General features: G+C 45.8%; 2 protein-coding genes, 2 long non-coding RNA genes and 3 pseudogenes across 6 annotated transcripts in view; 4 read left to right on the top strand and 3 right to left on the bottom strand.

Moving 5' to 3' along the window:
- LOC146893391 (uncharacterized) overlaps window positions 1-23,272 on the top strand; it is a 28,434-nt gene extending 5,162 nt beyond the window's left edge. The window contains exon 3 of the long non-coding RNA XR_015738306.1: window positions 23,015-23,272. This is a non-coding gene — a long non-coding RNA (uncharacterized LOC146893391). The remainder of the gene's footprint in view (window positions 1-23,014) is intronic.
- Window positions 7,309-8,396, bottom strand: LOC148121569 (olfactory receptor 52K1-like). Its single transcript, XM_087907710.1, has one exon. The coding sequence runs from the start codon at window positions 8,308-8,310 to the stop codon at window positions 7,360-7,362; it is 951 nt and encodes a 316-aa protein (XP_087763836.1). The 5' UTR covers window positions 8,311-8,396; the 3' UTR covers window positions 7,309-7,359.
- On the bottom strand, window positions 13,424-15,100 carry LOC148121568 (uncharacterized). The gene is made up of 2 exons (XR_015738462.1): window positions 14,115-15,100; window positions 13,424-13,655 (listed from the first exon to the last, which is right to left on the bottom strand). It is a non-coding gene; the product is annotated as an uncharacterized LOC148121568 (long non-coding RNA).
- Window positions 23,273-48,969: 25,697 nt separating the features above from the next.
- LOC125397379 (olfactory receptor 52B4-like) lies at window positions 48,970-49,899 on the top strand (annotated as a pseudogene).
- A 329-nt stretch (window positions 49,900-50,228) lies between these two features.
- Window positions 50,229-53,934, top strand: LOC125397272 (olfactory receptor 52B4-like; annotated as a pseudogene).
- A 2,430-nt stretch (window positions 53,935-56,364) lies between these two features.
- Window positions 56,365-58,495, top strand: LOC125397342 (olfactory receptor 52B4-like; annotated as a pseudogene).
- A 3,400-nt stretch (window positions 58,496-61,895) lies between these two features.
- Trim21 (tripartite motif containing 21) lies at window positions 61,896-69,407 on the bottom strand. 3 transcript variants are annotated; one of them, XM_087908634.1, is made up of 8 exons: window positions 69,311-69,392; window positions 68,994-69,183; window positions 67,612-68,015; window positions 67,153-67,248; window positions 65,890-66,120; window positions 64,298-64,320; window positions 63,647-63,747; window positions 61,896-63,365 (listed from the first exon to the last, which is right to left on the bottom strand). In XM_087908634.1, the coding sequence occupies exons 3-8, from the start codon at window positions 68,005-68,007 to the stop codon at window positions 62,821-62,823; spliced, it is 1,392 nt and encodes a 463-aa protein (XP_087764760.1). In that variant the 5' UTR covers window positions 68,008-68,015; window positions 68,994-69,183; window positions 69,311-69,392; the 3' UTR covers window positions 61,896-62,820. The 3 variants fall into 3 exon arrangements, with proteins under 3 accessions (XP_087764760.1, XP_087764759.1, XP_087764761.1); XM_087908633.1 differs by lacking the exon at window positions 68,994-69,183 and having other exon boundaries at window positions 69,311-69,407; XM_087908635.1 differs by lacking the exon at window positions 68,994-69,183 and having other exon boundaries at window positions 67,684-68,015; window positions 69,311-69,407.
- Window positions 69,408-70,704: the final 1,297 nt, after the last annotated feature.

Genomic DNA, 70,704 nt, shown 5'->3' with positions numbered 1-70,704 from the left:
TTTCTAAGCTGAGAATTCTCTATGTTGCTTCCAATGAAATCTTTTTTTTTTTTTTTAGTAAATTTTATTAAATTATAAAAGTTTCCATTTCCGCCCCCCCTCCCAACACCCTCCCACTCCCCCTACTCCCCCCCTCCTTCCCCTCCGTCCCCCAGGGCAGTCAGGGTTTCCTGCCCTGTGGGAAGCTCCAGCTCCCACCCCCTCCCTCCAGGTCCAGGAAGGCGAGCGTCCAAACAGACTGGATCCCCAAAATCCAGCATATGCAGAGGAAACAGGTCCCAGTGTCATAGTCAATGGCTTTTCAGAAAGACCCCGGGCCAGCCACAGTCAGAGAATCCGGCCAAATTCCGAGAATCTGGCTAGATCACGTCCTCGTTCAGTCCCAGTCCGACTGGCCCTGGTAAATTCTCATCAGATCCGTTCCCTTGTATCAGTGGGTGATAGCATCCCTCGTAGTACTGATTTCGTCTTTCATGTTCCTCCTCCTTCCGCTCCCCCTCCGGACCTCGGGGGGCTCAATCCGTTGCTCCAATGTGGGCCTCCGACTGCATAGCCGTCCTTCGCCAGACGAAGGATCTATGGTGATAAGCAAAATATACATCAGTATGGTCATGGGCCACGGCCGATTCAGGCACCCTCTCCTCTGTCCAGAGAGCAATCTGGGGGATTTCTCCTTGGACCTGGGATCCCATATATAATCAAGTCTCCTGTAAACCCTAAAATGGCTCCCTTAGTTGAAATATATTGTTCCCTGATCCCATATTCATCCTACCTCCCTCCCCCCCCATCCCCGGCCACCAAGCTTTCCCCGTTCCTCCCCTACTCCCTTCTCTCTAGCCCTCTCCCCCTCCATCGACCCTCCCACCCCCCCATGCACCCGAGGTTACCTGGGACTCTTGTCTATTTCCTACCTCCTGGTGGATAGCTAAATAATCTTCATCAGGTTCATCTTCTTATTTAGCTTCTCTAGGATCACGAATAATAGGCTCAAAGACCTTTAATTATGGTTAGAATCCACTTATGAGTGAATACATACCGTGTTCCTCTTTTTGGGTCTGGCTTACCTCACTCAGTAAAGCGTTTTCTATTTCCATCCATTTGCATGCAAAATTCAAGATGTCATTGTTTTTAACCGCCGAGTAAAACTCTAATGTATATATGTTCCACACCTTTTTTAACCATTCTTCTATTGAGGGGCACCTAGGTTGTTTCCATGTTCTGGCTATTACAAATAGTGCAGCTATGAACATAGTTGAACAAATGCTTTTGTAGTATGTTAGGGAATCTTTAGGGTATATTCCCAAGAGTGGTATTGCTGGGTCCTGAGGGAGGTTGACTCCCAGTTTCCTGAGAAACCGCCACACTGATTTCCACAGTGGCTGCACGAGTTTGCATTCCCACCAACAATGGATGAGTGTTCCCCTCACCCCACATCCTCTCCAGCATAGGCTATTGTTGGTGTTTTTGACTTTAGCTATTCTGACAGGTGTAAGATGGTATCTCAAAGTGGTTTTGATTTGCATTTCCCTGATCGCTAAGGAGGTTGAGCATGACCTTAAGTGTCTTCTGGCCATTCGAAGTTCATCTGTTGTGAATTCTCTGTTAAGTTCAGTACCCCATTTTTTAATTGGGTTAATTAGAGTTTTAGTGCCTAGTTTCTTGAGTTCTTTGTATATTTTGGAGATCAGACCTTTGTCTGATGAGGGGTTGGTGAAGATCTTCTCCCAGTCAGAAGGCAGCCTTTTTGTCCTACTGACAGTGTCCTTTGCTTTACAGAAGCTTCCCAGTTTCAGTAGATCCCATTTATTCATTGTTTCTCTTATTGTCTGTGCTGCTGGGGTCCTACTTAGGAAGAGGCCTCCTGTGCCTAAATCTTGTAGACTACTTCCCACTTTCTCTTCTATCAGGTTCAAAGTGGACGGATTAATGTTGATGTCTTTAATCCATTTGGACTTGATTTTTGTGCATGGTGATAGATATGGATCTACTTTCATTTTTTTACAGGTTGACATCCAGTTATGCCAGCACCATTTGTTAAAGATGCTTTCCTTCTTCCATTGTATACCTTTAGCTCCCTTGTCGAAAATTAGGTGTTCATAAGTTTGTGGGTTAATATCTGGGTCTTCTATTCGATTCCATAGGTCGACTTCTCTGTTCTTATGCCAATACCAAGCTGTTTTCAATACTGTAGCTCTATAATAGAGTTTGAAGTCAGGGATGGTAATGCCTCCAGAAGTTCTTTTATTGTATAAGATTGTTTTGGCTATCCTGGGTTTTTTGTTTTGCCATATAAACTTGATTATTGTTCTCTCAAGGTCTGTGAAGAAGTTTGATGGGATTTTGATGGGGATTGCATTGAATCTATAGATTGCTTTTGGTAGAATTGCCATTTTTACTATGTTGATTCTCCCAATCCAAGAGCAGGGGAGGTCTTTCCATTTTCTGGTATCCTCCTCAATTTCTTTCTTCAAAGACTTAAAGTTTTTGTCAAATAGGTCTTTCACTTCCTTTGTTAGAGTAACCCCAAGATATTTTATGCTATTTGTGGCTATCATGAAAGGTGATGCTTCTCTGATTTCCCTCTCTGCTTCTTTATCCTTTGTGTATAGGAGGGCCACTGATTTTTTGGAGTTGATCTTGTATCCTGCCACGTTACTAAAGGTGTTTATCAGCTGTCGGAGTTCTTTGGTAGAGTTTTTGGGGTCGCTTATGTACACTATCATATCGTCAGCAAATAACGAAAGTTTAACTTCATCCTTTCCAATTCGAATCCCCGTGATCCCCTTATGTTGTCTTATTGCTATTGCTAGAACTTCAAGCACTATATTGAAGAGGTATGGAGAGAGTGGACAGCCTTGTCGCGTTCCTGATTTTAGTGGAAAGGCTTTGAGTTTCTCTCCATTCAGTTTGATGTTAGCTGTCGGCTTGGTGTATATTGCTTTTATTATATTTAGGTATGATCCTTGTATCCCCAGTCTCTCCAACACCTTTATCATAAACGGGTGTTGAATTTTGTCAAATGCTTTTTCAGCATCTAGTGAGATGATCATATGGTTTTTTCTTTCAGTTTATTTATATGATGGATTACATTGATAGATTTGCGTATGTTGAACCAGCCCTGCATCTCTGGAATGAAGCCGACTTGATCATAATGGATAATTTTTCTAATGTGCTCTTGGATTCGGTTTGCCAGTATTTTATTGAGAATTTTCGCGTCGATGTTCATGAGTGAGATTGGCCTGTAATTCTCTTTCTTGGTTGTGTCTTTGTGTGGTTTTGGTATTAGGGTAACTGTAGCTTCATAAAAGGAGTTAGGCAGTGACTCTTCTGTTTCTATATTGTGGAATACGTTAAGGAGTATAGGTATTAGCTCTTCCTGGAAGTTCTGGTAGAATTCTGCATTGAAACCATCTGGTCCTGGGCTTTTTTTGGTAGGGAGATTTTTGATAACAGCTTCTAACTCTTCGCGAATAACAGGTCTATTTAGATTGTTCACCTGTTCTTGGTTCAACTTTGGTATATGGTATTTATCTAAAAAAATGTCCATTTCTTTTACATTTTCCAACTTTGTGGCATATAAACTTTCATAGTAAGATCTAATGATTCTCTGAATTTCCTCTGTGTCTGTGGTTATGTCCCCCTTTTCATTTCTGATCTTATTAATTTGCATGTTCTCTCTCTGCCGTTTGATTAACTTGGATAGGGGTTTGTCAATCTTGTTGATTTTCTCCAAGAACCAGCTTTTTGATTCATTGATTCTTTGGATTGTTTTCTCTGTTTCTATTTTGTTGATTTCAGCCCTCAGTTTGATTATTTCCAGTCTTCTAGACCTCCTGGGTGAATCAGCTTCTTTTTTTTCTAGATCTTTCAAGTGTGCTGTTAAGTCTCCAATGTGTGCTTTCTCCGCTTTCTTTAATTGGGCACTTAGTGCTATGAACTTTCCTCTTAGCACTGCTTTCATAGTGTCCCATAGGTTTGAGTATGTTGTGTCTTTGTTTTCATTAAATTCAAGGAAGAGATTAATTTCTTTCTTTATTTCTTCCTTGACCCAGGGGTGATTTAGTAGTTGACTGTTCAGTTTCCATGAGTTTGTTGGCTTCCTGGGGGGAGCATTGTTGTTGAATTCTAATTTTAGTCCATGGTGATCTGACAAGACACAGGTAGTTACTAATATTTTTCTGTATCTGTGGAAGTTTGCTTTGTTACCGAGTATGTGGTCAATTTTCGAGAAGGTTCCATGAGCTGCAGAGAAAAAGGTATATTCTTTCCTATTTGGGTGGAGTGTTCTATAGATGTCTGTTAAGTCCATTTGATTCAATACCTCCAATAGGTCTCTCAATTCTCTGTTTGGTTTCTGTCTGATTGACCTGTCCATTGGTGAGAGAGGAGTGTTGAAGTCTCCTACTATTAGTGTGTGTGGTTTGATGACCGCCTTGAGTTCTAGAAGAGTTTCTTTTACATATGTGGGTGCCTTTATATTAGGAGCATAGCTATTCAGGATTGAGACTTCCTCCTGATGAATTGTTCCAGTTATGAGTATGAAATGTCCATCTTCATTTCTTCTGATTGATTTTAGTTTGAAGTCGATTTTGTTAGATATTAGAATGGCCACGCCCGCTTGTTTCTTAGGTCCATTTGCTTGGAAAACCTTTTCCCAACCCTTTACTCTGAGTAAGTGTCTGTCTTTGTGGTTGAGGTGTGTTTCTTGTAAACAGCAGAATGTTGGATCCTGTTTTCGTATCCAATCTCTAAGTCTGTGCCTCTTTATAGGTGAATTGAGTCCATTGATATTAAGTGATATTAATGACCAGTGGTTGTTGACTCCGGTCATTTTTTTTTTTTAAGTAGTAGAGTGTATGTGTTTTTCTTCTTTGATTTGTGCTTGTGAATGGTCGCTAGATGTTCGAGTTATTGTAGATCGTGTTGGGAATGTTGGATTCCTTCGGTAGTGATTTTCCTTCTAATATTCTCTGTAAGGCTGGATTAGTAGCTACGTATTGTTTAAATTTGTTTTTATCCTGGAATATTTTGTTTTCTCCATTGATAGTGAACAATAGCTTGGCTGGGTATAGTAGTCTGGGTTTGCATCCATGGTCTCTTAGTTTCTGCAGTACCTCTATCCAGGATCTTCTGGCTTTCATGGTTTCCATAGAGAAATCCGGTGTAAGCCTGATAGGTTTACCTTTATAAGTTACTTGACCTTTTTCCTTTGCAGCTCTTAAAATTTTTTCTTTAATATTTATGTTTTGTGTTTTGATTATTATATGGCGCGGGGATGTTTTTTTCTGATCCAATCTATTCGGTGTTCTGTATGCTTCTTGAACCTTCATAGGAATATCGTTCTTTAGGTTGGGAAAGTTTTCTTCTATAATTTTGTTGAATATATTTTCTGGGCCTTCGATCTGCAGTTCTTCTCCTTCTTCAATCCCTATTATTCTTAGATTTGGTTTTTTTATTGTGTCCCAGATTTCCTGAATGTTTTGTGAAGAGAATTTGTTGGATTTGCCGTTTTCTCTGACCAGAGCATTTATTTTCTCTATGGTATCTTCAGAATCTGAGATTCGTTCTTCTATCTCTTGTATTCTATTGGTTATGCTTGATTCTGTAGTCTCCGCTCGTTTACCTAGGTTTTCCATATCCAGCCGGTTCTCGTTTTGTGTTTTCTTCATTGCCTCCATTTCAGTTTTCAATTCTTGGACTGTTTCCTTTACTTGTTTGATTGTTTTTTCTTGGTTTCTCAGGGTATCACTCACGGATTTACTTATTTCTTCAAACTTTTTGTTATATTTCTCATCCATTTCTATACTCATTTCTTCAAACTTTTTGTTATACTTCTCGACCAGTTCCTTAAGGGAGTTATTCATATCCTGTTTAAGGGACTCTATTGCTTTCATAATGGCACTTTTTTCCACTTCATCTGGGTTAGAGTGTTCAAATCCTTCTGTTGTAGGGTCATTGGGATCTGATATTTTCATGTTGTTTTTCAGATTGTTGGAGGAGGTCTTGCCTTGGCGTCTGCCCATCTCTTACTTCAAATGTTCTCTATTGGAACTTCTGTTACCGGGTCAGGTTCCCTTGTTGGGCAGGGAGTTCACTGATAGAATGCCTACCTTTCCCCAAACAGGGTATTGAACCACAGGCACTGCCTCTTTCCGGGATGCCCCTATAGAGCAGGCCCAGTGTGCAAGGCAGCTGAGCTGGGGAAATTTTATGGGCTCAGTGGGAGGGGAGAAATATAGAAATTTGTACCTGGATGGAAGCTGGGATGGCAGGTGGGAGAGCCTAGCAGGGTGGAAACAGCACTGCAGGCTGACCTGGGAGTCTATGGGGTCGGGGAGAGTCCTAGCTCCCCCTCGCCGGGCCCCTGTCGTGGGCCCGAATCAACTCACCACTCCGAAGGCCCTCTGGATGGAAGCTGGGATGGCTGGCGGGGAAGGTAGCAGGGTGGAGCCAGCAGAGCAGGCTGACCTGGGAGTCTATGGGGTCGGGGAGAGTCCTAGCTTCCCCTCGCCGGGCCCCTGTCGCGGGCCCGATTCCCCAATGAAATCTTTTGGATAATTAAAAATGCTGTTTTAGGCCCTTGTCCAATGAATAGGAGTCAGCACGAGCCAAGGCCTGGGATAGTTCTGTAAGTATCCTTCCATCTGATTCTTTTTAGAACATGGAAAACATTTTTCCTTCATTTTATTAGCTCAGTGATAGATTCTCCTGAAAAGCTGGTACCCAGATGTCAAGATGCATTCTTTCTTTCTTTTTTTTTTTTGGAGGTCAATATTGTTTTCATGAGACTCCAAGTTTAAAATGTCGTTTGTAAATGTGGACAATGTGAAGGTTTTGTTGGGTGAGATATATTAAGAAGAAGAGCTACAGACTTCTTCACATCCTACCTGATTCTGAAGGCACTGCTAAAGAGAGGTTAGCTTTAGCCCCAGTAGCTTTAGCAGGATTTGCTATGCAGCTGTGGACATACTGACGCTCTTTTGAGAGACTGGATGCCGGGAGAGCAGAACAGAGCGAGCTGCTGGCGTACTCCCCTCTCTCCCGTTTCTGTGCTAGGTGAGGAAAGTTTGGAGAGGGATAATGGGACACATGGGATCTGAAGGTGGGAGGGAACCAGTGATGGTGGTGGGGTGTAAGGAGCACAAAGAGGGACCGTGGGTAAAGGGGACGAGTGGGAACAGAGCACTCTGACACGTTATAAGAATGCCTTGATGCAACCTTGTTCTGTACACTAACTGAATTGAAACAAAACAGAGTAAAGAGAGGGAGCATTATGGTAGCAAGTTGGTCCCCGTGTATCCGCTTCCTCAGTCTTGCCCGGGATCACTGAAAAGTGAACAGCGATTTATCAGAAGAGACTCATGGGCCTGTACTCAGGAATGACCTCACCAGGTGCTGCCTGATTTCCTTGGTTCTGGCCCCATAGATGATGGGGTTGACCAGACATGGGAGAAACAGGTAGAAAGCACTGAGCAGGTTGTGTGTGTCTTGGGAGGCAGCACGGGCCACGCAGTAGACGATGGATGAGGACATGGTAGAAGAGTAGACAGTGAAGATGACGAGCAGGTGGGAGCCACAGGTGTTCAGGGCCTTAGCCCGTGCTCCACCCGATGAGATCTTGAAGACAGCGTGGATGATGTGGGAATAGGAGGCTCCTAGCAGAAGCATATCCAGGACTCTGTTAATGGTGCGTATGATGAGTCCCACAGTCTTATTCAGGGAGATGTCCCCACAGGAGAGCTTCATCAGGGCCATGTGCTCACAGGCAAAGTGATGGATCACATCTGAGCGGCAGAAGCGCACTCGGGAGGCCAGCACCACCACGGGAGCAACGATGCGTGTGTTCCTGGTGACTGCCAACCCCACCAGGCCAGCCAGCAACTGTCTTGTCACTATCTCTGGGTAGCGGAGAAGATAGCAGATAGCCACATAGCGATCCAGGGCCATGATCAGGAGGATGTTGCAGTCCATAGAAACCAGAAAGTAGATGCAGAACATCTGTCCCAGGCACCGAGGAAGGGAGATGCGGTTGAAGCGTGTGGAGAAGCTGAACAGCATGGCGGGCAGCACGGTGGTGGCAGTGCAGACATTGACGGCCAGCAGCAGGGCGATGAGCAGGTACATGGGCTGGTGCAGGATCTGCTGGGATGCCACGGTGTGGATGACCAGGGCATTGGTGAAGAGGATCACCACGTAGAGGCTGAGGAAGGGCAGCACTAGGAGGGCTCTGGCTTCTTGTATCCCTGGGAAGCCCACTAGGAGGAAGCTGGTGTAGGACTCATTGTAGGTGCCATTGCCCCACCCTGACATGATGCCCGAGGGCACAGGGCGGCTCCAGGGAGAAGGAGGGGCAGGATGCCTGGTTTCAGTCCCTGAAAGGCCCTGCAAGAACCTGCCCCAGCCTTACCAGGCTGGACTGGGTGTTTGGATTTTCATGAGTCTCCAATATTTCTAGAAGAAAAAAGAAGACTTTTAGGCTTATTATTTAATGAGCTCTACATCTTTCTATAAGTCATTGCTTGCATTTCCAATATATCATGGGAGCAGATTTTGCATGCAGAATCTGTGGGTCAAGTGATAGTCACACTTTTTCCATGTATGAAGTGGATTTCCAGAGAAGTTGAATGGATCTCATCACTGACTCAGTGGTGCTGGTCCTGAGTCATCACGGTGGTGGCTGGTAAGTGATATTTTAGCTGACATGTCTAGTTGATTTTGTTGTCTATCAGGAACTTAGTATGTCCCTAGTAGTTTAAATGTTAGTCTTTATGTATTTTTGAAACATGGTTTATCAATCATGTCAGCATTTTCACTTTGTTTGTGGTATTACTAAGACTAAAAGTCTACATGTATAAAATTAATTCAATTGATATATCTTTTTGTAAATTATTTCTTTTGTTTGTAGAATAGAAAATCCTGTCTTATTCAAAGACCAAACAGATAGTGAATATATTCTGTTATTCTTTGGGATATGAGTTTTATTTTTTGTATGTTTGTGTCTGAATGTTTGTGTGGGTGTGCTTGCCTGAGTGTCCGGAGGTCAACATCAGGTGTCTTTCTATACAAATTCCCACCTTATTCCTGAGACAGGTTGTTCACTGTTTTGACTGTATTTTCTGGCCTGGGAGTCCCTGAGATTCAACCATCTTGGTTCTCATGTTTGTTCAGCAAACACTTTATACTGTTCTAGTTAATCTCTGGTGCTGTGTTAAGACACCATGCAAAAGAGAGAGAGGCTTCTGAGAGAAAGTTTATTCTAGTTTACAATTGCAGACAGAGCCACAGTGGTGGGAGACTTGGTATCAGGCAGCTGGAGCAGGAAGCTGAGAAGCCACCCCTCCACCGTCAAACAGGAAGCAAAGTGAGGCCATAGGCCCTCAAAGCCCACTCCCCAGTCACATAGCGTCTTCCAGCAAAGCTCTACTTCTTAAAGGTTTATAGTCTCCCCAAATGGTGCCACCAATAGGGGACCAAGTGTTCAAATGGGAGACATTGCTCTTTCAAACCATGACATCCATCGAGCAATCTTTCCATCCAAGTGTTTTTGAGTTCTGACCAGCATGAAATACATTTGGTTCATGTCCTGTGATAATATAACTTGGTTTTACCCAGATAGCAACGTGGTTGTTGTTCCAATTACCTGTCATGTGTACAGGTCCTCAAGGAGGCTAGACAAGGGCGCTGGATCTCCTGGAGCTGGAGCTACCCAACATGTGCGCTGGGAACTGAACTCGGGTCCTCTGAACGAGCAGCAGTGCTCGTAAATACTGACTTATCTCTCTTTTCCTGAGGTGTTCTAGTTTTTTATTTTTGATTGTTATTTTTGAGGCAGTGATGTCTCGTTTGTACTCATACCAGGACCATACAATTTTCAAAATATTCACTGTAAATGACTCACTACAGGACTTCTTCATTTCAAGTGTACAACTTAGTGGTTCCTAGGACGTTCACAGCACATGGATCTACAACCGCCACGATTACACTTTCACTAGTGCCAATGGAAACTCTGTCCACCGATAAACATTTGCTAATCAATTGCTAAGGTTCTTCCCGAGTTAGTGGGTTTGCCTGCTCAGGAAATTTCCTAATTGTAAACTTTTGCAGTTAGCTGGGATGGCAAATATGCACCACCATGTCTAGTCTGTGTTTTCCGAGCATCTTCTCATTTATTTGTTGGCTACTCAATCTCTCCAAGGGAAATGTATGAAATGTATGTTTGCTTTTTTTTTTTTTGACAGGCTTTCTCTGTGGCTTTGGAGCCTGTCCTGAAAGTAGGTCTTGTAGACCAGGCCTCATACTCACAGTGATCCACCTGCCTCTGCCTCTCAAGTTCTGGGATTAAAGGTGTGTGCCACCACTGCCCAGCTGGAAATGTATGTTTGAACATTTAAATTTGGTTGCTTCATATCACTGAGTTGTTAGACTCCAGAGCCATTTTGATCACTATGATCTGATCATTATTATGATCTGAATCATTATTCAGATTCCTAATGCAACACTTTCATAAGCGCTTTCAAGTTTTTCATTATTCTTATTTATTTTCCCCACTTAAGTGATAAATAGTATCGCTTTGTTAGTTTTCAAAAATTACCTTGTTGTAATTTGAAAAATTGGAATTTCATTAAACCTATAGAGTAGTCTCTGGAGAATCAAAATCTTGACCACACTGTGTCTTTCTGTCTGGTGACAAAGTGTGGTGTTTTTTTTCCAAAATTTAAAAAAAAATTAGTATGTATGGTGTGTGTGTGTGTGCATGTATATGTGCACATATGTGTGTATGATGAGTATAATGTGTGTGTAATATGTGTATGGTATATGTATGATGTGTATATGATGTGTGGTGTGTGGTGTGGTGTGTGTGGTGTGCATGTGTGGTGCGTGTGTGTGGTGTGCATGTGTGTGCGTGTGTGTGGTGTGCATGTGTGGTGCGTGTGTGTGGTGTGCATGTGTGGTGCATGTGTGTGTGCCCTGGCATGCGTAAAGGGTTAGAGGATATCTTTAGGAGCTGGTTCTCTCCTCCTACTGTAGGATCCAGGGATGGAACTCAGGCATCAGGCTTGTGAGAAAAGCGGTTTTATCCTGAATCATCTCACCAGCCCTAAACTACAATGTCCTGTGCTTTCAAGTCTTGTTGAACATCTCAGCAGTTGTGAGGTGTGATTTGTATAGGTCCATGGGAACAGACGTCCTGTCTCCATTTGTATTCCTGTTGGCAAATACAGACAGCTGGGTCACACTCGGAACATACCAGCCAAATAGTGAGCAGTCTCCTGAGCTGTGAGTGTGTCCCTGTGTGCTTCGCTGTGTGCTTCACTGAGGCTACCACAGTTGTGAATCTTTTTTACATAGTAACAATATTAATTGTACATTTATCTTGTATCTTGTCATTAAAAATTCTCTTATTAAAGTGTTTCCAGGAGATTCTCTTGGGCATTTCGAGCAGAGTTACTTGATCCTCCCCGATTTTAACAGTTGAAATTACACACACACACACACACACACACACACACACACATATTTAATAAACTAGAATTTCCAGAATCATGTTAAAAACTAAGAAGGGAAAAGTACCCTGTATTTCACTACACGTTTTTGGTGTAGCGCTTTTTCTCTATCACGTACCATGTGGCTGGCTGGGTTAGGTCTGACAGCAACAGTCATGGCCCTTTATTCTTTATCAATTTATCACTAACACTCTTATTTTTTGACATTTGTTTTCTCCCAGTCACTCTGCTGGTCACTCACTCAGGCTTCACATATGCCTCAGATGTGACTTCAGGGCCCAAATTGCTTAGGGTCTAGCTGGGAAGACCCAAGGTGTTCTGTTCTGAATTAGAGCTCTCTAATTCAACTCTAGGGACACAATCTGAGGGGGAGGCACCACCCAAGGACCAGGGATGCTGAGTTGGTGGGCATGGGGCTGTGAGGTTGAGCTCAGGGGTCTGGATTTCTAATAGAGAACTGAAACTTGGGAATCAGGCCAGAGATGGACGGAACTCCAAAGCCATAGTCCCCATCCCTGTCATCAGCCTCAAAGGAGGCACCTGGATGTCCTCCTGCAGAAGAAATTATAGCGCAGAAAGGAAAAGGATGATGGGAAGGCGGATGGATGAGACCCAGTCTCTAAAAAGAGGGACACAGAAAACAATTTCCTTCTGAGAAGATCTGGGCCTGGGGCTGAGGCCGAGGAGGCAGCAGAGTGGGCTTGGGTAGTGGCGTGATGGGGACACTGGGAGGGGTAGCAGGGGTGAGTCTAAGTCTCTGCCACATGCATCTCCCACGCCTCCTCATCTTCCCAGCCCCTCGACTCCCCACACTTACCCTGGAGCTGATCCTCAGGCCAGCACAGACAGGCAGGAGCAGAGAGAGCCAGCTGAGTTCCCCGAGTGTCTTTAAATGTACTCCTCCTCCTTCCCCTGGGGGCTGAGGTGTCAGCTCAGTCTACGGGCAGAGCAAGAGCTGTCTGCCTGACCCATGGTCTCCTAGGAGCTCTGAGAAACCAACTGGTCACCTGACATTCAGGCCTTCCTGAGGTCTGTGCAGTTCCATGTTCCTGTTCTGGAACTAGAGACCCAACAGAGACAGGATGAACTCAGACCTTATGCCCCCATCTCAGCCCCAGCTGATTGCCTGGGTGGCTCTGCCAGGGGAGGGGCAAGGAGGGGGGTGCAGGGTGTTGATAGTCTAGCAGGCAGGACCTAACTGTTAGAAATGAGGAGCCAGGAAACCAAGGAAAGGAGACTTTTATTGGGTGTGGTGATTTGTGAGTGGTGGGAGGGTGTTGAAGCATCTGGGGCTCCTGTGGAATTTATGGGAAAGGGAGACACTGTGAGTGGGAGTATGGGGGGTGGCAGGTCCTGCTGAGGAGGGATCTTATCACCCCATATTAGTGGCGGGGTATCTAGGGCTGGATGCTTTTAGGTGACTTACTCTGTGGACCTGTGGCAGTGCTACGAGCATCATCTGACCCAACCTGCTTCCCTCCAACCACCTTTTGCCTTGCTTCTCTTTGGGTCTGGGGAAGGAGTGATGGGCTCTGGAAAAGCCCAAGTATTGTTCTTTTTAAAAATAATACCATGGTGGGATGTCCCGGGCAGCTCGCGGAGCAGCTGCAAGTGGCAGTGCCATGCGGCCGGGGAGTCAGGGTCCCCGGGCGAGCGGCAGAGTCAGGAGGCTGGATGTGGTGGACGGCAGAGTAAATGGACATAAGGCTATACATAAAACTAGACATTTATTACTTAAAGAAAGAAAAACATAGACAAACATAGAGAAAACAAAGACACACATACACACACACACACACACACACACACACACACACACACACATGCACCAGAGAGAGGAGAGAGAGAAGATGGCTGCGGGGGAGGTCCAAAAGTGGCTGGGGTGGGTGTGGTTAGTTCTTAAAGTGGCAGCAGAAGACTAACATTCCCGGATCCTTTTTATAATAAAAAGTAGAAGGTTAGACATTACAGGTTGAAGGAATTGGGGCGGCAAATTCTCAAGACTGCTTCCAGCTGATTTGTGGGCGTCGTCTTTGGGGGGTGTGGGGGTGAGGGAGATCCGAGAGAAGCTGGGTGTTGGTCACATCCTGGCATAATTGGTCTCTGTTCCCGACAGGACAGGTGTCTGTGGCATGGAAATGTCCCTTGTACCTGGTTAGGGTGTTGACAGAACAGAGGACAAAGTTAAATTGAGAAAAAAATTTTAGGACCAGGGAATTGAGAGGTTTGTATCTGACCTGTTTACGGTGGGTTTTTTATTTTGGCTTCCTGGAACTTATAAGAAAAACAGAAGTTTTAGACATATATATTGTATTAAGAACTCCTTGGGTTTGTAAAAACAGAAATTATAATGAAAAGTATTTTTATTTGGTGAGACAACCTGGCAAAACCTCTCAGCTATCAGACTGTCAGAGATCGTTGAGAAGGATAAGATTTTACTTGAGTTACTGATTAAAAAATGACAGAGAACTTACTTGGTTGGCACCCAGAGCTACTCTTTGGTCCTCCCTGGTCGCTGAAGATTGTATTTGACCTTTGTTGTTTAATGTAGAGCCTGCCAGGCTTTTGAAGACCCTGTGGACCAAGAAATCTTTAGGAAGACAGGCCTACCTTGACCCTGGGCAGCTAGGCTATCGATTCCAGTGATCCTGTCCACGTTTGGAGGTCTCCAGTTTAGGTGATAGGCAGTTTTTGCCCAATGGTCAGCGCTTGGCAGTCAAAGCAAACTGCAGATGGACGTTGGTCAGTGACGGTTTGTCTTATGTCTTCTCGGAGGAAACAGAGTGCTTGCTCGGAGCCAACCTGTCTCTTTTTGTTATGAAAGGTTTTTTAAATAATTAAACATTTAAATATCGCATTCCCCAGACCTCTGAGCAGTTGAGGGCTGATTATTAGGTATAGCTGCAGTATAGAATCTGTCTGGAAGATTGGGTTTGAGTTTGACTGTATTGACTCTTAATAGGTAAGATCCACATTTGTAAAAAGATAGACAGAAAGAAAAAAAACTGTTTGTAACATTAAGATTAGTGGCAGAACTGACAATGGTAAAAAACAGCTTAAAAGTACACACCAGTTTATGATTTTGTAGTCTGAAACGAGATGAAATGAACAATCATTATACATAGAGAACAGGAATTAGGCAGAATGCATGCTCTCTGATGGGCCCTATCAGAAAGCATGTCAGTATGCAAAACACCTGTAATCACAGCAAAGGAGAGGATTTCAGTGAACACTGAGGAGGGGGAGGGGAAAGCGGGACATACATAACAGCGGGAGGGCCTGGTCGCGTGATCTGGCTCTCAGTGAATCTAGCGATAAAGTCACCTGACCCCAATGAACATGGCAGCGGCCACGTGTTGTGGCTTGAATGGAAAGACCGCGGGAATTTTAAAAGCCGGGGGCCGCCTGGTTGTTATGCAGAGTCTGAATCGTGAAAAACCCATACAAACAGACAATTTAAGGCATATTTAGGCTGGTACGACTTGCTTTCCCAGGTCAAGACCGTGAAAAACCCGCAAAAAACCATGGCATCTCGAGCCTATGGGGAACAGTTCCCCGTTTAGGTGAGATGCAAACGACCATCAGAAAACATGTGCCCAGGCGTTCGAGGTGCCCATGTGGGATGGTATCGGCTGAATCGGATCAGCCAATTACGTCCGTGAGAAAGATAGAAAGAAGAAAAGACTGAAATAAAGAGGAAGAAGCCTGGGAACCCCGGGTTCCCAGTTGCGGGAATGGTGGGAGCTGGCCAGGCCAACTGTCCCAGTCACAGGCTTTAACAGAGGACGCAAGCTGTAATGGATGCCAGCGATGGGGCGGAGAAGTACCCCCCGGGCCCAGAAACACCAGGAGGACTGGTCAATCCCGGGTTAAAAAGGCTCAGATAAGCTGGCTGGAGTGAGGAAACTTACAATTTGAAGCCGGTGTTGTTTGTAGGAAGGAGTCCAGGCAGTTGGCGGGGTTGAGGAAGGCCCTCGGTCCGATTCAATCCCGGAAGTTGGAGCTCAGAGTCCTGGACGATATGTGAAGCCGGGACCGGCCCTTGGCGGGTGCATCTGTTGAGTCCGCGGCACCAAAATATTGTTCTTTTTAAAAATAATACCATGGTGGGATGTCCCGGGCAGCTCGCGGAGCAGTTGCAAGTGGCAGCGCCATGCGTTGGGGGGGGGAGAGTCAGAGTCCCCGGGCAAGAGGCAGAGTTAGGCGGCTGGATGTGGTGGACGGCAGAGTAAATGGACATAAGGCTATACATAAAGCTAGACATTTATTACTTAAAGAAAGAAAAACATAGACAAACATAGAGAAAACAAAGACACACATACACACATACACACACACACACACACACACACACACACACACACACGTGCGCACACGTACCTACACACATGCACCAGAGAGAGGAGAGAGAGAAGATGGCTGCGGGGGAGGTCCAAAAGTGGCTGGGGTGGACGTGGTTAGTTCTTAAAGTGGCAGCAGAAGACTAACACCAAGGAGGAGTAGACCCCCGAGCTAAGCTGGAGACATTGGGAAGCAGCACACAGGCTGGGCGGAGAGTTCTGGGGTTGAGACTTCACACAAGGATACCGATGTTCATGGGCTAGGGCTGTGAGAAGGCATCCAGAAGCCATCGATGAGGGTGAAGGAATAGGAAGGCAGAAACCAAACAAGACTGTGTGGCTTGGAGCCCAGGGCTTGAATGTGCCTCAGCAGTGATGGGGCAGAGAGGCAGCAGATGTGGCAAGTGGGTAGCTAGAGGGCTGGAGGACCTTGTAGGACCTGTCAGGGACCCCACACACTACTCACTGGCTACCACCCAGGCTCAGGTGTGAGGCTTACTAAGAGGAAGGATCCCCTTTTTCAGGCAAGGTACATCTCACGTGACCCTTCCCTGTGTCCTGTGGCCCAGGACTTCAACCTCTGCTCAGATCCACAAGCTTTTTTTTTTTTTTTTTTTTTTTTATACAGACATTTGTCATTGAACTCAGGCTCCATCTGAATAACAGTAGGATCTCACCCAAAGATCCTTCATTCAACTTCATCTGCAAAATACCCTTTTCCTGTATGATCACATTCATAGGCTCCAGGGGTTAGGACCTGGGCTTTTTTTTTTTTGTGAGGCCATTACACAGCTTTCTAAAGCCTTTATATGTGGAGTGTAGAAGAAGGAGAGGGTAGGTGAGGAGCCTTGGGTGTATGTGTGTGTTAATGAGGAGCCTTGTTCTGGGATCACATGTGGCTATACGTGTGTGTTAGTGAGGAGCCTTGTCTGGGGTCACATGCAGGTGTATGTGTGATGATCATGGTAGGGTCCAAAGCTGTGTCCCATCTTTAGAGGTCTAAAGTCACGGACTCTAGGGAAGCAGCTGAGAAGAATGGGACCTACCTGTGTTAAGGTTGTAGTCAGCCCACGCGGGCTTCCTGGGGGAGGTGAGCCTCAAGCCTTGTTGTAGAAAACAGCTTCCCATAGTTACTGAGCGAACATTCAGACAGAAAGATGTCGTTCACTCAAGGGTTCTTTGAACCCTCAACCCCCAGTTATGCCTCTTCTTTGGTTCAGAGAGCTTCCTCGAGCAAGCTGACCATCCTCTCTCAGACTGGGATATCCTCCTGTGGGTTTGCAATGCCCAATGAGATGTTGAGGTTCTGAGGCTGCAGAGTGCAGAGTATAGAGGGCAGAGGGCAAAGGGCCGGTCCTGAGGTCAGTGGCCAGGTCTGCATGGCAACTCACTAAGAGGGGAACAGAAAGTGGGTACAGGCATCTCAAAGGCAACAGAGTCACCTGTGGGCCTGCTCCTTCGACCACCATCATACCTGTCAGATTTTCTTTTCCATCATCTTTCTTGGAAGTTAACCATGGCTGTGCTAGGTCCTTTGGCCCTCTCCACGTACCAGGTACTGCGGGTCTTATCTCCAGCGTCCTCTCTGGCAAGCTACTAGAGCCTTCATTCTAGGTCCTCTCCAAGTCTGCAGGTCAGCCCTTCCAGCCACTTCACTTCCTCCAGTCCCTCATCACCTAAGCAAAGCCTACTGAGGCTCTCACCATCAAACTGGCCAAGTCTAGACTCTCACCTTGCATTCAAGACTCTCCTCTCCCCAGCCCTCCCTGAACCTCTCAACCCTCCTCACCTGACTCATGCTGTGCCTACCCCTCTGTCTGGCTGGCCCTTTCTTCCCAAGCCTCACCAAAGTGGGCACCACCAGCTCTGGAAGCTGCCTTGCTTGCCTTTGTCACAGTGTCTGGATCTTTCAGAATGTGGGGTTTGGTGGAATCGGTGTGTAGAGGAGTGGGAGGAACGGCTGTGACATGCAGAGTTAGAGGTTTTGGGGAGATGAGGTCTCATGGAAGTCCTTGACATTGTGGTGGTCTGAAGCTTCAGATCAATCTGTGTAGACACAAGGGGTTACAAAAAGCAAGATTCATAAATGGGGCAGCACAAACAGAAACTGACTAGTCAGGGGCAACAGCACAGATTCGGGAGCTGACTGTCCCAGAAGGTTCGTCTTACCGAGTATTTAAGCACAAAATCTACAAACATCTGTGCCAAGTTGCGGTTACATTTTCCCACCAATTAGGATTCAAAGACTAGGGACTTTCCCTATGTGTTCCTGTTGGGGAATATTTGCTTAAGTCTGTAAAGATGTATCGCATGTTTAACTATGCAAAGATACGTTGCTGTTTTATCTTGTCTGCCTAAGACATCTAATTGATCTAATAAAATGCTGAATGGCAAATAGGAGGTATAGGCAGGACTTCTGGGCAGGGAGAGTAAGTGGTGGGAGAAATTTAGACTTGGGGGAGAAAGAAAAAGAGACACCAGGGAGATGCTAGGAGCCAGCCAGGCAGACATGGAGGAAACAGGAAAATAAGACATACAGAATGAAAGAAAGGTTAAAAGTCCCAAGGCAAAACAGATGAATAGATGAATAGTCTAGGGAGCACAATGCCCACAATGCCAAGAGATGGGGTGGGTGGTTTTTGGCCATTTGGTAGGTTATGGATGTTTGTCATCATTTAGTGGAGATAGAGGATAAAAAGATAAGTATTCATCTCTAATGTTTTACATTGATATGGACTTTTGTATAGTGATACAGATTTAAGGTTATTTTTGTTATACTGTATATATGTTTCTACTCTTGTTTAAGGTACTGTACCTATGCAGCTCATTTAAAAATGTAATATAAAATTCTAGTCATTGAACACTATTATTACAAACTGTTTAGGATAATTAAGAGATGTAGGTTAGTAGTTAGTCACCTATAACAATCAAACTTGTAGTTATGTGAGGCATATTTTTAAGGGCAAACAGATACATTTTAGATAGATAAGCGATCTGTCTTTAGAGACCTGCAGAGTATGGCACTTACAATGCTTAATACCCTAAGGCTATTCATGACATGAGACATGTCTGCTCCTGGCAGCACTGATTTACTTCATAAAAGGATGATGGGCATCAAAGAATCTCCATATGAAGTTCTGTTTCATTGTGGCAAAGCTAGCCATTCAGGCAAGAAACTGCCCTTGCCTTGACTGCTGACAGTATACTGTACAAACTGGACAAGCAGGACACAAAGGAAAAAGACCGCCAAACTTTGCCAAGACAAGGTGGGAAACTTCTTCAAAATTCCTGCTTCACAGAAGAGTCTGTCAGATTTTCTAGGTCCGTAGGCTGAAGATGGCTGCCCCAATGGTGCAGAGGAACCTTGGGTGACGGTCCAGGCAGCTAGCTGCTCCTGTCATGTCTGCGGCTTTGGAAAACACTTGCTCTGTTCTTCCTGCTTGCTCAGGTAAGACTGCAGCCGTCTCAGGCCTCTGACGGGGCTGAGGGTGAGCGAGTTATAGCTATAGTTTTCCTTGTTACCAAATTTAGAAAAGAAATTTACACGAGATGTAAAGTTTATGGGGTTGAGAAACATAAAAGCTTAGACTGTTTATCTAGGAAAATGTTTTTTAATTGATTTTTATTGAGCTCTACATTTTTCTCTGCTCTCCTTCCTGCCTCTCCCTTCCCCTTAACCCTCCCGCAAGGTCCCCATGCTCCCAATTTACTCAGGAGATCTTGTCCTTTTCTACTTCCTGATATAGTTTTATTGGGTTTGGATCGATCTTGTTTAGACAAAAGGGGGAGATGAACTATCAACCAATCACATCTAGCTAGGGTGTGGCTACCTGTAGGCCAGGAAGCAAAACTGGTAGGACACAGGTGTGCGCTCTCTCTGCGCGGTGCCCGCCAGACCGATTGGATTTCGGACCTCCCACTCTTGTAGCGTGAGTTTCCCCTTTTCAACTATTAAAATATAATTGTTGTTCTTGACCTGGTCTGGTTATTTATTATACCAACCTAATTCATCAGCAACTACCCATGTAGATTAGATCTATGTATCTCTCTCTTAGGATCCTCATTGTTGTCTAGGTTCTCTGGAATTATTGTTTATAGGCTGGTTTTCTTGGATTTATGTTTAAAAACCACCTATGAGTGAGTACATGTGATAATTGTCTTTCTGGGTCTGGGTTACCTCACTCAAAATCATGTTTTCTAGCTCCATTCATTGGCCTGCAAAATTCAAGACGCCATTACTTTTTTTCTGCTGTGTAGTACTCCATTGTGCAAATGTACCACATTTTCCTTATTCATTCTTTGGTCAAAGGGCATTTAGGTTGTTTCCAGGTTCTGGCTATGACAAACAAAGCTGCTATGAACATAGTTGAGCACATGTCCTTGTAGCATGATTGAGCATTCTTTGGATATATACCCAAAAGTGGTATTACTGGGTCTTGAGGAAGGTTGTTTGCTAATTTTCTGAGAAATCACCACACTGACATCCAAAGGGGTTGTACCAGCTTGCATTCCCACCAGCAATGCAGAAGTGTTCCTTTTTCCCACAACCTCTCCAGCATAAGTTGTCATCAGTGGTTTTGATCTTGGCCATTCTTACAGGTGTAAGATGGAATCTCAGAGTTGTTTTGATTTGCATTTCTCTGATGACTAAGGATGTTGAACATTTCCTTAAGTGTCTTTCAGTCATTTTAGATTTCTCTGTTGAGAGTTCTCTGTTTATGTCTGTACTCCGTTTTTCTATTGGATTATTTGTTCTTTTGATGACCAATTTCTTGAGTTCTTTGTATATTTTGGAGATCAGACCTCTGTCTGATGTGGGGTTAGTGAAGACCTTTTCCCATTCTGTAGGCTGTTGTTTTGTCTTGTTGTCTATGTCCTTTGCTTTACAGAAGACTTTCAGTTTCAGGAGGTCTCATTTATTAATTGTTTCTCTCAGTGTCTGTGCTGCTGGGGTTATATTTAGGAAGTGGTTCCCTTTGCCAATGCATTCAAGTGTACTTCCCACTTTCTCTTCTATGAGGTTCAGTGTGGTTGGCTTTATGTTGAGGTCTTTGATCCATTTGGACTTGAGTTTTGTGCATGGTGATAGATATGGATCTATTTTCATTCTTCTACATCTTGATATCCAGTTATGCCAGCATCGCTTGTTAAACATACTTTCTTTTTTCCATTTGATATTTTTTTCCTTCTTTGTCAACAATCAGGTGTTTGAAGGTGTGTAGATTAATATCTGGTCTTTGATTCAGTTTCATTGGTCCTCCTGTCTGTCTTTATGCCAATACCAGCCTGTTTTCAATACTGTAGCTCTGTGGTAGAGTTTGAAGTCAGGGATTGTGATGTCTCCAGAAGTTCTTTTATCGTACAGGATTGCTTAGTTATCCTGGGATTTTTGTTTTTCCAAATGAAGTTGAGTATCATTCTTTCAAGGTCTTTGAAGGAGTTTGCTTGGATTTTGATGAGCATTGCATTGAATCTGTAGATTGCTTTTGGTAAGATTGCCAATTTTACTATGTTAATTCTACCTACCCAAGATCTTTCCACTTTCTGGTGTCTTCTTCAGTTTCTTTCTTGAAAGATTTAAAGTTCTTATCATACAAGTCTTCCACATGTTTGATTAGAGTTGCTCTGAGATATTTTATGCTATTTGTGACTATTGTGAAGATGATGTTTCTCTGATTTCTTTCTCAGCCCTTTTATCATCTGTGTAAAGGAGGGCTACTGATGTTTTTGAGTTAATCTTGTATCCTGCTACATTTCTGAACGTGTTTATGAGTTGTAGAAGTTCTTTGATAGACTTTTTGTGGTCGCTTATGTAAACTATCATATATCAGCAAATAGTGAGAGTTTGACTTTTTCTTTTCCGGTTTGTAACCCCTTGATCTCCTTTTGATGTCTTATTGCTCTAGAACTATATTGAACTTATTGCTCAAGAACTATATTGAATAGATATGGAGAGAGTGGATAACCTTGTTTTATTCCTGATTTCAGTTGGATCGCTGGGAGTTTCTTTCCATTTAGTTTGATATTGGTGTATATTGTTCAGGTATGTTCCTTGTATCCCTGCTCTCTCCAAGACCTTAATCATGAAGGGTTGTATTTTTGTCGAAAGCTTTTTTTGGCATCTAATGAGATGATCACATAGTTTTTATTTTTCAGTCTGTTTATATGGTGGGTTACGTTGACAGATTTTTGTATGTTGAACCATCCCTGAATCTCTGGGATGAAGCCAACTTGATCATGGTGGATGATGGTTCTGATATGTTCTTGGATTTGATATTTTGAGGTCTAAAAAGATGGTTTTGGGTTGATGATACAGGTTAGGATAGAAGGTAAATTAGGTACACAATTTTGGACTCACTAAGATAGACTAGACAATGAAGTATTTTCTCTAAATTTGCCAAATATAATGGACTGGATATTGTAAATGTAATTATTACTTGATAATTGTTATTATTGTGCTAGTTTAACTACGTTAAAGCTAAAAACTTTCTTCTTATTAAGACAAAAAGGGAAAATGTTGTGGAATATTTGTTTACCTATGCAAAGATGTATTGCATAGTTAATGCAAAAAGGTGTTGCTGTTTTACCTTGCCTGCCTAAGGCACCTGGTTGGTCTAATAAAAAGCTGAATGGCAAATAGTGATGGAGGAGGTATAGGTAGGACTTCTGGGAAGTGAGAGTAAGTAGTAGGAGAAATTTAGGCTTGGGGGGAAATAGAAAAGAGACACCAGGGAGATCACAGGGGCAGCCAGGCAGACATGGAGGAAGCAGGAAAGTAAGACATACAGAGTGAAAAAAAAAAGATAAAAAGTCCCAAGGCAAAGCATAGATGAAAAGAAACAGGTTAAGTTACAGGAGTTAGCGGGGTAAGCCAAACTAAGGCTGAGTATTTATAATTAGTGATAAGTTTTTGTGTCTTTATTTGGGAGCTGGTTGGTGGCCAAAAGTAAAGTCCAATTACATGTTCCACCATTGTCAGCATCATGGAATGGAAGCTTCTCAGCCTAGCTGATCAGAGTCATTTGTTCCTTCTGTCCTTAGGAGCAGCTGTAATATTTTTAGAGAGCTAAAGATGAATCACAGGCCATTTTTCTTGTTTAAAGAGGAAGCTATTGGAAAGTTCTCAGCTCCCCTAGGGCTCAGAAATGTGAGTTTTGTTTCACCCAACAGGTAAAATGGATTCGGAAGTCAAAATGGCAGTACTTGGCATCCTGTTTCCAACAATATCTGTCTCAAGAGAATCATCTGTGCTCCATGTGGAGCTCACCAGTGCCTTCTGAACTTGTATCTCTCTTACATCTGCACCCCTCAAACTCCAGCCCAGAGAAATAGAACTTGTGACCCCAGGTGGCACTGACAGGAGAAGGAGCCGGGCATCTAGACTCTTAAGTGTGTAATACTCTGGTTGGAAGTCCTTGGCTAGTCACCCCCCCCCCCTTTTTGTGATTTTTTTTTGAGACAGAGATCTGCAGGCCTCTGTCTCCCAATTGCTGGGATTAAAGGTATATGTCACCAAGCTTGGTTCTCTCTCCCTTCTTATAAGGAGGGTGTTAGATTGGGTAGCTTCATGGACTTTCCCTTCCTAGATCGCATGGAAAATAAACCAAAACAACTGATATTTCTTTGTGTGTGTGTGTGTGTGTGTGTGTGTGTGTGTGTGCGTGTGTAAATGCATACACTCCAATGCATGAGCATTCAGAGGCCAGAAGCTGCTGTCTGCTGGCTTCCTATATTGTTCTTCCAGGCAGTTTCTGACCCAGGGTCTCTGGAAGCTGGGGCTCACTGCTGTGGCTAACCCGGGGCTCACCTGTCTCCACCCCTAGTCCCAAGGTTACAGATGTGTACAACCATGCGTTAAAAAACAAAAACAAAACGCAAAACATTGGTTCTGGGTATCTGAAATCACTCTTGTCCTGTACTTTATCTACTGACTAGCCCTCCTGGATTTGATTAGGTCATAGTTTCTCTGAGCCTGGCCACACTGTGGATAAGAAGGCTTGTTCATGGTCCTCAGCTAATGGCTGCTGTGATTCACTAGGGAGAGGAGTGGCATTGGCCCTCTCTGCAGAGAACTGAGGCTCTGCGCAGGCGGTCTGAGACCCTAGCAACAGCAGGCAGTCTGAGACTCTAGCAACAAAGCTCGGTCAGAGTGTGCCCCCTGGCTCTCCAGTCTCTGGGGCCCACCCTAGTTGCAGAGGCACAGGACAGACTTTCTGTCTCCTGGATGCTGGGCAGAATTCTCCTTTGTACAAGGTGTAAGGTGAAAAGGGCCAAGAAAAAAACACCCTGACTTGACCTTGACTTGACCCCAGGACCAGGGCTTGAGATTCCACCAATCCTTGAGTTTACTCCAGAGTCAGGCTGTAGAATCCCTCCAATCCCTGAGCACGGAATCCCACCAATCTCTGAGGTCCCTGAGTGTGAAATTCCACCATTCCCTGAGCTTGCCCCAGAATCAGGCTGCAAAAATCTGATTCCAAATCACCTTGGAATCCCGCCCCGAGAAACCCTATACAAGCTCTGTACCCTGTTCAGTTTGCTGCTGCTCCACGCTAAGCGGCCACCCTCCTGGATTCTTCCCTCCCCACCAATCTCCTGGGTGAGGCTTGCTGTGCTATGTGACATTTTTGGCGGAGAGGAGCCCAGCTGTAATGACTTTTGCTCAGGTTTGAGGGAAGTGGAACTGCAGCACTTTGTCTGGGGAAGCTTCCCCCAGTGGAGCAGAGCTGTAACAACTTCGCTGGTGAAACCCTCCCCTCCAGAGCAGAGAAGTTACACTGGGGAAACTTCCCCGGGAGCAGGGCTGGTGGCTGCTATGCTTAGGGGGACTTTGTGTTGTTCCTTGGCTCCCGACTGTCAGGATACCTTCCCATTGGAGCGGAAACTCTTACACAAGGACCTCCTTTTGCTCACCCTGTTCTCTCAACCTTACACCTCACTGTTGCTGGGTACAGTCCTAAAAATGGATATTGGTCCCTTTGGTAGATTTGCTGTTTCCTCCAGCCTTGCCTCTGTCTTCAGGGAAGGAACAGAGAAAGCCTTTCAGACAGTAGGCAAATAGCCCAAGAGAAGGGCTTCCCTCAAATCTTGTCCCATATAGAGGGGCAGATAGGCTGTGGAATCATAGGAAATGATTGCAAATTTTGCAAACATAAAGAGGACTACAATTTAAAAAAAAATCTTGGTCTACCATTCCTCCCCTTTACAAGGATATTCTGGTCATGCCTTTAGTCACAGCCCTCAGTAGGTGGAGGTGAGTGGATCTCAATGAGTTCAAAGCCAGAGCCAGAGCTGCACATGAGACCCCGACTTAGACAAAAGGCTATGTATACAAATATAGCGATCCACAGAGCTGTGACGTTTACCAGGGGAAAGGCCAACAGTGCCTTGTCAAGAACGAGCCAATCAGTTGCCAGCCCCTGATTTGTCCTCCCCAGTGTTCTGACCTCACCACTTAAACCCTAGAAGCTGCAGGTCACTTGAGTCTCACAGGCCTTTGTAAAGTAATGATCCGCAGACCTCTCCCAGCTGTGACAGACCGGCCGGAGAGCTCACCCTTGGCTGGACTAACTGGGTGCTAGGGAGGAGTCACTGGACTCCATCAAGCCTGGCTCTGATGTGGTCACTCCTTCTAGAGCACCCCCACTTGGGCACCGGCTGGACGGAGGTCACTTTACTGGCCTAGATGGGTGTGCTCTAGAGTCCTGCCCCCCCCTCCCCGTGCGTCTCAGGCACACAGAAAGGATGAAAACTCTTCCCTCACAGGGTGCTTTGGGCTGAGTACCCCCGCCCCAAGCATCATGCTTGAAGACCTCAGGCTTTAAGTAGAAAGGAATTTGAAAAAAATGGTGTGATATGGCTGCAGTCTGTGGGGACAGGCGAGAGGTCACCTGAGCCTCAGGGCCCTGATGGAAACCCAGCAACCCCAGCTATTGAATTCTGGTTCCTCCCAGGCTGCAAGATTATTTGGCTGTGGGCCTTTTGATCTCTGGGTGAAGCTTCTGTTGCTGCCTGTCCTTTCCAATCCAGTCTGGACACCCCAGGATCTGTGCACCAGTAGACCTCTGGCTTCTGCTTGGATCTTCCTCAGCAGCCAGAGATGCCCTACATCAGTCGTAGAGACCCGCCCCCCTCAGTCACAGGCTGCACTTCTCAGAAACGCCACAAGGTGGAACCCAAGCGCCACACACCAGAAGACAACTGCTTCCCCTGGTTTGCGCTGAAGGGACTGTGTCTGGGATGTTTGAGCCTGGCCGGGCTGGTTTAGAGCCCCCTTAGGGTTAGACTTCCCTTGTACATCGTTGCACACCCTCTAAAGGACTCTTCATTCCAGTGTCGAGGCCTGGAGCGGGAGACCTGGATTCTGTTCTGGTTCTGAGCAGTCTTGGAAGTTAATCTCCTTCCCTACCCCCTACTTTGAGACTCAGATTGCTCTTCTGGATGAATGAGCACATCAAGACCAATATCATCCCTCTTCTGTCCCCCTCTTCTTCCTTTGTTCTTTCTGCCATGTTTACTGAGCCTGGACTAGGTGTAGCATACAGCTGTGTGCAGGGTCAATTGAGGTCCCCTAGCACAGACACACACAATGTGGAGTCTATAAACAATATCTGAGACTGTAACTAGTCTTAGAACAACCCTGACCCTGACTCACAGAAGAGGAGGCAGGTGAAGCCTCCTCGCCCCCATGGCTACATGACCAGGAAACAGCAGAGCTGGGATTTGAACCTGGACCATTTGCCTCTAAGCCCCATCAAGGTTGATTTCCATGCTTACCTGTGTTGGGTGCTATGACTTCTCTGAGTTCCAGCCAGTTTTCTTCAAGGGACTTGGGACCAACTTTGGTCATTTTCTCTCAGACTGTTCGAATGCAAAGGGCCTTACAGGATCCTGTATTTATTGCTTGATCACCGGGGGGTAGCTGTTTTGGAAGGCCCCGGGGCCTACCTGGTGGACACAGACCACTAGGGTAGATCTTTGGAAGTCCTGCCTGCTTCTGTGCTGTTTGCTTCCTACTCCACCAAGATGTGAGACGTGGAAACTGCAAGCTCCTGCCACCAGCCCGTGAGCCCCCGCTAAGCCTTTCCCACCGGAGTGAACTCTGCCTTCTGCAACCAAATAGTCTTCACGCCTTTGCGGCCACTGTCAGGGTTTTGTCACAGCATCAAGCAAGGTGACCAGGGCACTCGCCCATCTGGACCCTAGCCTCCCTCCTTTCTCCCAAGTCCCCACTCCTCCTGCAGATTTGGTCCTGGCGAGGATTCACAAAGAGGCCGGAAAAGTCAGTGGAAGCAGAGCCCACTGAAAATCAGGGGTCCTTAGAAGGTTCTAGGCCCAGCTTTTATCTGCCATCCCCTGGACACAGGTCCATTAGGAACAGAGGCCCAAGTCCTCTGTCCTCGGTTCTGGTCCTGTCGTGATTGCCTATCATGTAGATTGGGGCGATTGACCTCATCCTTGCTCCAAAGACTGTGAAAACATGAGGGTTTCCTCCTTCAGAGACAGCGTGAGGCGCGTGAGGCTGCCAGAAGGAAGGGGCGGTGGGGCACACATAGCAAGCTCTTCGCTTTTGTTCAGGTTGGAGGTAGGAGAGGCATCCATCACCCTCTGTGTGTCCCCAGTTCTGCCTTTCTCTGCTCTGCATGGGCTCCATTGCTCATGGTGAGGTGTGCCGTGCATGCTCATGGTGAGGTGTGCCGTGCATGCTCGTGGTAACGTGTGCCGTGCAAGCTCGTGGTAACGTGTGCTGTGCATGCTCATGGTTACGTGTGCTGTGCATGCTCATGGTGATGTGTGCTATGCATGCTCGGAGTGGCGTGTGCTGTGCATACTCATGGTACATTGCTGTGCATGCTCATGGTTACGTGTGCTGTGCACTCTCAGGGTGACGTGTGCCATGCATGCTCGTGGTGACTTGTGCTGTGCAGCGGTGCCAGCAGGGTGAAGGGATGTGAAAGTGCTAAGGAAAATCCGTCCCATCCTGCCAACCTGCTCCTACACTCTCTGGGCAGGAAAGCCCTGAACTTCATTCTGGGTCTGGTGACCTCCAGACAGGGGTCCCAGCCTTCGGGACCGTAGCTGCCTTGCGTGGGAAACAGTACAGGATAATCCTCTTCAGTTCTAGAATGCACAGGACACGCTCACCCACATCTCAACTCTGTTCTCACAACAATGCCAAGGAGCAGGGACTGTGCTTCCACCAGAGAGACGCTGAGGCTGAGCACAGGCAGATTGTGACATTCCACCCTGATGCCCAGCCTGTCTCTCCATCCCCTATGCCAGACTTACTTTCCAGTCTTCATCAGACTCTGCCTGCCTGAAGAGGGCATGGGGAGCCTGTAGTAGACTCAAAACTTGGAACCTGCTGCCCAACCTGACATGGGCTAAGGGAGAAAAATTACTCTCAGAATTATTAGCACCAAATTCTGTGACCCCTGTTCCATTAAAATATAGCATGGTATAAACCACAGTAAAAAGAAAAATTAGCCAGGGCTGTACCTGTGACAGGTGTCATAAACACTGCCTTTAACCTAATATTTTATACAGTAGATTGCTTAAAAGTCCCTCCTGTGTATAAAGAAACAGATCAGAGAAGCTAAATCCATATCATGTGTGTATCTGCACAGTAGCAGCAGAGTGGGGGTCTCAGTCTAGAGCTACTGCTCCCCACAGGGGCATTAGACGTGGTGGGCAGCTGGGAAGTCTCTGGGTCTTGGCTTATTTTTCTCTAAGTCGGGCTGAGAGCATCCACTCCTGGAGATCTTCCGGGGCACACGGATTGCATGATGTAAGATGTCTGCTTCTGACACATGGCCACTTGACCCTGGCATCATCTTTACATCACCCCCACCATGGCTGCCGTGAGAAGGAAATGTGGCTCCGGCTGGTAGGGGGCATTTGTGACCGGCCCTGGGAATGGAGGGGCCATTTCAGTGCCGTAGTTCTTGACCTCGTGTCCCAGGACAGGGTGGGGACAGAGTCAGGGCATCTCTCACCAAGTTGAGGGCAACCTGAGGCCCTGAGGAGCCAGCAGTGCCTCAGATGGCCAGACAGTGGCTGGGGCTTACGCTTGGGCCTGAGCAACCTGGAGAAACCTGGGCATCAACAGGGACCTGGTGTCCCTCAGGGTTGGGGAAAGTTTTGGCTTCAGCAGAGAAAGTTGTGGGCGCCATGGGAGCAGATTACAGGTACTCAAACTTTTCTCCCTCCGAGCTCATTGTGGAGTCCCTGAGGCTGCCAAGTGTTTTGCCACTAATTAGGTCATAATGAGCTGGACCTTGGTGGCTCCTTTAGGTGCCTCTGAGGACACAGACTCAGCAGGACACCTGGAGCCCAATTACAGTTGCCTGGACCTAATGCCTGGTCCAGCTGAGGCCTGAACCCCAGGGAGCCCCATCTGCCCCAGGTGCCCACTTTTCTTGCCTGGCTAAACTTTTAATGAGTACCATGGCTATTTCTCTCACTTCCTCAGGTGTGACCCCTGCGCCCCACCTGCTTCCCACTTAAAGAGACAGAGCAATTTTTAGTGTACAATGTACTGTAGTTTGAATGGATCTGTCAATCAACAGGCAGATCTGTTGGTCAACACTGACCCATGTGTATGTCTGGTGCAGGCCCAGGTTTCTCAGGACTTTGTTCTCCAGACCAACATCACAGAGTTGGCAGGAGGACAAGATGACGTAACACAAACTGAAGAGCCGAGTACTGGGAATGAGTATCACTGCCTTTAGCCTGACTGTGACTTGACTCTGATTCCTCTATTCCTCTGTTCCTAGCTGGACTCAGCCAGCTCTGACCCTGGTGCTCACAAACACTGGTGTGGGCTTACCGCTCTGCTGACCCCTGAGTTCTCTGGTCCAGGCTGGGTTGACCCAGTGACTGTGCTGTTTTTAGGTCTCCCTGGGTACCAGTCCTTCCCTATTCTCCCCCAATTTTTGAGGCTTTCAGACAGTCAAGGGCCTGTCCCTAACCAGGCCTGCCCCTCACTGCCCAGATGGGAGGAGATACAGGCTTAGGGAGAAGCAGGGCTGTGTGGATACCGTATGCACTTTAATATTGTTTGGCCACCTCAGCAGCCATGTGATGGGAAACAGGCAGCCATCTGCCTACCCGTCTGCAGACTGTGCACATAACCTTTCTCCATTATTTCCTGGACAATTTTCTGTGCCTCTGCTTCTCCATATCAGGAAATATTGGCATCCACCTCATACGGTAGTTGTGTTAAGTGAGTTCATGTGGAATGCTGGAGCTGGTCCTCTGCATGGTGGGCTCTCAACAGTTAATTCTAGCCATCTTTGCAGTTACTGCGATCCAGCCATTGACCCACCAGCTCAAGCGGCTCCTACTGTGTGCCAAGGCTGGTGCTCCTAGGCCCTGGGGTTGCAGTAGTGAATAAGGCTGGCCCTTGGAGATAGATTTTAAGGGGATTCAGATACATAAGGCTGTAGTTTTAAGGTCAAGGGTGTGGTGGCTGAGGTGGGCCAAACCCCTTAGCAGAGGCCCTCCATCCTCATCTAGCGGTGGGGCGGAGGGTTCCCAGAGGAACTGAAGTCAGACAGGGTTTGTTGAGTTCTTATAAAGGATTGGGCCCTGTCCAAGCGTTTTGTAAACACGACCTTAGCCCACCTAGTTCTCATAGGCAATGAGGTTGCTTTTCTACTGGGGGTGGTGATTAAATTAGTTCTTGCAAATAGTGGTGCCAGGATCCAATCAAGTGTTGTTTAAACTCAAATCTTGTCCCCATTTCTTCATCCTTGGGGTGATATTTCTTCATATATGGGGGTGGTTGTGATGGACAGACAGAGGAGGGAAGCCCTAAAGGGTGAACAGAACCGCAAAACTAGCTGTATGGATGAGAACTCAGCCTTGAGATTTCGCCTGCAAGTGTGGTGGAGAGGCAGTGTAGACACCGACGCACTTATCAGCACGGGTCTGGCCTGAGTTCACACTGCTGGCCCACTTGCTAGCAGTGTGACTCTGACCTTAAAAACAGGACTTCATTGCTGTGCACATCGGATTCATTCTGCAAAATGGGAGAATGACAGAAGCAGACCACGGAGAGGGGGTCTTCGTCCCCGCTGCAGCTTTGTGTTAACGCCATCTCACCCTCAGCTCTGAGCTGTTCCCCTTCCCTCAGAGTAACCCGGGGAGTCAACATGTAGGATGGTGCTCGGTACATAGGGTGTGGACAGAGGAGGCTGTCACTACCCCACACTACTAGGGGACGTCCCACAAGGCCAAGGATGTTGTTCTCGAGCATGACAAGCATCTGAGGTGTGTCCCCAGGTGTACTCCATGAAACAGTGTCACAGGACGCTAGTATCTTTACAAAGAATTAAACCAAGAGAAACACCTTTTCCCCTCTGAGATACTCCAACTCATTAAAAGAAATTGTCAGCCCACTAGTCCTCAAAGCTGAGGGAGAGAGCATACAGTGGTTCTCAAACTCAGGGCCGGGGCCATAGTGCCTTTTGTTTGTAGCACCGGTGTGTTTGTCTCCTAGAAGACAATTGGGAAAACACAAGGCTTTCTTTGCCTTTTCCTGTTTTTTATTTCTTAAAATTTCTGATGCAGGGTCTCCCATAGCCCAGTCTACTCTAACTGGCTGTGTAGGGGAAGATGGCCTTGAATTTTACATCATCTTGCTCCTACCTCATGAGTGCTGGAATTACCAGTGTGTGCCACCAAGCCTAGCTCACAGGGCTTTCGTTTGGCTGCAGTCTGTCATTGTGGGTCTCAGTGTCGCCACGTGGGCTTGGTTTCCTTCTGCGAAATGGGAACATGTGTGTGCACGACAGGGCCTAGCGCAATGTTATCAGGATTAAGTGAGGAAACCAATATAATTCTACATAATATCTGGCACACAACAATAAATGTTGGCTTTTTAATAGATGCAAACCTCCTCTGGGCTGGAGCCATGACTGATTCCCCCCTCCAGATGTGCGGATCTTGTCCAGAGGTTAGCCCTTGCAGTATGCAGTCAGTATAAGTGGAACATCCACACATCCCAGACTGAGACACAACGATCACTTCCCCACTTCTCCCCTTGACCTCTGGTCATTGCGAATGTCACTGGACCAGGGGCTAGGATTCGGCAGCCAAGGCTTTTGGGTGGGCCGGGAGGAAAGGCGGACCTGGGGATCGGGCCTAAGGCACAAGGAACTCTAGCTTGGGTCTCTCTGTCCCTTCAGTGGGGGGGCCCGCGGCCGCCTCCGCTCTGGTGGCTCCGGGAGCAGGCGGGCGGCTGCACGGTTGCCAAGGCCGGGCCTCGGCCGCGCTCCGCTGGGGCTCGTTAGCACCGCGAGCTGGCCGTCAACGCTGCGGCCCGCGGGGGCCCGGCGATCTTGTAAACACGGGCTCCCCGCGCGCTGACGAGGCCCGGGGGAGGCGGCGGGCTTGAGGGCGGCAGCGGGCCGTGAGCCCGAGGATCCGCCCCGGGGACCCGGGCTCCCTAGGCCGCTGCGTGCGACCGCGAGAGGGCGCCCGAGTCCACGGAACGAACCTGCAGGGCGCGCGAGGCCGCGGAGACACTGGGCGCGCTGGCTCCAGGAAGGCTTCTTGTTTAGCAGCTGCCAGTGCAAGCAGTGTGGGGGGACCTCAGTGTATCCACGACAAAACATTGATCCCGATTCTTCTCACTCACGTTTTAAAAATGAACGCAATAAACTTGTAACCAGCTCGGGGCTGAAGGAGCTGCAGGGAAAGGTCTTGGGGAACATGTATTGCGACCCCTCCCCTTTTTCTTTATAACTTTACTACCTTATAACAGGCTGCGTTTCTCAAAGCTCTGCATGTGTTCTAGTTTAAATCAGACTAATCTTTCTCTTCTCCTTACCAAGGGAAACTTAAAATTAAGATGTTAAAGGATCATATTAACACATGCTTGTAATACAAGCCCCAGAGGTGGAGGCAGACCCATCAAGGTCATCCTTGACACAGCAAGTTTGATACCAGGAGGTCCTGCATCAGTAGACAAACAAAACCAAAACCAAAACAACCAAACAACCCTCCCCTTCCCCACCCCTCACAAAATAAACAAAACCCTAATCCCTAACATCCTCCCCACCTAAACGGTTAGAACCGTGTTTGGCATTGTTAACCCTATTGGAGAAACCAGGCCTGCTTGGGATGGGCGTGGCTCTGAAGAAGGCCCTCTAAGTTCTCTGGACAACCACACCTGCTAGCACTCATCGCTGCCATTCTTCTTCCTGTTAGTGCAGGGACTGGCTCTACCTGTCCCGTGCGCCCCCACCATCTCGTGTCCTTGTCCTTTCTGTCTGGGAAGCAATAGTGCTTCTTGTCTGCAAGTAGCTCATCCTAATCCTGACGTCCACAGCATTGTGGACCCTCTCTGACTGTGATGCCTGTACTTCTGACAGATTGGGTGGGGAGTGGTGATGTCCCCTTGAGGGTGGTACCTCATCCGATCTGCTTGGGGTGATTTACCATTAGCTTCTCACAGGCTTGGCATTTTGGCCTTACGGCCTACCTAATCTTGTGATTAAAAAGCAAGTCTTTAATTCAAAAAAAGGTTAAGAGTCCAGAGTTCATTTGTCCTTTGTTACTCTATGGTGTCCTATGTGTGGGAACAAGATAACGAAGGAGCCCCCCTTCCCATCATCCTTGGTTCTGCAGAAAGTTGCTGTTTTCTGAGTGGTTTCCATTTCTCTTTCAAATGTGCAGGCCGGCATCAGTGTGTGGGATGCCATCTCCATGGGCCTCTCTATCATCCTCAGACCATGTATGGTGGCTGTGCAACTCCTGCCTCCACCGTGAACTGCATGTGTCATCTGTGTGGTGCAGGCATGACTTGCTTAGCAATGGGCTCTGTATTAAGAAATTTCGTTTTGGGGGTTTTGCTGTTCTGTGAACATCGTAGTGTCCTTGTGAAAGCTTAGGTGGTATAACCTGCAATGCCCAGCCTTATCTGTTACTGCTCCAAGGCCATGATGAACAAAACATGATATGAAGTCAGGCACTGGAGAAAACTATGCAACCTAGAGACATGGGAACGCATGGGCTTCTGTGGGGCAGCCCTGAGTTGTTTATTTCTCTTATAAGAGGTACCCTGAAGGGCATGTCTGTAATTCCAATGTTCCAGAGGAGCCTTGAATGCGAGGTGAAGGCAGAGCAATTTCTTAAAGCTCCTGGGCTAGCTAGCCCAGTGCATGTAGCAAACAAGAGATCTTGCCTCCAACAAGCTGGTAGGCAAAGACTGACACCTCAGGCTGTCCTCTGGCCTCTATACAAGGCTGTGGCACCCACACTATTCCCACACACATGAACACACACATGATAAAAAGTGTATTATATTTAATATAGAACCCTCCTCTCTCTACCTGGCATGAGCTCCTTGCACCCCTCCTGGGAGCTGATCCCTGCAGGGGCCATGGCTGCCTCCACACTCTGGCTGCTGGAGGCTGAGGTCCCTGCTTTCCTTGGCCAGTTCCTGCCACAGCTAATTTCCCTGTGGCTGTTCTGGCACCGAGCCTTCCCTGGCAGAGCAGGCTGCATGTGAGGAGACTCTGTCACTATTCCTGGCAGTCCTCCAGGGTCCTCCTGGTGCCACGTACCTGGTTATTACAATTACGAATGTATGTGACTGCATGTGTTATACTTTATCCAGTCCACAGCTGTTGCATCAGCCCAGGATCATGTATGAGTAAGGGGCTGTGCTATTGTGTGAGAGGCTGTGCTAGTCCGTGATGCGTTAGGCATCGGGGTGTTAGTTCCTATAGTCTCCTGGGACCACTGTCGTATGTGTGGTCTGGTGTTGAATAAAAAGTTGTTATATATCACGTGGCTGTATGTTGGTGATAATTCTGGGACAGAACAATGAGTCAGAAGCAGGAGGAATTCCATTCTTGGCACTTGGGCGGCTCTCAAGTGGCAAAACTGGCAGGCATACCACCTTTTTCTCCTGTGGTAGAGTGTTGTGAGTGCCAAACCCAGCCCACAGGGGGCTCTCAAGGGCGCTCACAGGTGCAAACTGCTCCTTTCTTGCTTTTCCCCCTTCTCTCTCCCTGGCACAGGCTCTCCACACCAATCCTGGGAGTGAGCCCTGCTGGGAGCCATGGCTGCCTCTACACTCCAGTGGTTGGCAGGCTGAGGTCCCTGCTTCCATTGGTCAGTTCCTGCCACAGCTAATATCCCTGCAGCCTGTTCTGGCACCTAGCTTTCCCTGATGGAGCAGACAGCATGTGAGCCTTCCTTTCTTTCCTCCTCCCTCTTACTACCTCTGCCCAGAAGTTCTGCCTACACCTCCTCCCGTGTTCAGCCTTTTATTAGTCCAATCAGGCACCTAAGGCAAGATAAAACAGCATCACATCTTTATAGGATTAAACAAAAACAACACATCTTTATAGAGTTAAATAAAAGCAACACATCTTTATAGAGTTAAATAAAAACAACACATCTTTGCACAGTTAAACAACATATCACTGTTCTCCCTTCCTCAGGGGTTTGGACACCACATTGCACACCATGTTCATGTCCTCCTGGGTAATGTCTGCATTCTGGGTCCACCGATGCTGAATCTCATCATTTATGGAGTCAAGATCAAGATCAAACAGATCTGGGACCAGGTGGTTCACGTATTACTTTGAAGGCAAATGTGACTGATGTTGGAAGCAGACTTCCTGTTTTCTCAAATATGAGGGAAATTTTAGTGTGAGCATAAGGAAGCAGGTGAAGCACCAACCAAATGGTTTCTGGTGTTGATGTTTCTAGGTGAATTTTATCCATGAAAAAGGATTCTTCAAAACCTATACCCTGTTACTAAATATCAGTGTCTTTGGGGCCTTCCCTAGCTCACTTTCTTGCTCACAGAAGGGAGAAGTCTCTCTTACCCCTCTAGCCTTGGACTGGAGAGTCAGATGAGATGTCGTCCTGGCAGTGGCCGTCCTGGTAACTGCAGTGTGCTTTACGCTCTGAATCACTTTAATTTCAGAAATCACAGAACATTCTCCTGCGTCCTTTGCGTCTTCAGGATCACCACCATTCTGCTTTTGCTCTTACTTTTCCAGTCAAAAAGAAAACAAAACAAAAATGGAAACTAATGGGAGTCCATATCTGTTTGCAGCCACGAGCACACCCCGACTTCTCAGTTAGCAGGAAACTACCTTGTCTGCTTGTTCTGCTGACTTCACCTGCGCCTTTCCCTCTCTGTTTTAGCTTTGACCACACATCTCACTGAGCCTGTGTTTGGCAGCATGACAATGATTTTTTTTTTAAACCCCATTGTGTTATATTGAATACAATGCAGAGGAGCGGATCAGAAAGCCTCTCTCACTGCCTTTTCTTTTGGAAAAGTTCTGTCTCATGTAGTCCAGGCTGGCCTTTCACTCACTGTGTAGCTAGCCTTGAACCTCTGATCCTCAAGCCTCTACCTCCTATGTGCTAGGACCAGAGCAGTCACCTGCAGTTTCCCAGAGCCGCAGAGGTGAACCAGAGCTGCCCAAGCAAGCCAGGGCACCTCGCTACTGTGCTACAGCTGGATGCGGTGGGTTCAGGCCACTTTCCATACCTGCTTCTGAGCGGGACTTGAAGGCTGTCTATGCTTTACAAGTGGAAAAATCACAGCGTGAAAGTGAAACAAGGGGGCTGTTCAGTGTACACTTTAAATAGAAACAGTCAGTGCAAAGAAAAAGTGATTATTAGTGTTGAAACTTTATTTATAAAGAAATTGCTTCCATACATCTAAAAATAAATATAACCAGTGCACACTCACAAGAAGGCATGTTCCTCCAAATTAAAAAAATGGTTTCAAATGAAAAATTGAAATAGAATTGCATCAGTTTCCCTTTTCATATTCTCCCTCCCAACTTTTCTAACTACCCTCCCTCCATCCCTCCCATGCCCCCAATTCAAGCTGATAGCCTGGTTTTCTTTGATTGTCATCATTACATATATACTATGTGTATGTGTGCACAAATATGTAAATACAACTTGATGAATTCATTTTTGTTATTTGTCTCTTTATGGTTTCAAGACTGACAACCAGTTAGGGGGGGCATCTCTGGGAGAAGCGAATTCTTCCCCCAGCAGTCATTAGTTGCCTGTAATTTCATGGGACCCCATGAAACTTACCCCGTTTACACTGATGTGCTTAGCGATGTCTTGTTTATGAAGCCATTTCTTTAAGAGGCTGTCTTCATTGCAGACTTCCTGGTGTTCTGGCTCTACAATCTTCCCATCCCCTCTACGAAGAGTTCATTCCTTTAGTCCAGATGCAGGAGCCCTGATGTAGATGTGTCCAGTTGTGGTTTTTCTGTCATGGTCATTATTTGCTGTATAAAGGCTTCTTTGATGAATGGTGTGCATTGTACTCATCTGAGAATCTGTTGCATTTACTATTATCATTATCAGTATTATTGTGTATGTATGTGGAAATACTGTGTGTGTGTGTGTGTGTGTGTGCATGTATGTGTGTGTGTGTAGATGATAACATGTAGAAGTTGGTTCTCTCATACAGTGTGGGTTCTGGTGATAGAACACAATTTGTCAAACTTAGTGACAACTACCTTTGTCTGCTGAGTCATTCTGTGGGCTCTTTGCCCAATTAGACACATGAACTGACTTAACTCCTCAAGGCATTAGGCTAGATATTCTTGTTGGATCATATTCTTATCTACTAGAGAAATTTTAGGGCATTTTGATTATCATAGTGGATACCGGTATTTGTGGAACTGTAGACTCATCAATGTGATAGGTAGTCTTAGAGATAAGAAATGTATCAAATGTCATCCAATATTTATGTAAGGAAAAACATGTGCTTCCTCCAACTCTTGTCTCTGCCTTCTTCTTCCCAGCATCCTCTCTGCCCCCCAAATCCTGCCTAGCTATTGGTCACTTAGCTTTTTATTAAACCAATCCAAGTGACAAATCTTCACAGTGTACAAAATGATTATCCTACAGGACTCCAGAGTCATGTGTGCCTATGTGCTGCCATGCTTCCCACCGTGACAACATGGGATCAAGCTTCTGAGCTGTAAGACAGCCCCAGTTAAATGTTTTCCTTTATAAAAGTTGCCATGGCCAGGTGGTGGTGGCGCACGCCTTTAATCCCAGCACTTAGGAGGCAGAGGCAGGCAGATCTCTGTGAGTTTGAGGCCAGCCTGGCCTACAAGAGCTAGTTCCAGGACAGGCCCCAAAGCTACAGAGAAACCCTGTCTGAAAAAAAACCAAAAATAAAGAGTTGCCATGGTCATGTGTCACTTCACAGCGATAGGAACCCAAACTAATACACTATTATTAAACAAAATGAAGCACACAATAAAACCAAAGTCTTGAAAAGAAGTTAAGAGAGGGTGTTGGAAGAGAATAACCATAGTGCATTATGTATATATATATATATGAACTATGTAAACAAAAGTAAATTTAAACTAAAAATTGTAGTTGACAAATGATTGTGTATATATACTTACAGTATAAGACAATCATTTAAGACACCTGGAATAGCTAAAATGAGCTAATTAAATATACTTCACTTCACTATGATGGCTAATTCTGATCATCCATTTTATACCCGTAAGAGATGCCTAGAGAGTTTGCAGTGCCCTCTAGTGCCCTCTGTGATGGCATTTCCTAAGACATTCCATTATTATAGCACATCATGGGTGGGGAGAGATTGCTCAGTGCACAAAGCACTTGCCACACAAGCGTGAGGATCCGAGTTTGAATCCCCAGAGCAATGTAAGAAACACCCGCCCTCCTGCTGCTGCTGTGGTGAGAACGCAGGAGAATCCCCAGAGAGTCCTGCGCCAGCGTTCCTGTTGTGTGCGCAGCAAACAGCACAAAAGAGGTGTCACAAAGCGGAAGATGAGTGTGGCAGCCAGGGCTGCTCTCTGGCCTCTGTAAGTTTGGCACAGTAGAGATCTCCTACACTCACAGACGTGAATGTGCACACACACGTGTTAGGAAGAGAGCATTGGGATTACAGCTAACAGCCATGTGCTACATACTTGAAAATGGAAAGTTCTTCTTAAGAGTTCTCGTTAACCAGAAAATGACTGGTTGAAGAAATGCATTCACTAAATAGCTGGGCTTGGGAGCTGGAGCGGTGGCGTGGTGGCTAAGAGTACCGGCTGTTATTCCAGAGGACTTGTGTTTGGTTCTTAGAGACCACATGGCAGCTCGCTCACAACAGCTGTAGCACCAGTTCCTGAGGATCTCTGATGCCCTCATCTGGCCTCTGGTTGTATTAGGAACATAGACGTAAGTGCAGGCAAAGCAACCACATGCATAAAAGAATAGAAAAAAAATCAAAATATCTTGTTTTGTCTATTCCAGAGTGTATGCATTTTCAAGACACCATGCTGTGTATTCCATAAATACAAAAATTATTAACCAGGTAACTAATTTTATGTTAAATGCAAATAACCAGACTTATGCAGTGTGGAGAGCAATTGTAACACACCATGAAAGAGGAAGATGGTGCATAAGGTCTGAGCCCAAGTTCCCTTATCCATCAAAGCAGAGGCTCCCCAGAGCCTGGCCAGTGAGGGTGAGGGCAGAGAAGCAGCAAAGAGCACAGCGCAGCTGGCAGGAGGGTGGTGGGTGAGGAGGCGCTGTGTCTGAGGAACGGATGGGAAGTGTTGCTGGGAAGGTGAGTCGCAGAAGCAATGCCTTCCACAGTTCTCACTGCCAGGAAATGATCAGGTGGGAGCTTTCATTTCCTGGCTGTCCAGACCCGAATAATCACCCAGAAACTACATTGACCACAACACTGTTTGGTCGATGGCTCAGGTGTATTTCTGGTTAGCTCTTACTTCTTAAAGTAGCCAGTTTCTATCAGTTTACATATTGCCACATGGTCATGGCATTACCTCATTTTCTACATGTCTTGTTTCCTTGGTGACTGGCTGGCATCTGCTTGACTCTGCCTACTATCTGTCTATATCCCTGTTCAGATTTCCTTCCTGGTATTACTCTGCTAAACCACTGGCTGAAACAGCTTTATTCATTAGCCAATAAAGCAACACATATACAGAAGGCCTTCCCACATCATTGATTTATGCCATTATTGCTAGTGCCTCAGTTGCCAAACCAAGGAGAAAATTTGTGAGAAAGTCTTCCCTGAAGTTGAACAGTCAGGGGCTCCCAAATCCCATTCCTTAGCTTGGTCAGCATCTTCACATATCCCACAACCCCGTCCCCGGCTGGGGAACCCTTAGGCGCTATGCCACCCCAGCACCTTCAAAGTCACATCTAGTGACATGTCATGTAATTTTAGCACTCATATTTTAAGTCCACCCATTTAATTAATCATATTTTAATCAATAAATAGTTCGTGTGCATGTAAAATGATAAGCACAGGCCAGGTGTCGGAGGTAAAGAAGCAACTAAAAAAGACACTGGTCTCATATGCGGAGTCTAGATTTGAATAAATCAATAAACTAATAAATGGCATTAAGATAGGAAAGGGAGTGTGAGGGGACCTAAGAGAGGAGGGCAAGAGAATTTGTCCTTTTGAGGGAAGACAAAATGCCAAGTTTTCTCTTATACACAATCTAGCTTTAAATATATACAATGTAGCATGTGTGTTTACCACAACTAAGTTTCTGGTAGTGAGAACTTGAAGGCATAAGAGGGATTATTTGGAGGGAGATTAGCAACTTGCAGGTGGAAGAGAAAGAAGGTGGGGAAGAAGCAGACAGGCGCCAGATCCATCATTTAGCTATGTGAGAATATTGTGAAATCCATTCTGTACTGTAACTGAAATTGTGATTAAAAAATTAAAAAAGGTAGCAGAAAGGAAATCGTGTTTATGTGTTTATGTGTTTATGGTCATCAGCTGCTCTGTCATGTTTGGTGTGGCAGAGTGAATAAAAGGGCCACCGAAGGGAGTGGCCCTACTAGGAGATGTAGCCTTGTGGGAGTAGGTATGGCCTTCATGGAGCAAGTGTCACAGTGAGGGGCTTTGAAGTCTTCTGTGTTGGAGGCTTTACTCCGATGGGTTCACAGACCTGGGGCGGATGTGTGGAGCCAGAGCCAAGAAGAGACCGTGACTGTCTGTTGTTGCTCAAGCAAGAGGCCCCCAATAGCCTGGGATTCTTTATTTATCCAGCTTGGGCAGTTTTACAACCAGCTTTTACTACCTAAATTTCTAAAAATGGTTACAATAATTACCAGTTTGTTCCTTTGCTCTTTCCCCTTCCGTCTCCCAACTCTCCCACTGGTAGCCCTTTTTTTGATCTATATAATCTCTGCCCTCAGAAGCATAAGCGATTTTGCAAGCTACAAGGGAACTTTTCCAACTAGGCTCCCCTCCAGGCAGAGCAGTGAGCTCACTTGGCAGCACGTGTGGTCGTAGGGTCGCGCCCAGTGAGAGACAGTTTTGTTTTCTGTAGTTACTGTTTACATGTGTGAGGGTCTGCGCTCTCATGAGCGACTCACCAGCCAAAGCTAGATCAATCCATTGTGCGTTTACTCTATGGTTTTCCCACCTATAGGCACCATTACCTGGAAACTTACTCTTAATACTTGACACTGCTTGTCCCTTGTCCTTAGTTTATCTCCCTTAACTTCCTGCGGGTGTTGCACAGTTATTATTAAACGAGGAAACTGAGGGTTTCTTTGATTCTGCTTCATTCCCTGTTCCTTGAATGTTCCCATTAACTCCTATCATCAATTTAATAACATTTCTTTAAAATTTATGTGGCTAAAATCGTCCTTCCCGGAGCAGTTATGCACATACGTGATACAGAACTTCCATGACCTACTGAGACGTGTTAGGCCAGCTGCAGGATGTCCTGCTCTTAAGAAGCCTGAGTTCATGGTCACTCTCGAAACATCAAAGACTTTAGGGGCTGAATCAGGGCCACTGTATGTTGTTAACAACATCCCCTCTGACTCACACAGAGAGGGGCGATGGGGGAAGTCTTCTCTTTGTAATAGGCATCTCAGCTGTGACTGACAAAGTGAAATTAAAAGCTTATATAGCAAAGGCAATGACAACATGTTGCACACACGCTTCTAGGGTTGTGTAGCACAAATTCTTTTTTATTTTATTTTTTTGTGTCAAATTATAATAAAATAAAACATGGGCTTATGGAGTGTCAGAATTTATAGCCTTAACTACATCTATTGAAATAAATTAAACTAATCATCCACCTCCCAAAATTAGAAAAAAAGACATAAAACCAAATCCAAACGCAGCAGGTGATAATAGAGAGTAGAGATGCAGACATTAGTAAGATAAAAACAAAAACAGAGAAAGCTGACTAAGCTCAACAGTTCTGTTTTAGAAACTAACACAATAGCTAACCCCTTAACAAAATGACCAGGAAAAAATGAAAGAATAAAGCAACCAACATGGGATATTTTTAGCACTATTCTAGTTTGAACAGGAAGAAATTTAATGGATAAGAAAAATGTACTAAAAGTGGTTACATAGAAATAAATCTGAAGTTTTGGGAGAAATGGACAAGTTCCTTGAAAAACAGACTGACCATGTCTTTCCTTGGGTTACTATTGCTGATGGAACACCATGACCAAAAGCAAGTTGAGGGGGAGAGAGCATATTTGACTTAGGCTTCCACAACACAGTTCACCACTGAAGGAAGTCAGGACAGGAACCCAAACAGGGCAGGAACTTGGAGGCAGGAGCTGATTCAGAGGTCAAGGAAGCGTGTTGCTTACTGGCTTGATCCACATGGCTTGATGTACCACAAATTCTAATTGTTCTTAATAAAAACACAGAATCAGATCTTAGTGGGTGAAAGCTGAGAGATCAGAGAAGCAGAGCAACCAGCCACTAGAGAGACAGACCAAAGGGGCAATTCTGTCCCCAGACTGTCTCCTCAGATTGACTGCTTCAGACTGCACCTCAGACTACATCCTGAGACTGCATCTCCTGACTGCATCCTCAGACCCCATCCTCAGACCGCATCCTCAGACTGCATTCTCTGACTGCATGCTCAGACTGCATCTTCAGACCGCATCCTCAGACCGCGTCCTCAGACCACGTGCTCAGACTGCATCCTCAGACCACATCCTCAGACCGCATCCTCTGACCACATCCTCAGACTGAATCCTCAGACTGCATTCTCAGGCTGCATCCTCAGACCACATCCTCAGGCTGCATCCTCAGATCGCATCCTCAGACTGTATTCTCAGACCGACTGCCTCAGACTGCATCCTCAGACTGCCTCCTCTGACTGCATCCTCAGACTACACTGAGCTCCTGTCCCCTCTGCCTTATGTTCCTCTCTCTGCCCAGTCATAACCCTTCCTGTCTCCACCTCCTTAGTGCTGGGATTAAAGGTGTGTGACTCCCATGTACTAGGATTAAAAGTGTGAGTCTGGATCAGTCTAGTGTAGCCCAGGGTGGCCTTGAACTCACAGAGATCTGTCTGCCTCTGCTTCCCAAATCCTGAGATTAAAGGTGTGAGCCACCACTGCCTGACCTCTGGTGGCTTAGTTCTGCTCTCTGATCTTCAGGCAAGTTTTATTTGTTAAAACAAATAATTCTGGGTCATTCTCAGAATTATACAGAAAACTGTCCAAGTGCGTCAGAGTCTCCAGGATTTTGCCCCAGGATAGCCACTCATGCTGTTCTCAGGCATTGTTCCCCAAAGAAGTCACATGTTCAAACCACACCCAGTGAGACAGTTCGCTTCCTGTTGCCTTTGGGTCAAAATGTAGAACTTTCAGCTCTTTCTCTAGCACCATGTCTGCCTTCATGCCGCCATGTCCCGCCATGATGAGAATGGACTAAGCCCCTGACACTGTAAGTCACCCCAGTGACATGTTTTGCATTCATGGGGTCTCTTCACAGCAGAAGCCCTAACTAAGACAGCTGGTCTCAGGGCCATCTGTCTCCACCTGTCTCTGTCTGTCATCAGCTGTGGAAGTGAAGGATGAAGGCAGATAAAGCTATGCTTGGGTGCAACAACAGGTAAAGTGAAAGGGAAGCAGTCAAAGGAGACAAACAATGAAAACAGCCGAGTCCAGGGCTGGAGAGACGGCTCAGTGGTTAATCACACTTGTTCTCACAGGAGACCGTGGTTCAATTCCCAGCACCCAAAAGGCAGCTCACAACCATCTGTAACTCCAGTTCCAGGTGATCCAGTGCCTTCTCCTGGGCTTCACGGGCACCGGTGATGCATGACCTACATTCGGGAAAAACACATAAAATAGAAGTAAACAAAATAAAATAAATTGTTAAAAACAAAGCAAACCCAACTGTGTCTTGAACAGTCAGAGCTTGCATGTCCCATTAATGAGCAATGGATATTTTATTCTTTAGACCGCGGAGCTCTGCTTTACTCTCCGCTACTCTGAGGATGAATATCCCTTCCACACAATCCTTGCCGTGAAGGATAAAAGCTCAGCGGGTCCGGGCACTGGCTGTGCAAGCACGAAGGCCTTTGTTTGGATCCTGTAGTACCAGCACTGCTGAGGAAAGAGGCAGGACAATCACCTGGGTTTGTTGGCGACCAACTCTGCTCCAGGGTCAGTGGGAGACCCCATCTCAAAGAACAAGGCAGGAAGTCATAGAGCAGGGCGCTTGACAGCCTCCTCTGGCCTTTGTTCGCATATTAGCATGCATATACATGTCATGTATGTGCACACACATGGGGAGAGAGAGAGAGAGAGAGAGAGAGAGAGAGAGAGAGAGAGAGAACTACTGATAACTAATAAATACTACCAGCTTTTTATTTATGTGGAAAATTGTGTTTAACTTTTTTTTTTTTTTTTTTTTTTTTTTTTGAGACAGGGTTTCTCTGTGTAACCTTACTTGTCCTGGAACTTTCTCTGTAGAGCAGGCTGGCTTTGAACTCAGACCAGGCTGACTTTAAACTCAGAGATCTGTCTGCTCTGCTTCCCAAGTGCTGGGATTAAAGATATGTGTCACCAGGCTGGCAAAACCTAGTCTTTTACAATGAGGGAAAACTGGCAGGGTGACCAGGCCCAGAACAGGACTATGAGTTAGCCCACCCCAACACCACCTCATCTATGAACTGCTGGAATCTGTGAAGGGGCTGGACCTGCAGATCCAAAACTATGAGATCTCCATGACACAAGGCAATGATAGGATACCCAAGAGACACAAGGCAACAACAGGATACCCAAGAGGAAAGAGAAGCCCCAGTGAGGGCCCAGTAGGCTGTGAACCAGACCAATGACTCGCTGCAATGCCCACTTGCAAGTAAAGGTGTATTGGACTGAACGGCACACTGTGTGACTCACTAGGCCACACTACAGCTTCCATTCCCAGATTTGTTTTATCTTTTTTTTTGTTGTTTGTTTGTTTTTGTTATATTTTAAATTTTGTTTTGAAGGGAGGTTGCAAGGGCAGAGGGTGGAGCGAGGAGACAGGGAGATGAGTGGGATCGGAATGTACGATGTGAAATCCACAAGGAATCAATAAAAAGCTAAAAACAGGCTGTTTCCTCTTGTTCTCCCTTTGCTGCCGGACCTCTGACGTCATGGGTTGCAAGCGCGCTCCTGGGAAGGGCCTGGGCTAGTCGGGTTCTGCCCTACACTGTAGCGTCCCCGCGTAGCTGAAGCTGATCTCTGACGACGTGAAAGAACAGATTCACAAACTGGAGAAGAAAGCCCTGGGTCCCTCCAAACAGGCGTGATCCTGAGGGGCTCACATGGTGTGGCACGGGTCTGTCTTTGACTGGTAGTAAAACCTTGAGAATCCATAAGTACAAAAGCCTTGCCCCCGATCTCCCTGAGAATCTTTACCATTTGATTAAGAAAGTGATCACTGTCTGAAAGCATCTTGAGAGGAACAGAAAAGATAAGGATGCCAAATTCCGATGACTTTTATAGAGAGGAGAAATCACCCGCTGGCTCCTTACTGTGTCCTCGCACCCAATTGGAAGCCCACAGCCTCTGAGCTAGTGGCTTAAGTTCTCTGCGTAAACAAGAAATAAAATTATTTTGAATAAATTAAAATAGTCAAAAACAAACAAACAATCCCCTCCTCAACCCAGTCTTTTAGACGAAGCTTTCGTCCAGGACTTTGGGTTGGTCCAAACGTGGTCCTGAAAGGACAGGTGCTGGGTGTGTTCCGTCTCCTGACCTTGCAGGAGGCAGCAAACAGTGTGGCTGACTCCGGTAGGAAGAAAGAACTTTGAGGTGGAGGGAGGCCAGGCTGAGATGAGAGTCCAAAGCTGTGAGTATGCTGAGCTCATGGGACGGCATGCTGGAGACAGTCGCGAGGAAGCCCGGTCCTGGCACCCACTGGTGTGACGCTGGTAAGTCAAGAGTTTATTCGATCCTTAGCTCTGAAGTGGGATGCAGGACAGTGAAATCTATAAAGCCAGGCTGGCCTCGAACTCACAGAGAACCACCTGCCTCTGCCTCCCAAGTGCTGGGATTATAGGCGTGTCCTCCTTGGCTTTTAAAATTTATTTAATTAGCTAATTAATTAATTAAATTTTGAGACAGGGTTTCTTTGTGAAGTTCTAACTGTTCTGGAACTCGCTGTATAGACCAGGCTGGTCTGCAACTCACAGAGATCCTCCTGCCTCTGCCACCTGAGTGCTGGGACTAAAGACATTCGACACCACGGCTTTGTGTTTAACCGTTTGTTTAATTAGTCAAGCTGTGAAGGCAGACAGAGAAGGCTTTTACAGGATACCAACTTGAGAGAAGTCAGAGAGAACAGAAGAGAAAAGAGAGGTAGGTGCTGACTTTGGAGACTCCACAATTTAAGAAAAAGACTGGTTGAGCAGCCCAACTTCATCCCAGGAGGTGTGGTGTAAGCCCTTCCCTCAAGGGTTCTCAGGAAAGGCTAAACAGTGGACACACAGCAAGCTGAATCCGTGCAGACCTCCTGTGTGTTCCTGAAGCCTCCAAGGGTGGCTCAGTGATTATACAGATGTCTTTGGGAGGCCTGGCTCTATTATCTAGGTAAGGACTCTAAGAGGCAATGGGATATGTATTGATAAATCTAAACCTGAAAGCTATGGATTGGCCTTTTGACAGCAGGTACAGAAGGTGAGGCCATGGGAGGGAAGCAGAGAGCGCAGGGGTCAAAGGGAACATTTGGAAAAGTGAGGAGAAGCAGCTGGGGATATGGCAGAGGCTCTAATAGGATGACAGGGGAGAGAAGATGTAAAATGTTCTGACACAAGACTGCAGACACCTTTCATGTGAAAAGATCTCTGAGGGGCACAGGGCATGGTCACTTGTCCTGGGATTGACATTGGCAGCCAGGGCAACTTGGCAGGTGGAGAAGACAAGTGGGAACCGGTTTTCCCCTCAAGAAGAGAGCCACAGCGGACAGTGGGAGCTGAAGGAGCAATGTTAAAGAGCAGAAGACAAATAGCAGCTACTGAGGTATCGGTGAAAACGTATCCCTTCGTGTCCTCAGATTTCTTCATCATTACAACTGCAGGATGAGTTCGACTCTTTCCAGACGGTGCTCTCAGAAAGCAGCTGCCCAGAGCCTTGGCAGAAGCTATTGGCTTGCCTGTCCTCCCTTCTCTCTAGCTATAAGTCTGTGTCTAGATCTAAAGCCTGACACCCTCTAAACAAAACAAAACCACTGGTTATTGCTTAAAAACATGTTTGCTGAAGGATTAGGCTAATGAATGAAGAACTATATTTTGGGAAGCAATGAAATTCCCTGTTTGTTTCCAAATAACAAGAACTGTAATCCACCCTATGCCCCAAACAATGATTATCTTTATAATTTGGTTCATTGGTGGCTTGGTTCACTACAGTGAGCGTGGAGAACCTCATATCAGGCACATGAGCCAGGTCATTGCTTCTTCTTAAAATTAACCTGTCCACAAAAACTAGAGGCAATTAAGAAGTACAGAGAATGGGAGAAATAGTGCCCCCTGGAAAGACTATTGGCTAGCACACCAAAACCAGATGATTAGTCCTGAAAACATATCTACAAGTAACATTATGCAAACTGAGTAGGTTATATTTGGGAATATATATTTGTTTATAATATATATAATATATAGGTATATATAATATATAGGAATATATATGCATGTAATAGCAATTATTGAAAAAAGAAGCCATGAATTTGAAAGAGAACAAGAAAGGATATATGGGAGAGCCTGGAGGAGACAAGGGATTAGAGAAATGCTTAATTATATTACAATCTCAGAAAATAAAATAAAAGAAAAAAGTCTAAAAAAAAGAGTCTCCTGTGTGTCTTCATAAGTAAACAGTGAAGTCAGAGAACTTTCAAATCTCATTTGTGTCGGTTGCTTTTTCGTTGTTTGGTGAGTGGTTCTCACGCAATGCTTTCTAATTACAAGCAGGGAAGCAGGGGGAAACACCTTGGATGGCCGTTCCCTGCATGAGGAACAAAGGAAGTGTGCAGCCCTGGGTCAAATGATGGTTAATAAGTGTGACTCTTTCCTCTGGGCTTGTCTCACACTCAGACCTGTTGTATTCTTGGAACATCACTGGTTGTTTAGGGTCGAGTGTTAAGGTTTTAGTAAACATACATGGGAGGGGGTCATCAATCATTTTAATTCCTGCTTTGAGACCTGTCAAGGTTAAGGATTGAGGAAGAAGGTGTGCTCAAGACCATATGGCTATCTCCTTGGCTCTCTTCTGTCCTCCCTCCACCCTGGCTACTTTGGATGGAAAATATTTCAAAATCATACTGTGCCTTGCTGTGCACTAACTCACACCGCTTCAGAACCACACTGTGCATTGCTGTGCACTAACTCACACCGCTTCAGAACCACACTGTGCCTTGCTGTGCACTAACTCACACCGCTTCAGAACCACACTGTGCCTTGCTGTGCACTAACTCACACCGCTTCAGAACCACACTGTGCCTTGCTGTGCACTAACTCACACTGTTTCTCCTTTCTTCTGTTATTCAGGTTATGATCTCACCTCTGACATTCAAGGCAAGCCCTCCAGGCATAAGTGACTCACCCTGTGTGTGTTTGATTCTTTGTGACTGAGACTAATATCTCTTATTTTTTTATAATTCTATGTGGATGTCACTCATTGGAGCATAGATCATCTTTTGTCTTGGTGTGTTTCTTATTTACATATTCAAAGAAGATGGAAGGTGTGGAACACAATGAAAACTCCCAGTGATTATCAACAAAAACTAAAGGAAGTACATGTTTTCTCCCAAGTCTGTGAACTGGAAGATTTGGGGTCTGCAGGGCTTTCTTGGCATGACCACCTTGAACCACACTGTTGTAAGTCACACAGTCTTCCGCCTGCTGGGCATTCCTGGCCTAGAGGACCAGCACATGTGGATCTCCCTCCCCTTCTTCATTTCCTACATCACTGCCCTGCTTGGGAACAGCCTGCACATCTTCATTATCCTCACAAGGCCTGGTCTCCATGGGCCCATGGACCTCTTCCTCTGCATGCTGGTGTGAGCAGACATTGTCCTCTCCACCCACATGGTTCCCAGGCCTTGGCCATTTTCTGGTTCCATGCTGGGGAGACTTCTCCGGATCCCTGCTTCACCAACCATTCCACCTTCGTCTCTGAGTCAGGGATCTTGCTGGCGATGGCATTTGGCCGTTACATCACCATTTGCTACCCCCTGAAATACACCACTCTTCTCCCAAACTCTCTGATTGGGAAAATTGGAGGAATAATTTTTCTGAGAAGTTATGGTACAATTTTCCCCATAATATTTCTCCTGAAAAGACTGACTTTCTGAAAAAAATAGTATCTTCCCTCATACTTTTTGTGAACATAGACTTGGCTAAGTATGCTTGTAATAACATCCAAGTAAACATTTGGTATGGGTTTTTGTTCTCATGTCAGCAGTGGTCTTAGATGCTGTGTTAATTTCTGCTTCCTATGCGCTTATCCTCCATGCCGTCTTCGGCATGCCTTTCCAGGATGCTCGCCACAAAGCGCTCAGCACTCGAGGCTCCCATGTTTGTATCGTTATCTTCTTTTATGGGTCTGGGATCTTCACGACTCTCACTCAGAGGTTTGGGAGCCCCACTCCACCTCATAACCACATCCTGCTGGCTAATGTCTGCATTCTGGCACCACCTATGTTGAACCCCATCATTTATGGAATGAAGACCAAGCACATCCAGGAGCAGGTAATTCATATCTTGTTTACAAAACATAAGTGAATTTGGGCCAAAACCTCAGAACTCAGGTTTTGGAATACATAGTTATCTATGGAGTGGTGTTTGGAACTGGTGGATGGGACAGGTCACCAGACAGATAGCGCAGTCAATTTTGCATCTTCAGAGACTTTACCAGGGAGGTTGTAGAGCTTACTCTCTGGTTTGGTACCCGTGAGAGCAGTGTTGTGTTCTCACGTACTCTACTGAACAAAGAAACTCCTGTGAAAACTCTGGGGTACATGGGGTTGTTTCCAGACATCACGTTCCCATGATACTAGCCTGAGTTTTGGAACAAAGTGAATGAGAACACTCTGTTGCCTGGGATTCGCTTCATGGAGTTTCTCAAGGTCTGAGACATTAATGGCATCTCTGGGCCACCACATAGAACATTTCATTCCTTCATGTTCCTTATTTTAGTTACGTGACATCCTGGACCAGTGACTTTGGGCTCTGTTATTATTTCTTTTTAATTTTTAAAATTTTTTTCATTGCTTTTATTGAGTGATACCTTTTTCTCCAAAGGTATCCCTTCCCTTCCCTTCCTCCCCTCTCCCTTTTTACCCTCTCCTATGACCCCCAGGCTCCCGATTTGCTTAGGAGATCTTGTCTTTTTCACTTTCCTATGTAGATCCATGTATGTCTCTCTTAGGATCCTCTTTGTTGCCTAATATTTCTGGGGTTGTGGCCCATAGGCTATTTTTTGTTTGTTTGTTTTATGTCTAGAAGCCACTCATGAATGAATACATATTATATTTGTCTTTCTGTGCCTGGGTTACCTCACTCAATGTGTTTTTTTTTTTTCCCCTAGATCCATCCATTTGCCGGCAAATTTCAGGCAAAGTACTGCTGTGTAGTACTCCATTGTGTAAATGTACCGCATTTTCCTTATCCATTCTTCTGTCGAGGGGCATCTAGAAAGCAGGAAAGGGTGCCTGTTGAAAGTAGTCACATGCTAGTGATGTCACAGAGCAAATGCCTTTTCACTTTCAAGCCCAGACCCTGTGTTTATGTTTTCAAACACACCAGCAGAATGCTAGCAGAGGGAAATGTGCTGCTCCTGCAGAGGACCTGAGTTCAGTTCTAGTATGCATTCATACAGCTCACAACCTCACGTAATTCCAGTTCCAAGGCATTTGCTACTTCTGGTCTCCAGGCCAATGCACACATGGGCATTGTGCCCTTATTTACACATAGACTTGCATGTAATTTAAAAATTAATAAGACGGAATATAATGGTGATTAACTCATTTGACATGACAGAAAGTTAAAGAAGTAAAAATCATGAGAGTAAAGAGAAAACAAATAGAGTGAGAGTTGATGTGAGCAGAAGCAGAACAGTGTGCATTCTGTGTTTACGTGTGGGTATTCCAAAGAACACTTAGGATTTTCAGGTCAGCAGTCAACTAACATTGCTTCTTTATGCATCCTACCAATGGCAAGAACATCGTAAGCTTTGAGGCAGAAACATTAACTGTAAGAATATGAAAAATTCTATACCATGGAAACACTAATCAATTGAAAGCCAATGTTGCCATATTAATAAAAATAAAAGTAGACTTTTGTTATATAGTAATTGTCCTTGAACTGCAACATTTCATCCTAGAGGGAGGCTATAAGACTCAGGGAGAGTGAATAGAATGTGAAATCTCAGGAAAGTACTCAAAACCAACACCATTCACAGGGTCCCTACAAGGCCACGTAAGTAGTAACGACTACTGGGAAAGAGAGGCTCTGTGGGGTAATGCTCTTGTACACTGTAAAGATTTGTCACCCATACTGGTTTAATAAAATGCTGATTGGTCAGTAGCCAGGAAGGAAGTATAGGTGGGGTGACCAGACTAGGAGAATTCTGGGAAGAGAAAGTGTCAATCAGCAGTCAGATGCAGAGGAAGTGCTGCCTCACTGAGAAAAGGTACCAAGCCACATGGCTAAGTATAGATAAGAATTATGAGTTAATTTAAGTTGTAAGAGCTAGCTAGTAATAAGCCTGAGATAATAGGCCAACCAGTTGATAATTAATATAAGCCTCTGAGTATTTATTTGGGACTGAAAGGATGTAGGACTAGGTGGGACAGAAACTTCTGTTTACAAGTGACTCTCAATTGTGTCAAACTGCCTGTCAGGCAGGGGGTTCCAAGGATGTGGTTTTTATGAGTCATAGCCCATACTGGGTTGGGTTTCTGTGTCCTCCATGCTACTGGTAGTGACCCCATCCAACTCCTAACCTCATTAAACTTGTTCATTTGCCAAGTTGGACTTGGGTGGAATCATATCTTGGGCCAGTTATCACTGACTGCTTCTGACGAGTAAGATGTTTGTTCTCAACATCCCAGGAGAAGTCACAGAACAGCTTCAGAAGAAAGGCCATGACTAGACTCATAATAATTCTACTCTATAGTCCCCAGAGAAACATCAATACTTCAAAATCTTTTCACTAAATAGCACAGACTTAAAATTTCATTCAGCATTTTTACGTGCTAGAGTCCAGAAGTGCACAATGAAAAATGAAGTTCAAAATCAATTAAGATCAAACTAAGTGAAGACAGTTAAAATAAGACTTTGATGCTTTGCTATCCAGAAGCCCTGGGCACCCCTGACACCTGGAAGCCTTCCTAGCACCTCTTCCTACTTACATACAACTATTGGACTTTATCTGCATCTCTTCTGCTTCTGTTCAGGAGTGTGATGCACAGAGCTGGATTCGGGCCTCTCTGGTGTTTGTATACCTCATTGACTTCCCTCAGGGTGCATATAGTTTTACTCTTGGTGAGCAGTTGATTGACTTGTGGCAGCAGATGCCCACAATAGGATTTGGGCCAAATCAGATCCTTCAGTTGAGCAGAGTAAGTTACTTTCCCGGTGGGGTCCCATAGACTTCTTACTGTACACTAATCTGTTCAGTTAGCATATTATTTCAATTAGCTATGCAAAGTTTGACCTGGCTGTAATATTTCTGTCTCTTCAAAGATGCATTCATATCTTATTCAGCTGGTCATCTGATATAGTTCCAGGCACGCCAGCTGTGAAGCACGGTAGGAAAGTGCTATATGACTCTGGGATCATAGAAACCACCTTTGGGCACAGCATAAGATTTCAGTTCTCCGTGGAAGGTCGCATATATCAATGGATACTGCACTGGTCTCGGCTATACACTTTTCTGCCTGCTGGGCATCCCTGGCCTAGAGGACCAGCGCATGTGGGTCTCCCTCCCCTTCTTCATTTCCCACGTCACTGCCCTGCTTGGGAACAGCTTGCTCATCTTCATTATCCTCACAAGGCCTGGTCTCCATGGACACATGGACCTCTTCCTCTGCGTGCTGGTGTGAGCAGACATTGCCCTCTCCACCCGCATGGTTCCCAGGCCTTGGCCATTTTCTGGTTCCATGCTGGGGAGACTTCTCCGGATCCCTGTATCACCAACCGTTCCACCTTCATCTCTGAGTCAGGGATCTTGCTGGCGATGACATTTGGCCGTTACATTGCCATTTGCTACCCCCTGAAATACACCACTCTTCTCCCAAACTCTCTGATTGGGAAAATTGGAGGAATCGTCTTTCTGAGAAGTCATGGTACAATTTTCCCCACAGTATTGCTTTTGAAAAGACTAATGTTTTGCAGAACCAGCAGTCTTCTCCATACAGCTCGTGAACACACTGGCTTGTCCAAGTTTGCTTGTTGGCATTCAAGTAAATATCTGCTATGGATCTTTTGTTTTAATGTCCACAGTCACTTTAGATGTTGTGCTAATATTTATTTCTTACATACCAGTTCTCCATGCCATCTTCTACCTCCCATCCCAAGATGCTTGCCACAAAGCTCTAGTCCTGTGGGTCCCATGTCTGTGTCATCATACCCTTTCATGGGCCTGTGATCGTCTCAACCCCCCACACTGCAACTGATATCCACGTCCTGCCTGCCAGTGCTTGCATTCTGGCTCCACCAGTGTTGACTCCCATCACCTATGGGTTCAAGACCAAACACATCTGAGACCAAGTGACTCACGATCTGTTGTATTCTCAACCTTCTAGTCACATATGAGGTGAACTCTGCAGCCCTGGTAGCTGAGCAATGTTGAGCCAAACTGTTTATCTCAATGACTCTCTTTGCGGATAAACTCCACTAGGGGAACTGTGATAGCTTCTCAAGGTCTCAGATCAGGAACGGGATGGGAACACTTGGAGTTTAAGATGCATAGCTTTGTTACTGTGTACTCGCTGTGCCGTGCTGGGCTCCACTCTTGTTCAAGTATTCATGTCTCGCCAGTGTGCCCACCCCATTTTCTCATTTTCCCTTTGCTTCCCTTCCCCTTCGCACATTCTTCTAGCCTTACTTCAACTTTCACATCATAAACATGTGTAGTTATGTATGTCACATACGTGTGATTTCATGCATCTAAAACCTCGGGTTCACAAATGAGAGAAAAGGAGATGTTTGCCTTTCTGACTCTGACTTATTTTGCCTAACATGATGATCTCCAGTTGTATCCAAGTCTCTGCAAACTTTGTGATTTCGCTCCTTTTATAGCTGAATGAAACAATGTGTGTGTGTGTATACATACAATATTTTAAAATTATTTTTAATTGATTATTTGTGAATTTCACATCATGTATTCTGTTCACAGACCTCCCAGTCTTCCCACGTCTGCTTCCTCTCCCCTATGACCTTTCCACCCCAAGGGAAAAAAGTCTATTTTGTGTTGTCCATATGTTTTCTGGAACACGATCAGATTCCTAGTGGCCAGTCTCCCAAGGAAAGATGAGTCTTTCTCTGCCTGCGCCCATGCCCGCAGTCACCAGCTGAGCAGAGCCGTGCGGTGGCCTGAGCCCACGCCACTGTCTGTTACTGTCACGGTTTTGTGGGGTGGTGAAGGGAGGGGCCAACTTGCCTGTGTACATCACTCTGGGCAGAAGCCTAGACCACAGCATTGGCATGGGCTTCCGTGGTAACACGGGCAGTAGACACCTGTATCGGGACCACTGACCTACTCTGGCTCTCAGCAGCTACAGGGGCTATGAGCCTCCTAGACAAGGCCTTAGGTGGTGTACACACGTCAGTCACATCAACATGGCACCCCGAGGCAGCAAAGCCCACGGACATCTCCAAAGCATCCGGCATCCACAGCGACGGCTTATGTCTACACGGGTCTCAGGTTTCTTCGTGGCATGGTGCAGCAGCGTGGGCCACCAATACTGACTTGGTCTCTGGTGGCATCCAGGGCCACCGTGGCGCTTCAAGGAGGCCCAATTCCAGACAGTGAACTGTTCCTCATCTCAGGTCTCCGTTGTTGCCTAGAGTCAGGCTAAGGTAGGTTCGGAACTGAGTGTGGTGTGTGTGCGTGTATGTGTGAGTATGCATGTGTGTGTGGTGTGTGGTGTGTGTGCGTGTGTGCATGTGTGTGAGCGCATGTGTGTTGTCTCTGCATGCAGCTGGCAGAGGTGGGACTGAACACAGATGGCTCAAATGTTCATGTTATTTTGGCCTGTACCACACTGTCAGACGCCCTTCTGAAGCTGTAGCATAACTAGAGTTGGTGAGGAGTGGGATGGAAGCCCTCAAAATATGGTTTGGGTAGTCAACATAAGGGAATGGAGGTTTGAAATATTTTTATTGTATGGTATTTATCTATTTGGTGTGCATATGTGTGTAGTTATGCACATGCCACGGCATGCATGTAGAGGCCAGAGGATGACTTGGGCGTCAGTTCTCTCCTTCCCCTGTGCGGATTCTAGCGATTGAAGTCATGTTGTGGTTTGGCAGCAGGCACCTTTCATACACTGAGTCAGCTTGCTGGTCCAAAGGAGGTCTTTAAATTTAAAGGAAATTTGATGCTACCTAAACTTCTATTCAAATAATAGCCTGGCTACTAACAGAATGTTTGAACAAATTGTTTGTGAAACTGTCAGTTTCTTGTACAAAACTGTGGTAGTTTCAATTTCATAGCTTTGGTGTGAGGTTTAGAGAAAAGAAATATATTCAATATTCAGGTATTAAATGATCACTATTATAGAATTAAGAAGCGTAAGTGACAGAGATTGGAGATTACAGGTAGAGAAATGAAAGGTGCCATGAGCTTTGGTCATTGTGGCCTAGTAGACCGTTCTAGAGAACGTCACACAGTGCAGTGTTTGCGCTGCAGGGAGATGGGAACTTGTGCTTGTGAATGGGCAGGAGAGGAACATCGTTAGAGTGCTGGGTTAACGTGGAGAGGCAGAGAGGGTTGGGGTTCAGCCCTCAGATGGAACCAGTCTTCCAGAGGAGGAAGAGGGAAACAATGACAGTGTACACAACTCAACTTGCAGGTAATGAGCGAGGGTCCTGGAGATGAGGGGCTCCATCAGCAGGTTCCTCCTTCAACTAGGAGTCTGAATGTTATAATTGTCTGATAAATTTGTTGTTCTATCCAGTGAAAAATGACCTGTTCTGTCCTCCTCAACCCATGTAGGTTTTCGGGACGAGAAGGGACTGTCATATCCTGTACTCCAGTGTGCAGATAACCATGGCAACTTTTAATGACACGGGATCCGGTCATTCACTCTATTCTGCTGGCATCCCTGGCCTGGAAGACCAACACGCATGGATCTCTCCCCTTCTATATCTCCTACCTGGTTGCTCTCTTTGGAAACAGTGTCCTCATCCTGTCATCAACACTGAACGCAGCCTCTATCAACCCATGCACCTCTTCCTCTGCGCTGGCTGGGCTGACCTCATCCTGTCTCCTGCCACTGTGCCCAAGGCTCTGGCCATATGCTGGCTTCACGCTGGAGCAATTTCCCTCGATGGCTGTGCCACTCAGATCCTCTTCATCCACTGCCACCTTCATTGCTGAATCAGGGACTCTGCTGTCCACGGCATTTGACCACTATGTGACCGCTATCTGTGACCCACTGCCCTATGACACAGAGCTCAGTCACGTGGTGGCTGCTAGGATCGGCCTGGCTGTGGGCCTGAGACGCTTCTGTGGGATACTCCCCGATGTGTTCCCGGTGAAGCGGCTGTCTTTCTGCCACAGCAGCGTGCTGCCACACACCTACTGTGAGCACATGGCTGATGCTAAGTTTGCCTGTGCTGATGTCAGTGTCAATGGTTGGTATGGCGTGTGTGTTCTCCTCTCTACTCTAGGACTGTGCCCCGCTGATCTTAGTCTCCCACAGCCTCCTTCTCTAGGCCGTCTTCCATCTTCCCTCCAGAGGAGCCTGGCAAAAGGCTCTGGGTACATGTGGATCCCACCTTGATGTCATTTCCATATTTTACTTGCCTGACATTTTTACCATAGTTACCCAGAGGTTTGGGCACCACGTTCCTCTCCATATCCACACTCTACTGGCCAATGTCTGCGTGTTGGCCCCTCCCATGCTGAATCCCATCATCTAGGGGATCAAAACCAGGCAGATTCGCGAGTGTGTACTTAGTACTTTGGCTTCACAGTGGAAACTATGCTGAGTTGGGTTAATTATCAGGTGGCATGTTTACCATACGGAACTTTACCTTGCGTTACCTACTTTGCAAAGAATAAAGAATGAATTTAGACTTCCATGGAGAGTATACAAAGAGACTTGTCCTGACTTTCAGAGTCACTTTGCCATGTGATCAAAAAAGGATAGTGTTTATGAAGTGCTGCGGGAGTACCTTCCGCTGCTTCAGCCAATAGTCACTGAAGCACGAGCCCACAGTGCTGCAGGACCGCCTTCCGCTCTGTCAGCCAATAGCCGCTGAAATACCAGCCCACTGGGGTGTGGCATATTTCTCTTTAAAAGAAGAGTGGCAAGCCTCGGCTCGGCCTCTTGGTTCTGGCGCTTGGTTCCGGCTCCTGCTCCAGCGACTAGGTTCCTTTCCTGATGGTTTATGTGCATGTAAGTTTACCCCCCAAAATAAATACCCCCTTAAAACATAACTGGTGTGGGATTGATTCGCCATTAATGAAGCATGGGCTTTTGAGTCGGGACTGAATCCCGACTTCGTTGTTGATGAAGATGGTGGTGGTGTTGATGATGATGGTGATCTATTAATCCTTGGGCAAATTACTTATTTTCACAGAAAGTCTTCTTAGGATATGTTTGGGACATCTTTAATAGAGGGATGCCCACACCAAAGTAACTAAAAGAAGAAGAAAGTTTCACTTATAATGAATTTTACTAATGCAGCACAATGAAAACATCCACATTGAATCCAGAGTAATGTAATTGTGTATATACATTTATTTTCACTAAAACACATTTAAATTAGAAATTTCATGGAGCATGTAGCTTGGTGCAATAGAAAGCCATTCTTGTGAACATAGTGGGGGTGTGTACACGCTTATGTGCGTATCTTAGTTGGGAGGTTGGTTCTATGAACATCTTGCACAGAAAAAAACATAAGGCTTATTATTGTTTTGTACAGTGATGGATACATTCCTCTTACTTATTAATCATTAACTTTCATATTAGACGTCTCTGTAGATTGACTAGGACTGAATTAAAACATTGTGAACATTACAGCTTAATAAACGTTTAATGTAAAAACACCACATTTCAGTTTGCAGACTTGTCACAGTCTTCGTATTTCTTGATTGTACTCTGATCGTATCTTTATCCTTAGACTGTGACATGACTGACCTATAAACAGGATTTTTGTTACATATACTGCAGAATAAATTGTAAGTATATTTAAAAATTTCCTTCTTTTTTCTTTAGTATCTTTAAAGTTTTTATATATTGCTTCTTTTTACCCTCACTTTAAGATTATTTCTTTGAGAATTTGATGCAATGTATTTTGATCATATTTACTCCCTCTCCTCACACCTTCCAAATCTTCCCTCTCTGCTGTCTTCCTCTGTGTCCTCTCCTCCTCCTTCAAAACTCACCAGGTATTGTTTATGTTCACATACTCTTGGAGATATGGCTCTCATTGAGAGTGGGCTGCCCACCAGGGTCCACTTCCTTGGAGAAAACTGACTCTGCTGGCAGCCACCAACTACCAAATGCTCCTCAGGTAGGGGTGGAGCTTTGTGCCCATCTCTCCTCGTGCTGATTTTTGTCTGGATGGAGCCAGCACAGATATAATGTTTCTTTAATATTTTTTATGTCTGTCCATTTGAAGGATGGTGGTACACTGAAAGAAGTTCAGGAAAATCAACAGGCTTTATTTGACTTTCAGTGACAATATTAATCAAAACTAGAGTTAGTGCTTGGAGATCTTTCATTTCTCAGGTAACCGCTGCATGACGCAGTGAGTGAGATAACCCTGTGGGGCGCAGTGTTTGGACTCTGGGGAACTGAGAGTGACATCACTGTCACCGTTCCCTCCCACCAGCAGGAAACCATTGTTTCTAGTGTCAATGTCGAGACAGAACACAAAGAAGAAAGATCAATTTTATAGCTAATGCTTCATTTTTCATGTTTTTCCACAAACCAGACAGTCTATAGACTCCAGACTCGCGTCTGTCCCTCCTTCAGTCTACCCGCTGAGCCATTAGCTGACTTTCCTACTGTGTCTCTAGCTCCACGGCGATGTCCTCATGCCTGAAGCCTCACTCTTGGCTCTGTTCTGCTCTCTGAATTTTCCCTTCCTAGGATCTCCTTTCTGTCCAGTATTTAGACAGACTGTCACTACTCTTTAGGAACATCTCTTACCAATGAACTCTTTTTAACTACTGACATCTTTGTACAATATCTGAGTATTTCATGAAACACACAGCAGATGTACCGACAGCAAGTAGACTCTGTTTCAGACAGGGAACATAGGAATTTGGCCTGGCTTACTTTAACTGTTTTCAGATGGGCAAAATCATCTAACTCAAAGCCCATTTTATAATAAATGTTGGTTATCTCAAAAAATCTTGAGATACTTAAAGTAAAAATCACAATGGCTGTATGTGTGTTTTTGCACACTGTAAGATAAAAATAATTGTGAGGGAAGCCATCATAACTGACAGACCATCATATATTCCTGGGAGTCTTTACCCCAATGTTCATTAGAATATGTACATATCTGCACAAAGATATAAAATTAATATTCATTGCATAAAACATATATGTGAAATCAAGAATGCCAGGCAAGGTTACTTCAGTGGGAAGAAATTTTGTAAGACTTCACAGAAATTCTGGCTGATAATGTTCACTCTCATCTTTGGGGTAATGTAGTAGGCATCTTTATGTTTTATATTTTTCTAAGTATATTTATAAAGAAAATGTTTACCTATTTAATAGCCCCAAGCTGGAAATTACTTCTGTATCATCAACAATGGAATAAATGAACTGGCATATGCTCAAGCAATGAGCTGTGGCTAGCAAAGAAAAAGAATGGATTGCACTGATAATAAAAGGAACGAAGGTCTGAGGCAGGTGGGAGAGCTGGCCTTGTGGTTCTAGGAGTGGGAGAGCCAACCCTGTTAGTTCAGGTGTAGGTGAGCCGGCCCCAAAGTCGTAAGCATGGGAGAGCTGTCCCCATTTCTCATCTGGTGGACCAACCCTACAGCTGACCTAAGGTTATGAACTGGTCTGCCCAAACATCTGTCCCATCTGTGATCTGCTGAAGCATGTGAAGGAACCTGGCCTGCAGACCCTAAGCTGCAGGATCTCACAACACAGAATAACAACAAGATAACCAGGAGGAGCCCTAGCGAGGGTCCAGCATGGATAGTGTGGTAGAAACCAGAGACCTCGAACCAGACCAATGACTCTTTGCAATGAGCACTTGAAGTAAAAATATATAAAGGGGTTTACGGTGTGACTCACTGTGTCACACTGCAGTTTCCATGATGAATTTTTAATTTTTTCCTTTATTTTATTTCTCTTTAATTTTGTTTTATTTGTGTGCAGGGGCAGAGGGATGATGTAAAGGGATGAGGAAATGAATGGTAACAAGATTATGATGTAGGGCTGGAAAGATGGCTCAAGAGGTTAAGAGAATTCAATTCCTAGCAACCACATGGTGACTCACAACCATCTGTAATGAGATCTGGTGCCCTCTTCTGGTCTGCAGGCATACATGCAGGCAGAACACTGTGTACATAATAAATAAGAAAATAAATAAATCTTCAAAAAAAGATACATGATGTAAAAGACACATAGACTAAAAGAGGGATGAGTCTTACCTATATAATATTGAATTATGAACACTATGAAGTAAAATTAAGCTAGACATAGGAGAAAGCAGAAAAAGCTTTTAAATAATTTAACTTGTAGTCAAAGGATTACAATAAACCAATGATGCTTTTTTATAAATATGAAGTTAGCAATTACCCTATGAGTTATGACTTGAAAGGAACCCATTTGGATCTGCTGAAATGTTGTCAACTCTGTTTCTGGATGTAGAATCTATTGGAAGGGCATATTCAGTTTGTCACAAAAATAATCTTCAGTTGCACACGATGTGCATGCTTCTGAACAAGCATTTATGTCAACGGATAATGAAAGAGAACACACACACACACACTGTTAAACAAGATTTGGAATGAAAGAAACACAGATGTTTTCTGCTAGTCCTTTTCTGTTTTCTGCTGTTGATCCTTTTCCTGTTTGATTCTGGGCCTCTTTATTACAAGATTATGATGTAGACATCTTCATTAGACACAGAGGATGTCTCTAGTCCTCTGCTCATCTTCCTAGCCAGTCAGTTTAATGAGTCTTTCAGCTTTCTGAGGTAAGTTGTCGTCGGCAGTAAGCTTCAATACTCTGACCTGTTGCACCAACGGGGCACTCTCATCTTAGCTGTCTACACACACACAGACACACACACCCGGGTTAACCTTTACAGGCTGAAGTTCTGTGCTGAGCTGGGTCTCATCCAGCTGTCTACACACACACAGACACAGACACACAGACACACCGGGTTAACCTTTACTGGCTGAAGTTCCGTGCTGAGCTGGGTCTCTGCGACCCTGCACTGCTACAACGGAGAGGTTTCTTTGGTTTGAGTCGGAGCGGCAAGGGAGCAGCTGCGGTTTCTTGACTTTGGCAGCTGTTGGGTCACGGTTGTTTTCACCCACACTGTACAGAAAATCTTCTGGAACTACTGACTGAATTAAAAACAACCCTGAATTTTCTTTATTGTACATTTATCCATCCTTCATTTTAAATCTTCTTACAGTATTTTTTAAGCTCTGGATATATTCGTGTTCTAGTTCAGGTACTAATTTCAGTTTCTACCTAGCCTTCGGCCATCACTGGGGACACGAGTACACCATCATTGCTATATTCAGCTCTTGCCTTTCACTATTTTATTCTGACTTTGGTTTGTCACACTGGAAAATATTTCTGACCTAGTTTATAGATGAAGTGTGTTGGCATTCCGGGGGCAGGGAGAACAAACAAACAAACAAAATTAAAAAACAAACAAACAAACAAACCTCAGGTAACAAAAACCCCCAATCCAAACTAAAAGACGTACAATGTTAAATACACATATCTGGGCTTCAACAGAACTAAGAACAGAGGCACAGTTTCTTAGGACGCCTTTTGGCAAGCCGTGGACGATACAGGAATAGATAGGTAAGCGGCCAAAGGTAATAGCCAAGAAACAGAGAAAAGAAAACAAGGGAAGTTACACGAAGGAGTCAGAAATATGGTTTTGACTGAGATAGAAGAGTTTGAGTCCACTGTGAGGAGACTGTCTCACTGGAGGGAGTCATTAAGGAACCTACGGTGGGAATATTGATGTTGAAGGTGAGTTGACATTGACTTTCCATTGCCTCCAGCTAAGGCCTTCATTCTGGGGCTCTGACTCCTCTAAAGAGATGAGGGTGTGACATGGTTCCAGCCGGATGGGCAAAAAAGGCAGAGTTCATGGCAGGAACACCAACAGGAAGTAACAGTCTCCAGGAACTGCCTTCAGTAGTCATTGGTCCTCGGTCGTGATGGGGAGGAGGAAACAGTAGTCATTGGACTCGGTCATGACAGGTAACAGTATCCACAAAGTGCTGTCAGTCGGCACCGAGTCCGACCATCACATCTTCAGTGGACAGAGCTTCAGAGGGGCTGAGTTTCCTCCACCATCATTGAAACTGACATTGAAAAAGGGCCGCAGGGGTCCGGCAAAGTCACACTCCGAGAAGGTGTAGATGAGGGAACCACGGTCAGTGATGTTATAGAAGGAGACAATTCCAGCCTCACAGTCTACAAAGACCCCAACTTGGCACGGAGGCACCTGAAGGTGAAGAGGGGTTTGGGGGGTGGTGCCAGCCTCGTAGTTGTCTTTCTTCCACAGCCAAATGGTCCAGAAGCCGTTCTCAGGACTGAGTGAAAACAGCCCCTTCCTCTGCACAGACTCTCGGCAAACCCCCAGATCCCAGGCCTCCTTTCCAGTCACATCTACCTCCCAGTAAATCTTCCCAGAGGTGAATCTCTGGGCACCTAGCACCATGGGGTAATTATCAAATCTCTCCGTATTTTCAGGCACATTCTGACGGGTATCTCCAAGCCTCACTTGTCTCCTATCCTTTGGGATGATGAGCCATGGGTTGGCTGTGTTGCGATCCAGAGTGATATGGACTGCGGAAAGAAGGTCATAGGTCACAGTTAAGCCCTGGTGGGGCCAGCAACTCTGCCTGTAGTGAGGGGATTCATGTGAACTCAAAGAGGAGGGGTGACCCTGAACTTCACTATGTGAGGAAAGGACCCACAGCGATCCTGGCCCTTCCTCTGATGTGAGAGGAGACCTCACCTGTGTGTCTTTGCTCCACCTGGCTTTTCCACATGCTACCATCCTGTGCTCCCCATGACCCCCACTGGCCCCTTATGTTCAAGCCCACAGTTCCTAGAAATCACCTCACCCCAACATGTCCTCAGCATCTTCTTCCGCCCTGGCACATGGCACGCATTTGTCAGGTCTGGGGAGGTAACATCTAACGTGTCCAGGTTCAAGGATCCACTCCTGGGGGAAAAGAAGAGTTTGAGAATCGTACTTGGCACTCCCGTCTTCTACCTCGGGGCCTAACGACATTCATCATGGACACCTCTGATAACTAAATTCAATACAAATTTACAAATACTCATGCATTCGATGTCCATGTGAAAGGAAAGAAACAATTTCAGAGTTCCAAGTTCTAGGAAACTCAAAGAAATCCCCATTTCTTCCCGAAGCCAGAGGTCACCACTAAGTCATTGTATGTACTCCTGTAGGCTGGGTTCTTCTGTGAAGAACCTGGAGTCCCAGCATGCTCAGATTGCCTCCCCCCCCCCCATTTTTTCTTTTTCGTTTGTCTGTGGAGGACTTTAATGTATAAAGATGATACAGTCTAACTACGTCAGAAAACTCATCAGCTGAGATGTCCTTTTGAGGCCCGAGAACATTTCAGACAGGACCAGGTCTCGAGAACAGGGCTGTCTGGGAAAACTCCCAGAGCGTGTGCGCCTAGCTCAGTAACCACTCCTATGTACGCCAGCTCCCGATCCCTTTTCTAACTGAGGAAACCTCTCCTTACCTTTCTAGGACAATCCTCACCTCCTGAGGAGAGAAGAGACATAGAGTCAATTCTGGAATTTCTGATCGATCACTGAGACCTAACTTCCCAGGCACGTGACATTACCCATGTTTCCTCGGGACTGTGCTCTGCACTGTTCCCGTGAACCACAGGTGATTCCTGTTGACTCAGCGGAAAGGACAAGTGACTGCTCATAGAATATCTAGGATCCAACATGGCTGTAGTTAGGATGTGGCCAAGGGTTTAAAGACTGATTGAGAAAACAAATTAGAAGGGCTAGGTTCTTGGAGGAGGGCGATTGACCATGGAGATGGAAGAAGAGGAAAATAAATAGCAAAACCCAACTGAAACCCAGAAGCAGCTTCCGGGAGAGAATGAACGGCTGAGGTAGGGTATCCAGAAGAGTTCCTTGCCAGTTATGGGCTTGAGGAGTTCGGGGAGGAAGGGTCGGCTGGTTGGAAGCTTTGTCCTGTGCTGTGGCTAATCCTCTGCCATATTTAGAGGGAGCTTAAGTGAGAATCCTCGTTCCCGGAGAGTGACAGATATAATGTTGGAACCGACAGGCTCCTAGGCTCAGTCAAAAGGCACTAGGGAGCCCAGCTCAGTGACAGGCAAGAGAAAGCCTTCTGAACAAACCCCAGAGAACTGTCTGCTGGCATCTGACTGAAGGCACAGTGATGGAAGAGGGAGAAAGGCCATCTAGTCCACAGTGTTCCAATGTAGACGCGGGATGGCTGTGGAATCTACGCGATCCTAAGATCTGTGTGTCATCTTAATTTTGCCTCTTACTACTTAAACATTTAACTTGACTTTCTCACTGTCTATCAAGTCTCTGCCCCTTAGTTTCCTCATCCATGGGATGGGATCACAGTAGCACTTACCTCAACCATAGTAAGCCGTCTGCGTGCTGTTTAGGATTCCATAGTTATCATTACGGAAAAAAAATGAGAAAAAAAATAGTAGCACCCAATGCATAATTTCTTAGTTAATGTGCTCTGGAAAAAAATTATTTTAAAGCTAATTTTATTTTGGGAAAGAGTGAGACCTATTTGCAGAGCAGGAGAAGCTAAAACACACGCAGGTGGCTCACAGAGAACACAAAGAATTAAAACGCAGCAGTTCCGACTAACGTTAGGGCACATTCCTGTCCACGCTCCATGGCTTCATAAACGAGAAGCTGAGTAGAGGAAGGAAACCAGAGTTTTATAAATTATATTCTTTAAAACATGGCTGCTTGTCTAAGGACCAGAATGGATTTTCTCATTTAATTCTTTTAGAAGAAACAAACAAACCACTGGAGATCCGCAGCACTGCACCCCGCAGCACTGCACCCCAGTGACGTGTATTAGGGCGGTGCTCCAGCTCCCACACGCGGGCACTGCTGCAGCGTCCCGGGATGTCTGTCTATTGCTTGCTACATGGAGTACTTTCTCCTGAAATGGAAGCCACTCCTGGGTACACGGTTCAGTTTATCTAAGAGTATCCCAAGGACTAAGGTGGCGCTTGCTTTAAGAGTGGTTCCAGATATCTCTGGCAACTCCGGAAGCTTGTGCTGGGGTGGGGGGTGGGGGTAGGGGTGGGGGGGGTCGTACCTGCAGCAGCTCCAGGTTGGAACCCCGGCTCCTCCGCTCCAGCTCTGTGATCAGCTCCTGCAGGGCCTGATTCTTCTCAGCTAGCTCAATCTCCTTCTCCCCCAGGACCCTCAGATGCTCCCGTTCATCCTTCTCCAGCTTCTGCAGCTGCCTCTGCTCCTCCTTGGCCAGCAAACTATTCTGGTGTACAAACTCCGAATGAATCCTCGACTTCTGTATTTCCACGTTCCTCTGCGTGGCAAGGCAAAGACAGGAGTTTTACATTTTTATTTTTAATAAAGTTTCCCAGGCTTTGGTGGGGAGGTGTTTCTGTTCCCTGGTCACCTATCCCTCTGTTTATGTCTAGGAATAGGCTTGCACACACACACCCATATTGCACACAGAGCATGCTCTCAGCACACACACGGCCTTTGGGACTATCAGGGAAACACACTAGGGCTGGGGCTGTAGTAAGTTACAGCTTCACAATTTCTGGAACCAACAGTCATTTTTCAACGTTTCTTCCGAAACTCATGTAACACCCATGTGAGTCCCTTTATCTATCTATCTCAACAAGTCACAAACCTGTGACTTCCAACAATGCACTGTTCCTAAGCCCTGGAGCACAACAATGGCCCCAGGACAGGAGGGTCACCTCTCCCACCCCAGGATGACCTCTTTGCCACCACAGTTGATTCAGTTTTTGCTAATCCCATTTCCTCTTTTAGGGTCCGTGATTGTTGTGAGCCCTTGTGTTCCTTGTCATTTTCAAATGTATCCCATTTTCTACCAGCAAATTACCAAAATAACAGGCTTTAATTCTTTATTAGGCTTTGAACTAATAACCTGGTTGCCACTAAGCAGCCACTGAATCAGGTGGGCGTCCTACATCAGACTTACATAGATCTCTTCGAGGTGTTCCCCACCAGCCTTTGTCTAAAGGGCACAGCTGGGATACTCTCAGGATACCTCAGACCCAGAAACTACAGCGTTGATCCTGTTATCCCAAGAGCATTATCCACTGAGACGGGTCAGAAGGAACGGAGTGACCTTCTTACACTTTCTCCAGTAATTCTTGATCTTTGTGCCAGATTGGAAGAAATCTCATCTGATTTCAAGTTTCTTCCTCCCTCCCTCCCTCCCTCCTTTAAATTTCTATCTAGGGATATAGTGTGGACGGTTCTTGGGGAGTGACCTATATAACAAGTCTCCCACCCCTTGGAGAGGCACAGTCATGGTTAATGCTCGCTTGAGGTCAAGACCTGGGACCCAGCCCATCCTTACCTTCCAGTCTGTTCTCTGCTTTGCAAGATCCATTTCCAGCTCCTCGGCCAATTCTTTCCCTTTCCTCAGTTTTTCTAAAGCCACGCGGAGCTTCTCCTGCAGAGAAAGGCGGCAGGTTAGTCACCAGCTAGAGATGTGGAGGAGGGGATGGGAAGACTTTGGGGAAACCCTAGTATGTCTTACAAAACAGAGCTACACTGACGGGGGATGGGGTCTGGGTCGTTACATCTCTAGTTCACCAGGAAGCCAAAACACATGACCCGTGTGGCAGACCCATGATAGCCTCTGCTCCTGAGAAATAAGCTTGTGTTTGATGTATAAGCTCCTCTCAGTGAACGAAGAAAATAACCCTCTATTCCCCAACTTCTCCACTATAGGGGTGACTCTCAGTCACTGTTCTGGGGAGCGTTCATAGGCCATCATTTTAAACCCACACGTATCTCTGTGCTAAGGCCTCACCTGGTATACCTGAGCAGCCTCTTCAATAGGGACCTTAGTGTGGTCACGATGTTTCCCAGACTGGGCACATACCCAGCAAAGGGCCTGTCCATCTTCCTCACAGAACACTTGAAGTTTCTCTCCATGCTTCATGCAGCAGTCTTCCGGGCTGCCCTTCTTGGCATCCTCGGCTGTTCTTTTAAGGTTTTCTATCATGTTGGCTATATGTCGGTTGGGCCTGAGGTTTCTGAGCACAAAGTGTTGCCGGCACTCGGGACATGAACCGCCTCCGTCTTTCCCAACCTCAGAAATGCATTCCTTGCAGAAGCTATGGCCACATTCGATACTCATTGGCTCCACCATGGGATCCAGACAGATAGCACAGGTGACGTCCTCCCACATCTTTTCCAGAGACATTTTTGAGGCTGTAGAATTTTGAGGAGTGCAGAGAGGGGAAGGGAAGAGATAAAATGAAAGTTTGCAAGACAAAAGCAAAAGCAAGACCAAACTAAAACTCCCCAAAATAATGCAACGGAAAACGCATGGGAGAATGACATGGGAGGGAGAAACGAAAGAAGGCAAGAATATCAACCTGGTAACAGCAGCCTCTCCTCCACAGTCTGACCCAGCAATCAGTCAGGCAGAAGGGGAAACTGAGTCTCCAGAAGAGGCACAGAAAATTGGCGGTGATAATGCTGTTAATACAAGTCCTCCTTCACCACGTCCATCCCTGCTAACTGTCAGGGGCCAGACTTCTCCCACACACTGTCTCATGTCACGCCTCCATGTTAACCCCAGCAGTACTGGCTATTTACCGGACGCCATATTTACCCTGGACCTGCCACATTCCAGCGGGGTGCTACATGCTTATGTTAGTCTTCATTAATTCTGACAATAAGCACAGGAGTCAGGGAGTCCGCAGTTACTCATTACACAAGGCGTGTGGTCGAATATGAAGGGCTGCGTATGTGCTAAGTAAACAACAGATACGCTATACCATACAGCCTAGGTGTGCCATTAGCTCCCCTCTCAGGCTCATGCACGTGTACTTCAAGATGTGCACTCATTAGGACACTGTCTAAGAGCACATTCCCAGCCATGAGGGTTGCATTGTATGTATGTATGTATGTACATAGATACATAGCTGTTTTTATTTAACCTAATATGTGCTTATATAAAAAATACACTTGAGCACAAATGCATCAATGTAGGCATGCCCACATGGTCCCCCATATAAATGTTTATGTACTTATATGAATATATGTACTCATCCATACTCATTTGTGGGGAGCACTAACTGGGCTCTTCTCTAAGCTAGTACCTGACTCAACTTCTTTTAGGGCGCTGAGTGTCTTAAACCCACATAAATTCCTAGTAGAAGATTCTAAATGGCTAGCACTTACCTCTAGCAAGGGTTCTCAAGGGGCAGGGGTTTCCCTGAGCTCCCCTCTGGGCTAGGTCACAACCTGCTTCTCCCACCTTTACCAGCCCCCAGTCTCAGCTCAGGCACCGGCCACCAGGCAGTCCCTTCCGGGGCCCTGGAAAGTCACTTTCAGAGCCCAGCCCCCACGGCAGGGCTGGAACTAGAGAACTCTGCAGAAGAGAAGCAGCAGGTGGGTCCGCAGTTTGGGGTGGGAGATGCTGGTGGGAGGGGGCTCCCCGAATCTGGGGCGGAGGAGAGAGCCGTCCCACGTGGGCCGGGGATCCCAGCCTCACTCACCTTACCAGGATCCTCAGCATTGGCCACCGCTCTCAGCTTCGCTGCACAAGCCTGATCCCTAAATTTCACTTTCAGTTTCCTCTCAGAAGGAAGAGGGTGGAGCAAGGGGAGGGCGGAGACGGGGCGGGGACTGCGAGGAAAGAGGTCAGAGGTGCTAGAAGCCACTGTCAGCCAAGCACAGGCGGAGGAAACTGCAGTCCTGCGACTGTTTTGAGTACTGTGTTCTCTCTGAGGCCTCCTCGTCTCATTTCCCAGCACGTAACCTACAGGATACCGATCTCTTGTCTCGGACACTGGTCTTCAGCTCACACTTGGGAGCATCTGGGAGAAGAGGTCTGGATGGAGAGGAATGAACCGCCATCTGCTTGCTACTCCCAGGAATGGATTCCTTCCCACAAGACTGGAAGTTCTTTAAAACCTGGGGTTTAAAAGATCCCGCCACCATTTTTATTAGCATATATTAATTGTGCAGTGTACTGTAATTAAGTTCATTTCCCGTTACTCTATCTTCCGATTTTTCTCCCCTTTTCTCAAATAGTCTGGGGTGAAGAATTGATTCCTTATGATGTTAAGATAGGTGTTGTCCCAATGAAAGGAGTTGGGATTTGTGGGCATCGACTGCATTTATAACACGCTAAAAAAAAATCGGTTGAAATTTCCTTGATATTTATTTTATTTAGAAAACATAAAAGCATCTCATGTTTTGAAATTTTTAGTCCTACTTAGGAGAGATTTTCTTAGAGAAAGGCCACCAGGTGACATATACTGTCTGGATTGTGCTGCTGTGGTAGGATTTGATTCCAGGAACACAAACAGCCCCAGAAAGCAGAATGAAAAACAGAGTCAGGCATCTGACGTGACGAAGAGAGCTGTAGACCCCAGAAGACGACATCTTCACACCCATGAAGACGTGTTGCTGTTTCCTGCAGTCCTCAGGCCAGAAAAGATTCTTCTCCCCAGATAGGGCAGGGGAAAAGTCGGTGTCTATTTGGTTATATAACAGTAGATGGCGCTCTGTTTTTGTTTGCACGCTGGATTGACACACCTACCCTAGGGATCTGTTGGTACGTGTGCACACAGGCTGACTGATAGGTGTAGATAGCTGCCTCAACTCCTACGCTGATAAATGTTTGAAGATTCACACTATCACTCATTCCAAATTTTCTTCACCCACAGATAGTACTTTCGTATTCCAGTCCCGTCCCCCCTCCTCCCCTCCGTTAAAACGACCCAAGTCTTTATTTGGGAAGGAGCGATACCATTGACACACATTGCTGTCCAGCATATTGGCTGCTTAGTGAACTGAGAAGGAGTATTTGGGTTTTAATCGTAGTCTCCACTGAGACTACTTTACTTTAATGTGTGTCAGTAGCCAAAGTTGTCCCTGGTGGTAG

Source organism: Myodes glareolus, chromosome 7 (assembly GCF_982192425.1).
Source record: "Myodes glareolus chromosome 7, mMyoGla1.1, whole genome shotgun sequence".
NCBI classification, from domain to species: domain Eukaryota; kingdom Metazoa; phylum Chordata; class Mammalia; order Rodentia; family Cricetidae; genus Myodes; species Myodes glareolus.
Note: the sequence above shows the minus strand (reverse complement) of the source record. Positions and strands in the feature narration are given on the sequence as shown.

What these genes read in the sequence shown, in the direction of transcription:
- LOC148121569 (XM_087907710.1), bottom strand. Translation starts at nt 8,310, where the DNA reads ATGTCAGGGTGGGGCAATGGCACCTACAATGAGTCCTACACCAGCTTC.
- Trim21 (XM_087908633.1), bottom strand. Translation starts at nt 68,007, where the DNA reads ATGTCTCTGGAAAAGATGTGGGAGGACGTCACCTGTGCTATCTGTCTG. An exon ending in AGGCTGCTCAGGTATACCAG is followed by an intron (nt 67,249 to 67,611) that starts GTGAGGCCTTAG and finishes CTTTCTCTGCAG; the next exon opens with GAGAAGCTCCGCGTGGCTTT. An exon ending in CCAACCTGGAGCTGCTGCAG is followed by an intron (nt 64,321 to 65,889) that starts GTACGACCCCCC and finishes TTCTCTCCTCAG; the next exon opens with GAGGTGAGGATTGTCCTAGA.